This window comes from Cyprinus carpio, chromosome B1, assembly GCF_018340385.1.
Source record: "Cyprinus carpio isolate SPL01 chromosome B1, ASM1834038v1, whole genome shotgun sequence".
In the NCBI taxonomy this organism is placed as follows: Eukaryota; Metazoa; Chordata; class Actinopteri; order Cypriniformes; family Cyprinidae; genus Cyprinus; species Cyprinus carpio.
In genome coordinates, this window is record NC_056597.1 from 13,258,464 (window position 1) to 13,330,552 (window position 72,089).

At 37.6% G+C, this 72,089-nt stretch overlaps 1 pseudogene; it reads right to left on the bottom strand.

Annotated features, from left to right (window-relative positions):
- Nucleotides 1-275: 275 nt before the first annotated feature.
- On the bottom strand, nucleotides 276-40,528 carry LOC122134578 (annotated as a pseudogene).
- Between the last annotated feature and the right edge of the window lie 31,561 nt (nucleotides 40,529-72,089).

The window sequence follows — 72,089 nt, forward strand, 5'->3', positions numbered from 1 at the left end:
TTCCATCCACAATTGTACAAAAGGATTGTACACAGTTGTCTCCATCTGGATTGGCCACTATTTTGATGTTAGGAGCAGGAAAATAGTGGGATATACAAAAAACAAGAGAATAAAATAGAGGAATAAACAGATTTTTCCCCCTAATCTCAACTTTTTGACAGTGGGCAGGTCCCCTCTCTCTATTTACATACGTATGCTTGGCAGCGCGTGATCCGCATAACTTAAAGAAAGCATGAGTCAGTTCCTCACACGGTTTCCCTCGTCTTTTTTGTGAGCATGAAGGAACTAATTACACACTGCCTTTTCAGTTTTCTCTCAATCAACATTCCACATGTCCGTTGGCTTCTTTTCTGCATTTTTAATCTGTTTCTGACTCCCCTCTTCACACATCAGACTCTATACTGGAAAGCTTCTCGTAAACATGTCCATTACTCGATCCATTAAACGGTCTCTGTCCTTGACCCATTCCTAACCCATCCCTTGCTGACAGCAGCTTGTTGTTGCTAGGTCCTCCACCGTGGTGGTTGCCAAGGGGCCCGCCCAGACATAGCTCCTTGGGGAACCGAGGGGCCACATTGGACAGTACCCCAGAAGTTGCGGAAGCAGGCAAATAGGAAGTCACCCCATGGAGCCCCGAAGTCAGCCCGACTGTTGTTGAGGGAGCTGTTGCTGCTGCTGCTGTTGTGGCGTCTGTTGCTGCTGCGGCTGTGCCTGCTGCTTTTTGATGTAGTATGATTTGGCGCTGTGTAATAGACACTGGTCGTCGCCGAAGGTTGGGATGAATGGGTTCTGGTTCACCTTATCTGGGTAGAGAGATTTTTAGACAAGGAGTAAGTCCCGACCCCTCGGGTACCGCCCACACCTCCTCCCATCATGCCTCTATCCCTGTCCCTCATGTCTCTCTCACCCACGGAGCGACGGTGCAACCCACCTTCACCCCCACGGAATAAACTAAATGATGAACCCCCGCCCTTCCCTCTGTCTCCAAAATATGGATGTCTCCCGCTCCCCTCACCGCATACTGCTCAAACATCTGGGCGTAGGGGCTCGTGCCCTCCATGTAGCGGTCTTTGTCTTTTAGGCTCACGCTTCGGGGTGGAGGAAGCATTGACGCTCCGCCACTCTGCCTCCAAACCCACCCATCCTGCCCGCCCCTTCCTTCTGCAGCTCTACAAATGTGTCATAAGAGTGCTGCCTGCGCAAAACCTTACCACCTGGGCCAAATTTCCGCCTCTGTACCTGGGTTTGGGCCCCTGTGCCTCCCCCTCCCTTTCCGCTCTCCAAAGGGTGCTTGCCCCCAGTTTTGATCCAAGAGGAGGTGGTTGTCCTCACTGATGTCATACAAGTTGCCCGGTTTCTTGCACGAATCACACCGCTTGCAGGTGGCTGAACTAGGGCGGCTTTGAGATTTGTCCACTCCCTCCACTGGTTCCCCCTACTCCCCCCAGCCCCACCTCCCCCCCCATGCATGCAAAACTGGCTTGCTTCCTCCACTTCCAACCCCTCCACTGTGGCAATTGCGACATTCCCAATCCCCTCCAGCCAAACCCCCCACCTCCGATGCCCTTTTCTCCCAGCATGCATGGCCCTGTTGCCCAGGCGATCCTCCTCCCATTCCACCCTTACATTCTGTCTTCTTGGATTTACCTTTCAGGAAATCTTCCATGGGAACCAAACTAGTGCACGCTCCCCCAGCACCACCACTACTAACTACTCCACCACAACCGCCTCCACCCAGTCCCCACTCCTCCACCCATTCCTGGAGCATCACTTAAATCCAAATGCTCCCCATGGGGGATGCCCCTTCCTTGGCTTTGAAACTGTCCACATAGAAGTCCCTCAAATTCTCTTTGTCTCTGAATAGATAGGAGGTGCTGTTACCACCTCTCAGGCTATTGCGCTCCACGGGTGGGTGGCTGAGCGGTGTGCTTGTGTTGCTGGATGATGGTGGTGATGATGGTGATGGATTGTGTGGTGGGGACGTCTCCTGAAGCCAAGCTCAATCTCATCCTGCTCACGGCGAGACTTGGCAGAAGCAGGTCTCTTTTTTAGGCTGTCCCTGTACTGCTTGCGCCGTTTGCCATGACCCTCGAGGTTCCCGTAGGTCACGGTGTGAGTGGAAATATCGGACACGTCGGATCGAATGTTTCCGTCATCCCCTCCTGATCCCACCCCACCTCCCCCGCAGTACCTGTCATGTCCTGCAATAAACCCTGAACTGGATGCCCCACCCTTGAAGGAGAACTTTCCGTATAGATCTGGCAGGCCGGGACTTGAAGCTGTGACTGGGTTGGGTGACCCGCAATAAGGTCAAACTTTTCCCTGTTCCGATGTGTCAGCGACCTGCCTTGGCTGGGTGGTGAAGATGGTGTGCCTACCCCACCCCCTAAGCTGTCACAATCGTACCCCCCCTCCAATGAACTGGCACTCCCTAAGCTACGAGGTCGGTTAGGCAGGGGACCCGACATACCGAGAGCCAGTTCGGATCCCGTGCCCCCATGGTGGTGTAGGTAATGATCCTGGTACAGGTTGCTGTCCTTCAGGTGCAAATTCCCAAAAAGTCCTCCTCCACCTCGCTTACATAGTCGCTGAACATGTTTTGTCCTCTGGCAGGTACGGTGGAGGCTTGCAGTCTGGTGTGGCCTACTAGGCTGCGCCGGTGTTCACTGATGTCATAAACGCCTGACTCACGATGGCTGTAGTCCAGTGCGCTGGCGAGGTGAACCATTGACCCCAGGCACAGAGGTCAGTTTTTTTGGCAGTACGCAACAAACGGAGAATGTTGGAGTGGGGTGTTGTTCATGTTCATGTTCATAGTGGCTGATGGTGAGTTAAGGGGCTGATTTGTTCTCTTCAATTTGAACACCATGGATGCAACTGTAGATGCCCTGTTGGACAGATAAAATAAGGAAAAGCAAAAACAAAGGAGAGGAGAAGGAACAAACAATGTGGGATTAGATAGGTTGTTTTAATGAAGTTTAATTAGGCACGCAAGCATTTTCACAATTCTGATGCTAAGTCTCAAGGCTTAGTCCTTTCAAGTCAAATCTCTTAGTTTCTATAGTTTTTATGTTTTTGTAATTACTATTCTGACAGTCTTCTATATGCTGATAGTTAAAATTTAGACAATTAAAAAAAACTTATTTCTAGGGATTTCCTGTTTATCACGTGTTAAAATAATAATAAATAAATAATTTTCATCGTAATTTTCATAATTTTCAGAGAAAGGAAATTGAAGGAGACAGAAAGGAATGAAAGGAGAAGGGAAAAAAGATATGTTTCAAAATATGTTTCAAGAAAGAGAAAAAAGTAACTCTGTGGTTTTGACTGCCTATCAATGTCTTCAATCAATGTGATTAAAATTCAGCTGACACCACTGTGTGCGACTCCTCTGTCTCTCCTTCATCCCTGCCATGACAAATTAATTACAAAATATTCTAATAAACCTCTCAAGCTCATTCACCATTGATGCAGATTCACTGCATTTTAATCCATTTATCCGTGTATGTTTTGGCTGTATTTTATCAAACTCATTTCTTAATGGCAAATGTGTTATTGTAAAACTGTCAAAATACTTAATTATCTTTTAAACTGCTTGGTGCTTCCATTTATCAAACCTAGACCTGTAAATATTGTGAATATTAGAATGTTTTTTTATTTAATTTTTTATATACAAACCAAGGAAAACCATTTCATAACAACAATACAAGGAAACGTGGAACAAATAGAATTTCTCTTCAAAACATTTCAAAGGGTAAAGGTTACTCTTCTAGTGGCGATCCATCCCTCTAGTGAGGCAGCAATGTCAGAAAATGTTTTCTGTCTCACTCTTAGTCATGCTTATTGTCTGTCCCACTCGTATGTATTTTTTCCCCTCTTTCTTCAGGTTCATCTTATCCTCTTATCTTCTCTACCTTTCTGTTTTTTTAACTCAGGCCATCCTTCCCACTGTGATTCTTCTCTCATTCATCTACTGCCCTTCAATCCGATTGGGTTAGAGCATATTCTTCATTCAGTGTTATCTAATTTTTCGATCTGTTTCCTTCTTTTTCTTAAGAGTTGCCTTTCTCTCCCATATTGTGTTGCCCCCCCACTCCATTAATTTTAGACTCTTCTTACCCCATCACACTAACACTGCTTTAGCTAGTGTTCAACACACACATCTTTATCTCAAAGGAAAGATATGCTAGCTAAGATAATCAGTTTCCTATGTCTGTACTTGTAGCTGAGGAAACTGGTCCATACAAATTGCCCTTGGTGGCCTAACAGACTAATAGAGCAAGCTTTTATCCTTTTAGCTTCGATCATTTGTGAACTCAGGTAAACCTAGGTTTATGTTTAAGTCACTTTTCAGTTTGGTCACATAAACTGATATTTACTCTCTCTAGCTGGGTTTCCATCACCTTGCTTTTATGCACATTTTGAAGTATCGTCTATCAGAATAGAGTGATGGAAATGCTGATTTTTCAAATAAAAATGCCTTTAGTCGCAAAAAAGTTTTTATGCTCACTTGAGGTGGTTTTTGACTTCTGCGAAAAAGGTTAAGAATGCGAATTATGGGAGATGGGAAATGCATTTTGCTAAATAAATTCCTCCAAGAAGCGCAATCAAAAATGTCTCTGACTTTTGTGTTATGGGATGGTAATCCTGACTAACCATGGAACCGATCTTGTTCACACGGGGCATCTGAAATGTTGTTATATGGTCATTCGGAAAAAATGCCCAGAAGCAAAGTCTGTCATCAAAGTATGTCTGTATAATTGCTGTCCCAGAACTGTTAAACGACTGCGTTCCCAAACAGCAGCATCCACCTCCGATAGCAATAACCGCATTGTGTTTCGTCTGATCATTCTGAGTGCAAAGTAATTTTATTATATAGGAAATTATTTATATTCAGTAGCTTCTCCTACTTTTCTTAGATGATGTATACTGCCAATTTATCAGGAAGTGATGAACTGGTGTTCTCTTTTGGGCACTTTTCCACTGCATGGGTACAGTACGGCACGGCTCTGTACGTGTTCACTTTTGGGGGGTTTTCCACTGGGTACAGTACCTGGTACTTTTTTTAGTACCACCTCGGTTGAGGTTCCAAGTGAACCGTACCATTACCAAAACGTGATGTGTAAACTCTGCTGATCACAGATTGGCCGGAGAGAATAGTCGCTACCTGCATCACTGAACGTGGCGACACCAAACAACAAAAGCACTGCCAGATTTAAATCAGCACAGCCAGTGAAGGATCGAACGCAACACATTTTGAACAAGCACAACAACAAAGAATTTTTTTAACAACCAAAAAGTTTTGTTGTTGTCTGTTGCGGAAGTACAGACAGTACATTCCTCTCGTTGATAGCAGAGGAGCGGATCCAGCCAGAGCTCTTGATGGAGCGATGCGGAATGAAAAAGTTTTTTTTAGGAGTCGTGGTAGTATAGGTGGTTGCAACTATAACAACATATACAATAATCCCACCAACTCTAAAGCGATACTAAACTGCAGTGGAAATGCAAAACCGTGGCGTGCCGAGCCGAGTCGTACCATGCAGTGGAAACAGCACCATTTGAACTCGTTGGATGGAAACTGTGCTTGTTCACAAATGATTTTTGCGGTATTCCCAATTTTGTGCATAAGTTAAATAAATTCGCAACTTCGGATGGAAACCCGGCTTTGTGTTCATCCCCACCATTAATGTGGGTCTCACGGCCCATTCCAAATCGATTGAGGCATGATTTGATTGTCCGAATGTCGGGATGAGAGACTGTTGCTTTGCCTGGTTAGCTTCAAGAATCAGGGGTCTGATTTATAATGTTGCATTTCGATGCAAAATGGGCATTGAAAAAGTTTGTTTCACACGCCTTTCCCTCCACCTACATCAGAACAAAAGAAAAATAATGATTTAAATGTACAAAAATAAATATGTACAATACCACTAACAAAAATGTAGTTTATAAACCGTCCAATCAAATGTAATTATCATACAGATGTTAGTGGCTTTTCCACAGCATAAAAAATCAGTGTTGACATAATTCTAATGTGAAGGAAATATAGTTATTTTCAGATGGGCTGAGAATATACACATTCAAGATACATTGTTGATATACATAAATTTGCCAGGAAAGTAAAAACATTTCTTAATGAATGTTAATAAATCTTTGTTATTGTTATTATTAATATTGTGAACAAGTCATACTTTATGGAAGTCCATTTCTGCCACCGAATAAAAACAAAAAAGTAACCTGTTTTTTTATCTCATAATTCTCACTGTGTTTTCTCAGAACTGTGTGTAATACAGATTCGCAATTCTGACGGTTTTCCCAAATTGTGAGAAAGTTTTTGACTTTTGTAATCTTATTGATCTATTGTAGGACTTAGGACTTCTCCAATCATTTAGACCACTTAAACCCCACTCCCTGCAAGTTTGAGTTCAACTGCTGCCACTTTTGTGTGGAATGGCTCATCTCAAAATCCAATTAAATAATGATTCATAGAACAAAAAACATGTTTTTGTTTTTTTTGATAATCTGTTACACTTTGATGTGTCACAAATTAACAGCAAATCTGTCGCTACCTAGGATAGGAATAAATTTTGACTGGACAATAAGACAGTACTCCTAATCTCCAAACCTTAAAAAAACTCAATAGTCTGCTGGCTCCCTGAATAATAGTTAATCAATCTTTGTGGTTGTTTGCCTCTGGATCAAAAGTGAATCTGCCACTTACCCTGCTAATGGAGAAGGTGACGCCAGGGGCCCTTGTACCCGAGCACACACCCATGAAGCAAAATCGCAGTTGCCAGTAGAAGAGGTGCTCTGCGATGAATGTGATAAGGGGACAGGGGCCATTGCAGCTCCCAGCATGTAGAACACCACCTGCCATTTTGTTTGTCTACATCCAGCTGACTGCTCATCACCTCGTTTTTCTCATTGTGGCAGATGCCAGTCAGCCAAAGGGCCTCAAGTTCCTCCATCTCACCTACAAAGGAGGAGAAAAAAGATTGTTACTTTCTAGCATTTTGAATGCGTGTTAGAAAGAGAGTGACCATTTGTGCATCTTTTTCTTTCCGCCTCTCCAGCTGTGTGTTATGTGTGTCCATGGGCATCGAGTGCTCTCAAGCTTTACTGTTAGCAGACGTGTCTGTTCATGTTTGTCCTATATCTGTGACGATTTCAAATGCATTTCAGCACTGCATTTATTTAGAGCCCCCACAAAACTCTGCACAGTAAACAAATTACGGCCCCTGTGAAGTGTAACATTTGTCATAATGGATTAATCCAACTCACACACACACTGAGCTCTCTTCACATTAATGACTGCTTATGGGAGTCACTTGAGATTTGGTTCCCAGCTCTAATAAGGACCCTGAGGGGGCCTGACAAGCCCACATAGGAGGATCACGGGATCAAACTCCAAAACGCCATTCGGTGTTGTGCAGGTCTGTCTTTAGGGACAAATGCAGATCGGCAGATACACACGGCAGATACACACAAATATACTTTTTCTCACACTAAAAAAAGTATGCAAAAAGGATCCATCCATTCAGTGCCTGCAGTTCTATGCCACATCTGGGAACTGTAGTCAGGGAGTTCAGGCTTCAAATCCGTCAAAAACCCAACACCTATGTGAGGGTGAATGTGCGCGCGGGTGTTCACATGCTGTGCCGGTGCATTCATGTGTACCTACATGTATATGTCACACAGTTGATGCCTTCCCAGTGTACTTTTGAGATAACACAAAGTGCCCCCTTGACACTTGCAAATAGGACTCTATTGCTGCTCCTGGATTCATATGCTGGCTTATATAATAACATGTGATCAACACCCAACCGTGGACCTTTCCGATTCCATGCTGCTGTCAGTGTGCACTGCCTCTTGTCAATATGCATATGAACACTCACACCTTGCCACTAATCTAATCTAAATGCATCCACGTGTTTGACATAACCAAGCATGCATGAGGAATCATTAAGTAGGGCATATATATTATATAAATGTAGCTGATAGAATTTTCTGTGGACTGCCCGTATACAGTATCTATAAGATCTCTTTACAAAATGTCATCCTAAGTGTCTAAATTTGTTAACACTGTTTATGTGTGGTGTGGGGTGCATAGGGCATGTTCTGGCATGTGTCTTTGGATGTGTTCCAACAGCTTGTCATCTCAGATGCTGTTTGGGGAAGAGATGATGATTTCTAGAAATGGCCCCTGGATCTGGATCACTAGGAAAGCACCCGAATCAAACTGAATTAGAGAATATGATGGATATAAACACTTTTTAAAGCTGTAGCATCTATTGCTGGTGGCAGTACAACTATTATAGTTGCTTAGTACACTCCATTCGTTTCCTAAATTGTATACTATATACTAATTACAAATACAAATTTACTATACAGATTTTTAAAATGTAATTGATTCCTGTGAAGGTAAATTGAATTTTCAAAATCATTACTCCAGTTTTTCAGTGTCCCATGATCTTACAGAATATAAAATGCAGATTTGCTGCCTCCAAAAAAACATTATTGTTTCAATCAATGTTGAACCCCGTTGCCTTAATATATTTGTGGAACAGTGTGTTCATTTTTGCAGGGTCCTTGATTCCATAGAAGTCTAACAAAAGAAAATAATTTATTTTTGAAACTAGGAAATCTGTTGTTACATTCTAAATCGGTACGGTGAGGTCTGATCATTTAATGCATCCTTGCAGAATAAAAGTTATAACATAAAAAAAATTTATAATATCATATATAGATATATATATCAAATTTCCACATTTTCCCCCTCCTTATTTAAGTAACTATTTTTGCTGTATTTTATATAATATCATAAACACAACGTATATCCTTTTGTGCCAACCAGACTAATATGAAAGAAAAACCAAACCTCCAAACCCCTTTAGCTTCAGCTTTGCATCACCTGTGCAAATTATAAGTCATTTATATTCTTACAGAGCACATTATGAGATGAATCCTTGAATTTGATGAGTACATTACTTCGATATTAGCTTTATTATGCTTTAACAGAATTGTGAATTTCACACAAAGGAAGCTTTGAAAAGCAGCGATGGCCATATTTTTCATCCATCTAATACCATTTTGTGTGGCATACGTGGGGGGGTTGTTGGCGTGTTCTAACAGACAGTGTAAGCACTTGTCATCTCTTGGCAGTAGTATTCTTCAAAACAGTTTTTGCCTTGAGGGCACATTGAGTAATCATTAAAAAGAAGAAGTGAATGAAGTAAACAACTCAAGCTGTGAATCTTCTACACAATTCGCGCAACTTTTTGTAGAACAGCATTTCATCGCGAAAACCTGCCTTGTTCACTTAACCACCCACAAAACCATTTTAATTAACCAGGCACTGTCTGCTATCATTTTATAGCTTTTGCATCATGCAATCTGCTCAGCTGATTTTTGTGTGTGTCTGTGGTGACCAGACTCGGCTATAAGTTTTTTCAATGAATCAGATGCTAAAAGAATGCAGACAATGCAGATTCATTCTGAGTGATTGTCCCCTAAATATCTTTAATCTTGAACTAATTTGTGCCGATTAAGGCTTTGTGGCTAATTCATCACAATCATCCAATAAGAATATAATTTACCATCTCCCAACGAGCTGCATGGCTGCGAGAATCACTGCTCTCTTCCAGCCTGAGTCCCTTTCTGAATTTGGGCCCCAAAAAACAATGCCATACCCTGTAGTTAGCAAGATAGAACCACTGCCGTGGTCACCAGTTTACATCCCTCTCACGGCCAACCATTGTAGTTCAAGACCGCTGCATCGTCGATATGAATGCATCCAATTTACTACACAGGGCAGGGAGCGGAGTAATATGTTAGAATGTTGGTACGAAGCCTTGTCAAAAACATTAAACTTTTGGAAAACCAATGTTGTTATTTTAGTATCATTGACACACCAGTGGTTAATTTTGACAGCAAATTTTGATTTCGTTTTAGTCATAGTCTTTAGGGACTAAAATGCATTGACATTTAGTTTTAGTCATATTTTAGTCATCTGAGATTGTTTTTAGTATTTTAATCGACTAAAGATCATAAGATTTTAGTGACTAGAATCTACATCAATAAAATTTAGGTCGATGACTAGGTTTGCTATTAAGGTTTTATCCTGATAGACAACCAATTTAACTGCAGTGACACACAACATTGCCTTTCAATGTTTAAAATTAAATAACCAAACCACTTCGCATAAAGAAACAAGAACATGGTCTTCTTTTTAATGAGAATACCAATGTTATAATCGGCAATTGTGCAATTCTTTAAAGCGTTTGCTTTACCATAGTCTTGATTCTTTCGAAGCAGACATATGTTTATTTTCTGGAAATAAATTTAGATTAATCTTTGGGGCTACTAAAGTTTTTCAGTCAAGAGCAGTGCGTGATTTTCTGTCTTTCTTTTGTTGCTTGATTAACATCAATGACTCGGACAATAGCAACTTAAAATTTAGGCTCCAATTGATGCAATGTACATGAGAACATGTTCTCCCTACTGTTTACGGTTTCACTTAAGGCGTATCAACTGTTTACAATGAATTACGTTGTCAAAACGGACAAGTCGAAGAAAATCAATTTGGGTAATTTCTCCATTCATGCAACGCAAAAAGAGTACTCGCGCAGGGAACTCGCTTCAGTGTATCTGCAGTGTCCTGGCTATCTCAAACCAACCAGGCCGAATTGAGTTCTCTCTTGCGTCCGTTCATCGTCAGATTATATCTGTTTTGTCTGCTCTTCTCTACGTACTGCCCAACATATTGACATTTTTGAAACGTGTTTAATGCGATTTCGTGCAGCAAGTGTATGTTCGAGTCCTTATGTACCCCACTGGTATCAATATGTACGCATCTAACCTCCGATTCCACGCAGCAAGATTCATTTCTGAATGAATCTATTTCCCAAATCGTCCCTCCCGAACAATGTATTCTCTAATAGTCTTTATTTTATTCGTATAGGAAAAATGTCATTAGATTACGTCATAGTTTTTGTAGCATTCAAAACAAATAGTTTTAGTTCGTTATCATCTCGTTGTCGTTGGTGCTAAAAAATGTAGTTGACGACAATTATAACGAAAAATTATTCGTCAAACGACCACGGAACACTGTGACATACCAATATAGTTTTGTGAATATTCAGACTTTTATTGATTTATTTTTATATTTTACGGTTTCATTAAATTTAAAATTTTAGTAATTAAGTTTATATCGAAATAACACTATACTGTAAACAATTAGTTTTGTGTTTTTGTGTTTTTTAGTGGGGAAATAATGAAGTTTTATGTGTTGTTAGTGTTATTTTGGTCTCATCAACTTTTAAACAGTACAAGTATGTTTATTCATTTATTTTTTAATAATTAAATTAATTTATTTTACTTAATGTATTATTTTATTTCCTAAATAATGACAGATTTCCCTGGGATTACTGATGTTAGACTGGCTGGATGTGAGATACCGGTGATTAGTGTGTAATGCGTCAACTTTAAAGTAAACATTTTTTGCTAAATTTCTTGCATTTAATTATTTTGCATCTTTTATGAGCTCATCTTGAGTCAGAGAGTACATGAAACTTGTAATAGACCATTAGAAAACCAACATGACAAGTCAAGAAATTTAGGTCATATTAATTTAAAATTTTTGAAAAATGTAAATGCAAACTGAAAGGTGACTTACTGCAAGATATGCCTGTAGTTAAAAAAAAAAAAAACATAACACTATGACAATAGGGTCTACATTAGTTAGAATGTTATTAAAAAGTATAAATATTATATATTTTAAATACAATTATTAGTATATAAAACATTATATAAGCATTACATAAACCAATACATTTGTTTACAGTATCAAGTCTCTTTGTTCATGGATTCTAAACACCCAACGGTTTGAGTTCATGTTACTGAGATCCATTAACTAATAAAACAAACAAATCACAACTTTTTGTTTTTTAGAATGATATTAGTAGAGAATGTTGAAATCAACAAGTAACTAAAGAATGCGTCAGGAATTATTTTTCATATTGTTAGTTCTATGTTAACTAATGTACAAGAAACGAAAATGGAAACCTATGTATGTAGTTTTAACAATAGGAACTTGTAGTTTTATATTCAGAACTATTAGAATTTATTTCCAAAGGTGTAATTCAGAAGAAATCAATTTTTTCTCTAAATTAAAAATCTGTATTGTACTGAGTGCCCTCTTCACAATATGTCACACTATTAATACTGATACAAAATCCCAAAGGCGAGCAGAAAGATCCATCAGCTCAGGGGGGAATCCAGATGACCGTTTACCACTCAGCGCCGTACGACAGAAAAGTACCCCTCCAGGGAGGCCGCGTGTATAATGATGCGATCTAGACAATCCAGAGTTCAACCACCCCCCGCACACTCATCACACTGTAGGGACATACTGCTGTCATACAAGCTACGGGTCTCTCCCTGTCCTTCCCGCCTTTAATATTGTCTTTTCAGGCAGATACCATCGCGCTCGCTTTTTGGCATTCCTCACCCATTCTGAGGCTGTGGAGTGCCGCTCGTTTACGTTTTACTGCGGGAAGCTGGTTTCATAATAGGTGTTGCCTCTCTAATTGTAGTTGTAATCCTTAGGGGTTCATGCAAACTCGGTGCGAGCTTGTGGGGGCAAAGTAGCCAAAGACAGAATATGATGGAGGGAATAATGTCAAGTGTCAGGAAGAAAAAAAATGACGGAAACTAGAAGAAAGATGATAGAAATCCAGAGGGAAAATATATACTACTATATAGACGTCAGCAGTGTCACACGATTGTCAATGAACCACATCAATGGACAAAGTGTTAGGAGACAGTGTAATTTCAACAACAACCTATATACACAGAGACACAGAATTCTGTGGTCCCACCATTCATAATAGAACTGCTTATCCAATTGATAACTCACCTACAGACTATGTTCCGCTAGAAAATCAAGCTTTTGCTAGAACAAGTAAAAGCAGGGGGACTTAGAATCACAAAAAAAAACACAAATCTCACTACATCACATATTTCAAAGACGAGCTAAGACCCCCGCCAGCGTCAAACACTGGTGGTCGGGTTTCGAACGGAAGTGGCGACAGATCCATATTAGCCACCATTTTACATGCAACGATTGGCAAACGCAAAAAAAAAGAACCACACAAAAAAACAACTGCCTACATTAAACAAACAAAACACAGTCACGACATGGTGGTGCCCGAAATATGTTCCTCAGGCGTATTGAGGACTGTAATAAAACGAGTAGTATTATAGATGTCCCATACAGTTACAAACACTGGAAACATGTAAGGCAGGCAGAATAAATCACAGACTTAATGAAACAAAAAAAATGATGACACTCTACACCGCAGAGAAGTGTGTCCGGTTATGTGTCTATAAATTCCTGTTACAGATCAGCATGGGACCACGCAGGTTTCACCTAACAAATCCCACCAACCCAACGAACCTCATGCCAGTTCGTTAAGCCAGAAGTTGGACAGTTCAGATTGGTTAAACAAACAAAAGGCTATATTGTGAAAGAAACCAGAGCCTCGGGAACCAACAAACAGCCTTCCTTATAGCTGTCTTTATCACAGGGAGACTAAAGACAGGAAGGAAACCAGGGGGAAGTAAACACAACAAACTGCCAACATGCACCATTAAAGTGTGCATCCTTTATCACAGGCGAGGTCTGTGCGAATGAAGCGTAAGACGCTGTTCAAACACACAGGCTAAAATGGAGTATTAGTGTATCAGGGCCACGTCACCGTTCAGATCCAAGGCAGGTCTTTGGGGGAAAAAAAACAGGCTAAGGGCAGGATATCCTAAGAAGGTGGACTAGATCGAGTGGTTTGAACAAAGTCGGTAAATGAGGACGCATGGCGAACGCTAACATTTATAAACCCCAGCCTCAGGAAATGCCACAGAGCTATGCATTTGTGCACAGGCGGGGTATTTTGACCCAGGAAAAAAACCCTTGGGACCAAACGGGGGGGATCCACGCAGGATCCCGTCCACCATGGTCCACTACTCCTCTTGAATCATAAATGCGGCCAGGTTGGCCGGTGTACATGGCCAGAAAATAACACAGCGAAGAAGGGGCCCAGACCGGAGACCATTAATCATTGCTACGAGTTAAAAAGCACGATTGGGTGTCGGCCCCGGGGCACAGCGTTATTTGAAGACCAAACCCCAAAGTAGCCAAATAGCTTTTTTTCCGATGGTGCAGGAGGGACCGGCGCAGGCTCTGATGGTGTGGTAAAGAGGTAGAGAAATTGAAATAGAACGTGATTCCCCGTCTAATTTAATAGGAATCAAAGAGGAGTTAAAGGGGCAGAGAGGACGAACCCCCATAATAACTCGCCATGAATTATCTATTCAGTTTTGATTTCGAGTCCAAGAACCGGTAATATTCCGCGAAGCAGTACCCTGCTGCGCCTGTGAATTAGCCACTACAACATGGACCAAAATGGATAGACTGTCCACACCCTCCCCCGACAAGGTGATTTGAGATTTGGATATAACCTTGCGTCTAGAATGAACATAAGAGTCGAAGTTTAAAATCACACTTGCGATTTGTAGACATCATCTCAAAGCTGACTCAGTACGCTTTCCCATGAGGGAATGTTATTATTTTTTTTTTTAGATGGGACACTATTTGGAGAATTACAACTATTTGAAACGTTGCATCGAGGGTGAAAAGAATCAAAATAAAGTTAAAAAAATCTCCAGATGAAGTGCCTTAAGCACATGCAGTCATACCAAACAAAATTCAGTTTTGGATATATTATGGTAGGAAATTGACAAATAGATTCATAAAAACATGAAATAAAATGCCTAAGTGATGGGTGTATCATAAACAAAAAATCGAATACAAGTTGACCCATACATGTTTTTGTTGGGTATTGCTACAAATATAACCCATGAAGCTACTTAAACTGATTTTGACTGGTCCTGATCACATATATAAAATATAGGGAATATATGTAACATTGAGATAAATATATACATTTATCAATAAAATACAATTCTATTACTTGAGATTAAATTGTCTAACATTTCAAACACATGTTTTATAGGAGAAAGTATAAATACATATACAAAACGGGGACATAAAAATTAATATCTAAAGAAGAGCACCTATTTTAAAATAGATTAACATTGAAAAAAAACATATAAAGCACCAGTAAATGCACAGTTAATGCGTAGTTATGACAGAATTGAGGGGGTGAAATAGTGGCATTAAATACAAATATTAATGAGATGATAGTAGGGCTAGATAAAACTAGTTGAAAATCTGCAATCTGAGGGTGCAAAGAAATCAAAATATTGAAAAAATCATCCAGATGAAGTCCTTAGCAAAGCATAATACCAAACAAAATGTAAGTTTTGATATATTTATGGTAGGAAATATACAAAATATATTCATGGAACATGAATAAATGCTAATGATTTTAGCATAAAATCTACAATTGGACCAATAACAATGTTTTTGGGGGCTATTGCTACAAATATACACAGCTACTTAAGACTGGTTTTTTGTGGTCCAGGGTAAATATATAAAATATCCTGTTGATATATGTCCCTTGGATATAAATATATAAGTTTATACATACAATACATTTCTAATTGACTTTAGATTTAAATTAGAAACAATTTCAAACAAATGTATATATGAAAATGTAAAAATAAATATACAAAACCAGACATGGAACTATGAATAGATAAAGATTGCAACCTCATTTATAAAATAGATTTAAAATGAAAAACAACAACATTATTAAAGCACCAGTAAATCGCACAGTGAATGATAAGTTATGAACAGAAGGATATTATATTATATAAACATATTTAAAGAAAGCATGAATGTAATTAATATCCATTTAGATCGTTTTTTTTTGTTATAACATGAAAACTGTTAACCTAATATACTAACCAAATGTATACTGGTGTTCTGTAATAAAGATAGTGATTTGTGTTTGGGTGTGTCGTGTTATATGACGGTTGTGTGGCACAACCTCGTCCATCTGCCACAGCAGCGATTATAGCCAACAGGACTGAAGTAACCTCAAAAAAACGGGAAAACAGCCACGGCTGAAAACGTTCCACAGCATAACGAACACTCATTACCCAGACATTCAGCGCTGGAGGGCTCTGAGAGCAAAAAAAAGAAGGGAAAAGAGAATTACCTAATGAAGAGTGCACTTGAATTTGGTAAGTATATCTTGAAGGCCAGTTACGTGTGTATATAGCACTGTACCTAAAAAGGCAGAAGGCCGACACTGTGCCATTGCTCGAGAGACCATGATCACTAATCCCAGTTCTCTATTGAATGGGCACAGAGAAGTCATGACCTCTGACCTCTCTTCATTAATGGTCAGGGACCCCACTGCCATGTGGGCATTCTTCAACACCAACCTAGACATGAGGAAAAGGGGCGGTTATACCGAACCTGGACCAGTCTAGGCATGCCACAACAGAGGGAGGAAAAAAAGCAACAGTGTGAGAAGCAAAAAGGTGAAAAGAACTAGTGAATGAAAAAACCATGAAGAAAAAAAAACAAGACTGTGAGACCAAGGAAGGCAGAATTCAGGTTACTTCCACACAGTGGGTCGCAGTAGCTTTTAATAGCCCATTTCTCCGTTTTTCAACCTTTCCCTAATCACCACTTCCCAAACCCATCACTTGTCCAGGAATATTTAGAGTTACATATAAGAGGCCTCTGGTGATACAGGAAAATGGGACAAAACAGTTAATAAGGTGAATGTATGCTACAGGAAGGCTTTGTCTACAACAGGGCTACTCAAGGGGCCACAAAACCAGATTTCTTTAGCCTCAAGGGCCACACTTCTAATTTTTTTTTATTGTGCGCCATGTTATATGCAATAAGGCTACTGAGTGTTGTACTGAGGTGTAACTTACACGACCACGTATCAAACTAAATCACTCCCATTATAATCAATGAAGCTGTACCATAAGCGCTCATCTGTGGCACAGTTTGCAGAGTGGACTATAGATTTCTGCTTGGTGCCGGATTTTTTAAATTGCGACTGTGCATTTACCATGGTATATACCAGAATCTCAAAAAAACATGCAGGCCGCGAGAATGCCCTCTGGGCTGCATGTTGAGTAGTGCTATTCTATATCCTATTTTCTTTCTCTGTTTTTTTTCAAAATATGAGACTGTATTTTGCATATTTGCTTGAATGTGTGTGTTGCATTAAAGCATCTATCACTGAACATGAGCATGTCTTGGAGCATCAGATCTTATAAAGACATTAAGTAAACATAAAGAAAGCTACTTAGAGTCTGCGACTCCAAATGTGATGCAGTTCTCCGAGTATTCATATGACTAGGACAGAAAGGGAACTGCATAACATTCATTCCAACTGTGGATTTACATATGATCCGGTAACTCATATTATTTTCTCATCTGAAATTAATGCACCAGCTGTATTTTCCCCTGGGCTTGTGCAGACTCACTTGCTCACATTTTCTCTCTCTCTTTCATCTGTTCTTGTCATGGAGATACTAACTTTTTCAGATTTTCATTTTTTTGGAATAATATATAATCAGAAATCACAGACGCTATAGAACTTTGCCCTAGTGGGTTAGTACAGTTGACTAAAACCTTTAAAAAAAATAATAATCGTTACTTGAAATAAAATAAACATTAACTGAAATAAAAGAAAATATAAAATAACTACTTTTTTAAGTAAATAAATCTGTATAGACATTTAAACTATATCACAACATCACAGACATCACAACAACAGTGTTAATAAAAATTGTTAAAATTAAAAAGAAACCAAATTTTACAAATTTTAAAATTCAAAATAACAAAAACTATAGTACGTACATAGTATATCAGTGATACTAAAATAACACGGGAGCCAATGGCATACATGCAATGTGAGTTTGAGTCTGGCTCGCAAACACTTCCTGATCCAATTTCCCCCTTTTAATCACAAAATGTATTAGTAATTTGCTGTAAGGAGAAAAAAAAGGTATATATACACTATCCAAAAATGAGTAACCACAAATTTGTGCAGAAATATAAATTGTAAATGTAACAAGATTTGTCAAAATGTTATTTTTAATTTACTGTAATAAGCATACCTACAGTGTGAAAAAACAAACAAACAAAGCATACAGATGAATATGCTCCTCTTATCCATCACATGCAGACGAATGGTAGAACAGGAAGAACAAAAGTGTATAATCCAGCATGCTCTTGGATGAGAAACGGGACTGCCTGACATACCAAACCGTGTGGTGTTTTATAACAACCAATAGTTTTCTTACTAAAAGCATTTCGAAACTAACCTCTCCAACCATGCCATTCCATGTGCCATTGATCTTTTTTGCCATGCTTCCCATTGGTCACCCAGGTAGAGATCGTAGGTAAAGTGTTTTACGGACTTGGCAATCTTTTTGAGGATGTCTATACAGAAGCCTTTGCAACAGCGTTTAATGTAGATCCCTGAATCTCCTGTCTGATTTCTGGAGGTAGGACAAAAACAGGAAAAAAAAGTTGAGAAGATTAATGTAAGCACGAAGGAAGTTTATTTTTCTAAATAGTGAAGATGGCGTTTAACAATTTCGCCTTAGCCGTTCATCATCCTTAATCAAAATACCATTTCATAATAAAGAATCTGCATCTGAAGAAATCAATCAGTGAGTCAACATAACATCAAAATGGACTAATGACCACTGAACTGAGTACTGCATTGACTACATTGGAACACGGAGACATAAATTTGTCAGAATTCACATTAATCTCGGATCATTTCTCATAATAAATGATTGAAATTATTAGCAATAATTTATTACATGAATGCTAAATTAAATTAACACAGATATTTTTAATCAATATTAAAAAGAGACATGAGATACCAGTTTAATCCATAAATGAATCAGTGTTTTACGTTAATAGTGCAATACTGTATACACCACACTTTCTTACTATATGATATAATCTAGTCCCGACAGTGACAGAGCACCTTACATTTGAAAACTGAATGGAGGATCTGTGCTCTCATGAGGCAAATCAGCATTTTGGCAGTCAAGGTTAATGGCTGATCTCATATTGATCTCATACAATGATTGATTTAAATAGCTGATTTAAGATATTTTACCTATACTATGTAGCTTTTATCTATCTTGGATATTAAGAAAATCTTTATAGACAAATAGTGTGGTGTGCCTGAGACCACTGAAAACTTTATTTTTCACTTTTCTAATTTATTAGAGATTAATTAAAAATTATATTAGCATAGTATTTGGTCTCTCAGTATTTGGATTTTTTTTTTTTTTTTGAAATCTTACAACCTTCTGTTTATTTTCAGATTTAAATATTTTATTTGTCCAGTTTTTTAGACCACACTGTATTCATCTGTGATTTAGACAAGTTGTATAAAAATTTTCAGTCTACCACTTATAACATCTGCTGTGAAATCTGAATTTGAATTTTGAACAAAACTGTAGCACATCTTCCTGAATATCTGTACTGTTCCTATTGGATTCTCACTGGAGTTTGAGCTGTTTTCTGCACGGCACTGTATTCCTCATGCAGGTGCCACTGAGGGGGTCAACATCCTCCACAATAACAAATGGAGCCTCCTCCAGTGTAACAATGGACAGGTGGTCGTCCTCCCGCTCCTCAGCATCCGAGTAGAGCTCGAACCGAGGCCACACGTGGTACTTCATTGCCAGAGACCCGTTCTCCCATTTACCGACCTGTGAAAGTGCAAAGAGGGCAAGATGAGAGCAGAAAGATGAGAGACGGATAATGAGTGAGGATAATGAGAAGGGTGTTGAGTTGAAGTTGGCTACGACTGGATTAGTGCGGGCTAAATTTGAGGACGGCTGAAATCTTGAATTAAGATAAAGAGTAAATGAAGGTTGATAATTGCTTCAGGGAACTGCACAATCAATGAGTTAAGAGAAATCAAAGAGGCAAAAGAGAGAAATGATTAGAGACACCCACCCTTTCGTACTGCCTCTCCTTATTTACACAGTATAATGACCAACTTTGGGTGCATCTGAAAACCGTCCTCACTGAGAGGAGAGGTTGCGCCCTTCAAATGTCACATTCATGAGGTACCTGAAGAGAAAACAGAGTGAATATATCAGACCAAACACATTTGGTGGTTATTAACACAAAGGCACCTTCCTCGCTTAGACCTGTATAGCACAAATATTTTCAGAACAAGTCGAAGCAATTTACAGGATCCCTCAATGTGTATGGGCTTCTGCACACTATCCGTATATGTCCACACACATTTATAATGTAGGAAAGCAGGTTTGTTGCTAGAGGCTATAGCAAATTATATTCTCAATGGCAAATGTGAATCTGGCAGTCTCCTGGTCACAAAACCACTATTATGACTTTTAAATCCACCCAGTTGGAGAGTTTTGAGGAGCTGGTATGAATTTCACCTTAACATAATATCATGAAACCCAATAAATTATAATAATCCAGGGAAAAAATAGTTATTACATTTTATTAACATTACATATCAGATCTAAACAAATCTAACAACCGATATCTTAGCCTTTAGTTAGTCAAATTTTTAATTTTTATTTTTATTTTTTATTTGAAAGTTTCTATTTTATAATTATAAACCAGTTTGCTGCATCTTCTTGAAACAATTTGCTTTGTATTTTGCTTGTAATGGATGCTGTGGATGAGACAGCATCCCCAACACTGCATGGTGAACAGTTTCATCCAAATGTCAAGTTTTTTCCAAAAACAGCATGCTTGACCTCCATCACTTAGGAATTAATCCTTGTCACAGCAACCTTAAGAACCAGAGCCTGGCATAGGCTTTTGACATGGTCAGCCACAAACTGTTCATTTCCAGTGCGGACAACATTAACTAATTTACTGGTTTATTTCCTACTTGAACAGATCATATAAAGTTAGTAAAAAGCCTAAATTTACTGGCTCTCAATCCAGGAGTCCCCATGGGCTCAGTATTTGGTCCTTTAAATTTTTCCATCTACATCAGATCAACCTGCATTACCATCTAATCAGAGTGTAAATTTGATTCCTCCCCACTGGCCCACCAGATTTTGTCAAATAACCCCTTCAAGTTCATACAAAATGCTTTCGGTCGATTTGTAATTAACCTCTGTTGTAATTAACCTCTTTCATGTCACTAACCTGCTTCACAGAAAAATTTGAGCAGTACTTAATGGACTGTCTGGGTCTAGTGTCTCGTCTTTACTGACCTCATCTAGCACTTAGATATCTGAACTGCATCAACAATGTTTTAACATTCTTATATTGTGTTGTTCTTCTTGTTGCCCTTGAGATCTAACTTAGCACTTGATTTCTTAGTATTCTCGGCCACAGTTCCAGCATTTGGAACTTACTGTACATGATATGTATATATGAGTTCAATAATAAGACAAAAAAGAATGAACCCTTCAGTAACATTATACATGTTTTTGTGTGTGTAGTTTTCCCCTGTGCTTTTTGTATGTTTCTTCCAGTGTTTTTTTTCCTCCAAACTAAAATTTCAATATCATATTTTGGTTTAGGAATCTACAGGAGCACCCATGTCTGTTCGTATTGCAAGATTTCTTGCGGGCTACAATTTTTAATAATAACCCCAGTCTCACGTGAGAACTCCGGTCTTTGCACACGTGATATCGCATTGTTTTCCTTGTCACATCTCGCGTGTGTTTGGTTGGAAACGTAGTTTGCGTGCCAGACAGAGTTTGTCGGCGATTCTTCCTATTGTAAAGTCATGCAGTGTGAAAACACCTTCTGTCCGCCGATCCATCGTGCAGTGTGAACACAGCAGCGACTGAATGCTGGCCAAGATAGTCATGCGCAGTGTGAAAAGAACAGTGACCCAACTACTTTGAAAATCGTGCAGTCTGAACTCGGCTTTACCTTACTGTCAGACTCTGTTTCATGTTTTATTTGTGTTTTTGCTCCCCATGTGCTCTGTTACTCTACTTTTCCCATGTGTTTGATTGTTCATTGTTTCCCGGTGTTTCTGATTATTATTATTCCCCTGCCACCTGTCTGTCCTTCCTTATCCAGTCCTTATAAGCCCCAGTCTGTTCAGTCTGTATTTGTTGGTTCTACTTGTTCATGTCACCAGTGATGTATGTGTGTCAACCTTATGTCCCTGTGTTGGATTTTACCCTCGGTGTTGGATATAATTAAATTCTCTTTCGATTATGCATGGCTCCGTGTTCCTTCCAGCAGCGTAACGTGACACTTACTAACTATTAATAAGCAGCAAATTAGGAGTTTATTGAGGAAAAGGTAATAGTTAATAGTTAACAGTGAGAATTGGTCCTCACTAAAGTGTGTGAAAACAAAATTACATTAACACCACATTCAGACAAGAGTCAAATATATTTATATTTTTATATAAATATATATACTTATTAATATTTTATAGTGAATTATAGTTTTCATTGATAAACTACAAACAAATGTGTTTTCAGGACAATTGTTTTTCTTTATAATTATGTACATGTTGTACGTTAATACAATGTATTATTTTTGCCAAAATAATATTTTTGTACATTACCTTTTACACTTTTGCTATTTCATTAATTGCTATTTTATTATAAATCTGTGTTAAATTGTATCTGGTTTTCCTTGTCAATGACAGTAGAAATGTTCAAAAGGGTTTCTATGATGTTCAGAAATTGATTTTCATAAAAAAAAAAAAAAAAAAAACATATCCTGACCAATATTATGTATGACAACCAGCCCCAGTGTTCCCTTTAGATAAATAAGGAAAGGTGCTTAGATGGGTACACTTTTCCATTAATTCACCCTACTGTGTCAAACACAGAACATAAATTTCCCCACAGTAATAAAAAACATCAGCAGTAAAACATCATGAAACAGAATCACATAGACAAGTCGTTTCCCTTTTCTTCCATCTGGGTGTAAAATTTATGACGTAGAAGAACTGACCCAATTTCGACAGTGACTGTAAATCAGTCTGTAGTCAGGTGCGTGTATGTGTGTGTGTGTGCCCTTGAGCGCTGATACACGCACAGATTTTCATCATAGCGTGAGTATCATGTTTTTGTGTCAACAAGTTTTGTGTCAGAGCCAGTGAAAACTCTCTGCTGCTCTCCTCGCTCTCTTGCCTCCATCTGTGGGCTGTTGTTGCCATGACAACAATCGGCCTCATAAAAACTCACCAAACAAGAAATAAATATCTGCTCTAAACAAGAGAGAATTAAAGAGAAATATGCAAACAGAGAGAAGGCTAGAGAGCAGAATGACCAAACAAATAGTGTGTTACTGTATGTCTTGTGTATGTACAATACAATGGAGTAAGACTTTGAAACAATGTTGTACATTTATACATACAGTACAGAAGCTAACATCAAAAAATGGATTTCTAGGAGGATGTCTATAACATCTGGAGAAAGCGAACCATTAGCATATCAATGGCAGTCGCTCGTCTGCCACAGGAGCTTCCAAAAGTATAGTATGTGACTTGAAATCTGATATCTTGATCTTGGGTGCTTGGAAGGTGCATAAAAATGACAACACTAAGCCCTTCAATTGAAATGTTTGCAATTTAGTCCCTCATGGCTCAGTATTTTTTTTACTTATAGATCAGATCACACTGCAATGCCATTTAATCATAGCTAAGTTTGAATAGGTGCAAATAGAAAAATGCATTGTATGCCCACTGAATGGTGTAGCTACCAGTGGGGGCTAACAGAATCATGCTAACCCATCAAATATGCCCCATGATTTGTTAAAACTCACTTACTGTCAAATTCTCAGTCACCAGCCCTCTCACCAGCTCAGTCACCAGCCCAGAACTACATTTTCCAGCAGCCGTCTGGTTCCACACCTGCACCCTGTCCTAATCAGCACACCTGTTACTGATCACCTCATTTCCCCCATGCTATATATACACACTCACCTCAATCACTCGTTGGCTGGTCTCAAGGTTACAAGCTTCTCAGCTGGTCCCTTGCCTACCTGTCAGCACTGTCAATCCTGGGGATCCTCTGCTATCCATTGAAGGACTAGAAGTTTCAACCCAGATAAGACTGTTTACTCTGCTTCCATTGATCACCTCAGTTTTGATTCTCCTATGCTGGAAGCTTCTCCTCAGTTGCTTTAATAAACTTTACCTGCTTGTTTGAATCTGCCTGTTTGCCTCCTTGACCAGCCGTGACAGAAGGGGACCAGCCCCCACAAATCTTAACAGCATGAAAAAAGACCTGGCATTCATCAATCTGCCCCCTCAGGGTGGCAGTTGCAACCAGTCGAGAAATCACCCGATTCATTTTACAGAATGGCCGGGAACTCAAACTATGTCCAAGAGTTCATCGACTGCATCCCCTGGGCAACTGGGGATGACCTCACTTTAATGGAGGGCTTTTGGTTCGGGCTTGATGATGGGATCCGGTTCCCATGGCCGCTTCGTGTTGGACGCTGGAGTCCTATATGAACTTCGCCCTTTGGATAGTTTGAATCAACATTCACTGTAGGTGAAGTGGCCGCTGACCTTAAGTCATCACCCATCAATGGCCACTAGTACTAAGTCATTAAAGAACACCCATTGTCGCTGGTCCTACGTCCTCTGGGAGCCCATCAGTAAAGTCTGCTGATCCCAAAGTTTTGATACCTGTGCACTAAAGAATAGCCGCCATGCCAGAGCCTGGTATGTTTTCAGTGTCCCAGTCCAACCCATGAGTTTGTTTCAGTTTGCAGAATCCAAAATGAGATCGTTTCATGTGCCGGTCTCTAAGAACAGCCCCAGAGCCCGTTCCAGTGCTGGCTCCATTTCCAGAGTGCCCTCCAGTGCCCGCTCCTCGTAAGCACCTTCCAGAGCACCCTCCAGCACACTCCAGAGTGCCCTCCAGTATTTTATACTAACTCTTAAGTAGACATTGTTTTTATTGTTCTAAAACCACAAGAGTGCCCTCCAGTGCCTGCGGTCCTAAGAACGTAAATTAAAAAGTGCATTCTAGAGTTGGCTACCTATAAAATATTTTGTTTGCCCAGATCACGCCATTTCCCCCCCGATCCAGAAGAGGAAACTACGGGTGTGGAGAAGGGTGTCGGCTCAGGTCCCAGAGCAAAGCCCAGGAAGGGCTCCTGATCCCTAGTCTAGCCCAGGATGAGCTCCAATTCCCGAGTCAAGCCCAGGTAGGGCTCCTGATCCCCTGTCAAGCCCAGGAGGGGCTCCTGTTCCCGAGTCATGCCCAGGATGGCCACTGATTTCCCCGTTTAGCCTAGGATGGGCTACTGTGAATCCTGTTCCTTTGTCACGACCAGGAGTGCTGTTCTCAGTCCCGGGGGATTGAGTTCCCCAATTACGCCAGCTCTAATTGTGCAGATGCCCGTACCAGATAATCCATCTTCCTTCGCCCGTTTTTCTCTAGTTTCAGCCAGGAGAGCAGTTCCTTATTCCAGTAAATCCAGCTCCCTTATGATGGCCAGGAGTGCCGTTCCCTGCTCAAGTGAATCCTGTTCCTTTGTCACGACCAGGAGTGCCATTCCCAGTCTCAGTGGATCCAATTCCCCAGTTACAGCCAGAAGTGCTGTTCCTAGTTCCATTGGGTCCAGTTCCTTAATCACAGCCAGGAGAGCCGTTGCTCCTCCATAGAGACTTCCCTCTCCTGTACTCTGGTGGTCGTCAGCTCCACCTTGGTTACCCTTGTCTTCGCCATGGATGCTCCCTCTGCATGCTCCGCCATGGCTCCCCCTTTCTCCACCACGGTTCCAATTCAGCGTGAGTCACCAGCTCAGTCACCAGCCCAGAACTACATTTCCCAGCAGCCCGTCTGGTTCACACCTGCACCCTGTCCCTAATCAGCACACCTATTACTGATCACCTCATTTCCCCATGCTATATATACACTCACCTCAATCACTCATCGGCTAGTCTCAAGGTTCTCAGCGGGTCCCTTGCCTTCCTGTCGGCCTGTCAATCCTGGGATCCTCTGCAATCCACTGAAGGACTAGAAGTTTCAACCCAGATAAGACTGTTTACTCTGCTTCCGTTGATCACCTCAGTTTTGAGTCTGTTATGTTGGAAGCTTCTCCTCAGTTGCCTTAATAAACTTACCTGCTTGTTTGAATCTGCCTGTTTGCCTCCTTGACCACCTGTGACACCTACAACAGGTTTTCAGACATTTATTTAAATATCATGATATATTTGGTAGCATCGTAAAGTATCGTGGGACTGCAATAGTACTTTGTTACATTAACACTACTAGAGAATGATATATACAAACTGCAGTAGTTACTGCAATAGTTACATGCACATCTGATCTGTTTAACCTACAGAATCACACACCATCAGTTCCCAAATCGGTGTATTAGGGAAGTCTGTGCTGATTCCTGACACACGCTTACAACCCCAAACTGCCAACAGATAGAATGAAAGTGAGAGGGTGTGTGTGAAGGAGAGAGAGACCCACCAGCATATAAAATGCGTTACCATGGTGCCCACAACCATAGCAATCTCCAAGCAATCTGCTGTGTTGCCATGGGAACAGTAATCTCATCTCGAGAGAGGAAGAGACATGGAGAGAGAGGTAGCATCTTTTGTACTTACAGCAAGACGCATGATGCAGCAGAGACCCATTTATCTGTCGCTATAAATACAAACAGATCGATATTGGACATGACAGCCAACCAGATTTATCGTATCTAACGTTTTTCAGTTCTAGCATTGATCTGACATTAGAAAACCTCATCTTCAGATTTACCGTACACCCATTAAAAAGCACAACAAAAAAAAAAAAAAAAAACGAAAAAAAAAAAAACAAAAATCAAAACAAAAAAAAATAAAAATTCAAGGAGCTATGAATTAACTTGATCATACCATTCAATGGGTTTCCTCTCATGTTTAATTTTGGTCCTGGCTTGACACCATGCCATTTCATGATACTCGTCACAGCTGTGAAATAGCCTCTCAGGTCAACAGGGAACAGCTTTAATAACCATCGAAAACTTGAGAGAGTGTGAGGACTGTGTATTATGATTTTTTTATTGTTTATAGAGGGGGGGTTTTTTCTGTGGGGAGGTGTTTTTTTTTTTTTATATAACTATCAAAAATAATTTTGTTGAAATAAAATTTATAATTATGAGACCACTTAATAAAGTTGCAGAAGGAGGCAATGTGTCTTTTGCTTCCCCTGAGCACATGGGTGTCTTACATATATTGTTTTTGATGAGATCACTTGGTGCCCTGGACAAGATAAGGCATGACCCACACCCGGAAAAAAACTGTTTAACAACCAGGTAGTTCTTTACATAAGTATAAGAAGTCCATGGCTAGTAGTACAGTTTCTCTGTAATGTGTAGGTGGATCTAGGTTCAAACATGATTTTGAATTCAACAGCAAAACTGCACCTGAAATAGATTTTTTTTATTTTTTTTATTTAAAAGGTCATGCAAGTTACATAAGGGTGAGTATATGATCTTCTGTTTAAAGTAAATGATATATAGAAGGTGCATTGTGATTGGACAAAAGAATTTGAATGTGTCATATGATTGATCAAATACTCTGTCAGTGGGATAATGCCCACTCATTATGTTCGTAAAGAGTCCACAAATTGGTCTGGCAGGGTCAAACCATTGGAATTGGATGGAGTAATTATGAGGTAAACAATTCACCCACTCAGACATCTTTACTTATGGTCACATCCAAACTTGGAAATTACTTTAAAGGGTTAGTTCACCCAAAAATGAAAATTCTGTCATTAATTACTCACCCTCATGTCGTTCCAAACCCCTAAGACCTTCGTTCATCTTCGGAACACAAATGAAGATATTTTTGATGAAATCTGAGGGCTCTCTGACCCTCCCATAGACAGCAAGGGAACTACCATGATCAAGACACAGAAAAGTAGCAAGATGATCGACAAAGTAGTCCATGTGACATCAGGTGGTTCAGCTGTAATGCTGTAATTTTGTTGTTGAGTAATAAATGACAGAATTTTCATTTTTGGGTGAACCATCCCTTTAAATGATCTGTGACTGAGGGGTTTTTTAGGGAGGATTCAGCTCAGTTAATTTAATGTAATACTGCACCTCCGTGTCGGCAGCCTTCATGACACCAACTGTGTTTATAGGGAATTAGCTGACTAATGTTCTGAAAATAATGTGACTATTAATAATAACAAATAAATGACACATAAAATATGATTTTTACTTTATAATTCTAAAATTGCTTTTGAATTAATACAAAAATCATCAACACATTTTAATGAGACTTGATATGACTTGGTTTTAATAAAAATAGTATTTTTATTAAGAACAGTTCACTCAGAAATGAAAATTCTGTGACCATTTACTGTAACAAAATTTAATGGATATGGAGTGTTTGAAAAAGTAAATTGAATTTGAGTTAATTTGTGGGTGAACTGTCCAATTAAAGCAACAGTTCACCCCAAAAATGAAACTTCTGTCATCTATACTCACCCTCCAAACCTGTATGTTTTTCTTCTTCTGTTGAACACACAAAAAAGATATTCTGAACAATGTTGGTAACCATACAGTTGACGTAGCCATTGACTTCCATAGTATTTTTCATACTGTGGAAGTCAATGACTACTGTCAACTGTTTGGTTACACACATTCTTCAAAATGTCTTCTTTTGTGTTCAACATCTAAAGGAAATTCATTCAGGCTTGGAACATCTTCAGGGTGAGTAAATCATGACAGAAGTTCCATTTTTATGTTGACTATGCCTTTGATATAAAAAGAAAAATAAAATATTATGGCATTAGTTTGTTGATAATGTCAGGTAAATAGTGTTTCAGTTGCCTTCAACTTCATAAACATCAAATGTAGCATGAATTTACAGTATATTTTGACTAAACGTCCTGCCAAGAGGGGACTTTGTCTTCTCATTTCAGAAGACCACCACACGTCACTGGTCTAGAGGGAGGCAGTCATGGCTGTTATGAGTCTAGAAGTAATTACAGTGTTTGCCCACCAGCACTGGGTTATTTTAATGTATCATCAACACAGGGGCGACAATAATCTGCAGAGGATTTATAACGCATGAGGTGTTATGACATCATGATATTAGTTAACCTAAACAGGATTAACCGAACACAGATCGAATCATACTTTGGTCTCGTGTCTTGTATTCAGAGCCACCCACAGTGCAATCTTTATACATGAAAGTGGATGTGGGCTGTGGAAGTGTGTATAGGTTTTTCTAAAAGTAAGTGTGTGTTTATGTATGCATTTTTTTTTTTAATTAAAGCAAGTTAGAGGCTCCTGGGTGAACCAGAGATTAATTTACCTTTACTTACACAGGACACCATGTAATGATCAAACCCCTTCCCCAGGGAAGCCTGTGGGCCTTGTAACACCGCGATACACCACCAACACTCACACACTCTAATGGATAGACCTAAAACACACACTGATACATAGACACACGCACTTCCTCTCTGTGTAAAGGCACACAAACACACCTTTGGGAATTGAGCTGCGTTGAAGCTTTAAAGCCAAATATTTTGAAACGGCAGACTGTTCATTTTGTATTTTGTATTCTATAAGTGTGAGAAAGCAAAAAATAAATGGAGACAGAAAGGAAGTGTGTGACAGTGAGGAGAGAATGGAGAGATAGACAGAGAAAGAAGACAGAGAGAGAGAGAAAGACAGCTTGCAAGACCGAAGGGGCTCACCAGTGTACAACTGATATCTTGACCTAGTTCTGAAGAGTTATTGTCAGGGTTTTTAAGCAATGCCCAAAAGCATAATAAAAACATCCACAACCACCTTATTAAACTTTCTGGGCATCAGGTCTACTGGCCACCCAGTGAACCTGAGAGCGGCAGCCTGAGGGGCTACAATTAACTGAAGTGGAGAATAAAAGCCTGGCAGCTTCACAAGCCTTAAGCACCTCAGAGGAGTCAAAGCATCAGAGAGACAAGCCACACAATCACACATGCGAGTGAAAACACAACATCATAACACACCAACAAACAAGCAAGAATGTAATATCTTCATGATTGGGGAGACCATATACTGTATGTGTTTAGTCAATACAAAAATAATCAAAATAAATACTTACATATTTTAGACAGTAGACATTTATAATATAACAATTCTAAATAAAAAAAAATATTTCATATATAAAATTAATTTATTATTAATTTACATGTAAAATTTATGCATGTATGGCTGTAAAAATGCTACTGTAAAAACCTGATAATTGCAAAGTTTCCTCAGACAGTGAAAAACTGTAATACATCTAATGGGAGATTTAATGTACAATACACTTAAATTTACAGCTTTTGTAAGTAAAAAAAGAACAAGTAACCCTGTAATTTCTTGTTAGTTAGGGTTAGGGATATATATATCAGTAATTTGCTACATTAAAATTATTTTATGATTTTTTTCTGTAAATTTTATTTTAATCTGTAAAACCACAGTTGCTGTTTTAACTGTTTTACTGTAAATTTCACTGAATTGTTTACCGTGTAATATATTAATTATAAAGATTTAAAAGGCATATGATTCAGTAACTTTCAACTTCATTATTTTTTTTAAAATGCAATACATTTTACAATAATAAAAGGCTGCATTTATTTAAAAAAAAACATGTTAAAAACAAAATAAGAACTTGGAAATCAATAGGATGTAAAATTCTAAATCTAAATCAATTTAGATCATCGATAAGCTAATGATATTTTATGTAGATTCGAAATATCTATAAAATTGTGGGAAACTACACAACAATAAAAATCAAGATTCAGAACAATAGAACCATTAAATTAAATTCATCTTAATCATTAAAATTCAAGCACAATTCGATAAAATATATATATATTTAGCAAAAATAACCCACACATGTCCTTGCAATCAATTTATCTGAGATAAGTACTGTACATGTAACCTCATTTAATCTCGCTCTCAACCTTTACAGGGTACATGTATCTTGCCTAACCTTCTCCAACCACGCCGAAACCTTCAGCTGACCTTCAGAGGAAGCCCTTGAGGCTGTCTCAGGCCCTTAACCATCACAGATCATGACCCATCCAGCTGAAAAGCCCTCCATCATCGCTGACAGATCCACCGCAGAGCATGGTGGGTGTTCCAGAATGATAATATAGAATCTTGGAATGCCATTTAAATCGTCTCCATTATGGTGGAAACGGATCATTAGAGTCCTCGAGGGGTTACAGGGTCCGGTGCTTCTCATTCAGCCCACCTCATAACGCTGTCATTCAAAATCTTCCTGTGTGTGCACGCATATGTGAGGTCCCAGGTGTGCACTGCAGGTGAACCTGCACTCCCATAGGACTCTAAACAAAACTGTTTTCTCCATTTTGTATTTACGGCTACTTTTTCTCCATCTTTTCTGTGTTCTCCAGTGTTCATAAGATATTAGTGCCCTTATCTTCTCATCATCCAATTCAAAAATCCACTTCAGCGACTCTAAAGGCTAGTCTAACACATCCGCCTAATTACGCAAATACAACCATCTTGTTCTACCAGATACTATGCCTGCTGGGTAATTGTTTTTAAATCCACCATTCACAAAATAACATAAGTGTTTTTTCCCCCCACTTAATTACTTGTTTCCCTCATCTAAATAAACAAGCTTTTTGCAACAACACAACTATATGTCTTCATAACATGCTGTCCTGGCTACATGCAGTTCCAGAAAGATTATTATAAATGTTTAATTTAATGTTTAAGTCAAACCTTAACTATAGTGTTTCATTAATAATCGATGGCACATTTGTATGCAGTGTGTTATTGACTGGTTCACGTCCAAGCTCTGTTCTGGAATTAAGTGCTCTTTTACATACATGCCTTAGAAAACAGATTCCAAATTTAGCATTGAATATATTAAAGTGTTTTCAGAGACTGCGAAATTAAGTGATTAGAAGAATGTTGAATGTTTCCCTGCTAACCACCCCTCAAATACTTCACACAGACAACTGTATAAAATAAGATTTCAAAAAGAAGAGAAGAATCCGTAACACTTTAGTTTAGGGAATAATTCTCACTATTAACTGATTATTGTAATGCATTTTATTAAAATATTGGCTGTTTTTGGTACATATATTGCATGGCCATATTCTACTCTTTGGCCTTAAACTAATCAGATGGAAGTAACAGAAAGAAGTCATAGAAGAAAAGTGATGAATGAAGAAAGTGTAGGTTTGGGGTCATTAAGATTTTTTAATTTTTTAGAGGGATTTTTGTTGTGAGTATCTTGTGTACATTTATTTTTCATTTATTTTTCAGAAATTTTTCAGAATTTTTTAGTCATCATCCAGTCTCCAGTCTTCAGAAATTATTCTAATATGCTGATTTGCTGCTCAAGTAGCTGTTATTATGTTGTGAAAACAGTTGTGCTGCTTAATATTTGATGAAAAAATATATTGTGGAAAGATCTATATGCAGGTTTGGTCATACAGTTTTGGAACAACATGATCAATGGCGAGTAAATTATAACAAAAAATTAAATGATGAATTCTAGTGCAGTTTTAATTTTTATTGTCGTAATTGTGTTTAAAATAAATTAAATCATATATAATTTTAAATGTAGGCTTTTTTTCAATAGTGTTATATTTCATTTTATTTTATGTATGATATGATATGTATGTCAAATTATATGCATGTCTGCACTGGAAGCTCATGTCACCAAGACTAATCCCTTGGCAATAAAATCCTTTATGATTCTGATTCAGATTTTGGCCTAATATTATATTATAAAAAACCTGCAATGAACTATACGGTACAGTATACAGTACACAACTATAACAGCCTCCTCTAAACAAGAGGAAAGGTGAGTCCAACGTCTGTTCTGTTGAAATTGGCACGTGATGAATACACTGAGGGAACCCAGCAGACATGTGCCACAACTGTTCATATTAAAGTCTGGATGAGAGGTAGATTTTAATTTGTTACTGTTGCATTTCAAGATTGTCCCTGAGGTTTAACGTTTATTACATTAAAAGATGCAGTAGAGAGCCTACAATTATTGAGTCTAGGTGAGTGAAATGTAATGCTATCCAGTTTGATTAGGTAATAGATTTAATTGGCGCAGGTAATGATTGCTGATAGGTCAACAATGCTTGTGGCAAAATTGGAAGCTTTAGTCTAAATGCTCCCTAGATCAATGAGCAAAAACCCAAAAGTGTTACAATTAAACTCCTTTGCCTTTTTGCATATGCTTAGAGTTAATCAAGGGAGGGGACAGGCAGACAGAAAGAAGGGGTGAAAACTAGACACAGAAAAGAGAGAGCGAGAGAGAGAGAGAGAGAGAAAGAGAGAGAGAGGCCGGGCTCCCACTGTTGTTCCATTCGGCTTCCTAATCCTGCTCTGCCTCGAGCATTCAATTAACTCCTCACCAGCAGGATCAAATGACTGGCTAAGAGAGTGTGACCGAGCCTAAACGCTAATTAATACTTAGGAATCAATGCCCCTCAATACTAAATGTCAAATAACAGTACAAGAGAGAACAGAGCAGTTCAGATGAAAAGCTCACTTTTGTATTACGATGGATATTTATGTTTCTAAGATGAAAATAACAGCCGGGCCGGTACAGACATGTGGGCGCAGGCTGAATGTCAGAGGAGACATAATGGGGAAAGAAAAGTGAAAGGTGCTTCAGCGAGGAGCTCCAGCAGACCCACATTACCAATAATGCACTCTCTTTTTCTCTTTTGTTATCCATTTGTCACTCTCGCTCGTTCTTTCTGCAGGAGGTGTTATAGGTACAGTACGGCTATAATAGAATGCTGCTCAATCTAGGACTCACTTTACACCTGGTATTAGGTCCAAATCGGCTGATCCAATCACAAATGGTCAGGTGAGACGGATCAGATGCCCCTTGGTAGTAACACACCTTTAGTATAGGGACCAATTCTCTCTATTTAACAGTTGCTTATTAGGATGCCTATTATTAACATATTGGCTGTTTATTAGTGTTTATAAAGCAAGCACATATTCTGCATGACCATATTCTACATCCCTAATCCTACCCAATACCTAAACTTAAAGGGATACTCCACCCCAAAATGAAAATTTTGTCATTAATCACTAACCCCCATGTTGTTCCAAGCCCGTAAAAGCTTTGTTCGTCTTCAGAACATAATTTAAGATATTTTGGATGAAAACCTGGAGGTTTGTGACTGTCCCATAGACTGCCAAATAAATAACAGTCTCAAGGTCCATAAAAGGTATGAAAGTCGTCATCAGAATACTCCTTCTGCCATCAGACGTGCAATCTGGTTTATACACTTTTATATAACACTTTTTGTAAGCGAAGAAAACAAAAATAACAACTTCATTCAACAATTCCTTTGTCAACGGTCTCCTCTGTGTCTCTTCTATTCTGTATCATCCGCGCCACAAGGATGAGCTGTTTGTGTATTTACTGTAGCTTTGATTTGAAAGAAAACAGTGCATCCTCGTGGCGCGGATGATACAGAAGAGCATATGAAGCATATGGTGATATGAAGAGACACAGAGGAGACTCTTGATCACAGAGTTTTCTTCGCTTACAAAAAGTGTTCCCGTCACTTTATATAACACCAAATTTGCACATCTGATGGCAGATGGAGTGTTCTGACGACGACTTTCATACCTTTCATGGACCTTGACACTGTTATTTACTCTGCAGTCTATGGGACAGTCACAGGCCTCCCGGTTTTCATCCAAAATATCTTAAATTGTGTTTTGTTTGTTTGTTTGTTTGTTTTTACCAGTAATGGCTAGTATTATCAATATTGCTAATATGATTCTGAAAATTTTATCAAATTGATTTTTTAATTAACCTATATATTAATATATGTTGAAGACAAACATGATGTTTTAGCATAATAGTTAACTGAAAGCTGACTAAACCAAAACTTAAATGGGTAAAAACAGAAATCTCCAAAACTAACTTATACACCACCATTCAAAACTTTGTGGCTGGTAAGATTTTTTTTTTTACATGTTTATGAAAGAAGTCTCTTATGCTCACCAAAGCTGCATTTTTGTTTAAAAATGCAGTAAAAACAATAATATTGTGAAAATTGCAACAAATTATAATGAATGTTTTCTATTTAAATATACTTTAAAATGTCATTTGTTCCTGAATTTTCTGCATCTTCAATGTCAAACAATCCTTCAGAACTCAATCTAATATGCTGATTTGCTGCTCAAAAAAACATTTCTTATTTTTAAATGTTGAAAATGCTTGGGAACCATGATGTTGTTTTTCAGGATTCTTTGATGAATAGAGACTGCAAAAAAACAGCATTTATTTAAAACAGAAATCATTTGTAACAATATAAATGTCTATACTGATACTTTACTGAATAAAAAATAAATAAAACTTACTGATCCCAAACTTTTGAACAGTACTGTATGTCAAATCACCAGGAAAATCTGGGATAAAAATGTTATCATGAAAATAACACCTAGTATCCCAAAGTGCTGTATAGATGGATTTTCCATTAACGCAAGTGGTAATGTAAAGAACTGTCTCCTACTGTACCTACAGCATCTAACAGCAACCATGGTGTGTTATGTGTGCGTGTACAGTATGTTTGTGCACCCGTCTAGGGCTCTTTACCCTTTTCAAAACACTCCATTAGTTCGGAAACCCTCCTGAGCAGCTGTTGCAAGTGTGTGTATGCTGGCAAGACTGCCTGTGTACGTGTATGATTGCAGACCCCAGATGTCAGTGTTTGAACCCTGGCACCCTACTAAGCCTGACTCACCTCAGCACCTCGTTGGGGTTTCCTGACTTGCTGCCTTTCTTGTCAGGTGTGCCGTGACATCCAGACTTAAGCAGCATGTGAGGACCCCGATCCAGCATCATTGTGGAGGTTGCCATGGCGATTATGGCTACAGCATCACGCACTCGAGCCTCCAGTCCATAGTCCCACTCATCGTAGGAAACAGAGATCAAACCTGAGACACAGGAAGTGTAAATTCAGTAAATACAATCATCTGAAATATACAGTATGTGTAGTTTTTGTAGCTAAATATTTCTATAGTTTTATTTATTTTTATTTATTTATTCATTTTAGCACTTAAATGTAAACCTGTTTATTTCAATTAGGGTTAGGGTTAGGGTTTCTTTCAAATTAGCAATATTTCTCGTTTTAATTTACATTTCTTAGGTTTAAGTTTTCATCTAATTTTTATTAATATTTAATTTTATTCAGACTTTTATATACTGAAAACAATTTTAAATAGTTACAGTTGTGGTTTTAGTTAACAATAACAACACTTCTACATATTATAGATAATAATAATAATAATAATAATAATAATAATAATAATAATAAACATTATAGTATAAAATTCTTACATAAAATTTTATGTCATTTAAAATTCTGGCCAATATTGACAAGCGGCTAAATACTGATGGCCAAAAATAAAAGTTCTATACAATTTAGTCACAAGATAATCCACTAAAACTTCACCACAGTACAATCAATCGTTTGAAATGAAGTGATTTTAGACACTACAGCATAATAATGTACAGTATGAAAAATGTATATTATTTCGAGATTTTACAAAGATTAACTGTGTTCGATCATCTGAAATATTTCGATACACTGACAAAAATGGTTTAAACTCTATTTTCAGTCAGTTGCTAATAAATTTCACATAAACAAAGTAACAAAGAAAATAGCATGCAAAGATTTCACAAACAATAACAAAGAAATAGCATGCAACACTGAATTATATTTTTATATGTTTGTATGTATATGGGTACATTATCTGCAATCCCCTGTCACCAGAGATGGTACGATCCAGGTGTAACCATAACCAGTGAGGCCGACAGAATGTGCCACCTCGAAAATGGTCATGGCTTCTTCTTTAGTGCAGTACAGTAGTATAACAGGACTTTGGAGCTTCTTCATCTGGTTCTGGATCTTTGAGTCGCCATCATCTACTGACATGTCCAACAGCAGCACCTCCTCCGGCTCCCAGCCAACAAAACTGTTCTCGACAGTACTCCGGATCTGGATGAAGGCAAAACAGACAAAGAAAGATGAAAGCAAAAAAAAGCCATGTCCTATAACACCCTCCTGCTGCCTCCCAGCTGTTTTTGCTTTTGTTCTTTAGATATAAAGAGAAGAGAAGAGTTTTTAAAAAGAAAACTGACAAAAAAAAGACAACAAGAGAGAGAAAGGGAAAGCTAAATTTTTAATTAAAGGCAATAAATAAATGAAAACACTAATCATAAAAAGTGTTGAAATTCCCATCATGCACTTCATCCAGATACCTTTGTTTTTTTTTTTTTTTTTTGATCTCTATGATTTGTAAAGAAGCAGACCTAACCCACATTTCATAATGCACAGAACTTTTTTCTGCTCTGTCTGAGGAGACAGAGAGAAATTCAACTGGCATTTCCTCATAACAAATTGTTCAAACACACGAGTCCACAGAGATGCTTTCCATTATAATCTACTGCAGTCAGAACTAGAGGAAGATGAAATTTATCGTACCCACAATTCTGATGATGCATTATTTCTGTATCGCCCATATTTCCAGCCAATTTGACAGACTTGCAAATTGCACTGACAGTATCAATTACACACATGCAGTCAAGTGTAGTGTGAGCATCCCGGTCCGGACCACAGGGGTAAATCTACACAAAAATGACTGTGATGGTTCCCTGGTACACTAATACTCTGACATTTCAATTCCACTGTACTGAAAGATCACTATATTTATATATGAGATTTTTTTGTTTTATTTATAGTACTATATAATAATATTAATAACAGTACAAAATGTACTTAGAAAATGAATTTTATTTGTATTGAGGTGTTTATTCAATTTTACGTGATTATTTTTTATTTAGTTTTTAGTAATTTTTTCTGTTCTTAGTCATTTGTATTCGTTTTTTTGTTTGTTTGTTTTTTTTTTTGTTTTCACCATAACCATACAGCGTAATTCTTTTTTTTTTTTTAAGTTTCTTACATTTGTTAAAAGGACACAGTTCACATTTTTGTGATCATTTACTCAATGCCATGTTCTCCGCCATTTCAACACAAAAAAGAAGATATTTGATATGTTGGTAACATATCTATGGTCATTTACAAAGCGTAAAGTATGAGAATAAAATAGCATAGGTACTGCGGCAACTCAGGATATTGCAGAAGATGAAGGGCCACAAATAGGAGGCACAAGAAAACACATGTCACTGAGGCTGGAGAGGAGAGTATCAGCACTGGACACAATTTGTTCAAGCTTTTGGAATCGCCTGAACCATGCACATTCCCTCCCCCAGCAGACAGCAACACAAAGCCTGGCACTGGTCTCACTGGGTTAGAGCATCTAACACCTGCCTGCTATACACCTGCAAAGAACATCAAGAGCCTGCTGCATGAGCCTCCCTCAATAAGCAGAGCATCCTCTGGATGTCTGCTGGGCTCTGCTTGCAATTGCCCTGAGGTTTGCTCCTGAATTTTGGAGTATTACTGAAAGTACAGTAGAGATCAAACAATCCTGACCATTGCACTGTGTATTTAAGAACTTTATCCACAACACTGTGGGCCAAACATAAATTTAGGAGATCTGTGACAACAGTAATTTGCAGCCATTGTTTCCCAGTTGAGGCAAAATACAGTATATATTTCTACACTGACTCAAGAACGCCATTTCTAAAGCAGTGATATTTTAGTATTATTATATGCTATTACACTTTTTATTAACAATTATTAATTATTTTTATAATTTTCAGTTTATTTAAAATTTTATTTTTTTTTTTTATATGCATTTTTTATGTTGATTTTTTAAATATACATTTTAGTTTAGTTCGTTTTTAGTTTAGTTTTATTTTCTTCCATTTAAAATTAAAATTTTATTTCACCTCTTTTTTAATCAACAAAATGTTTTAAATAGTTCTAGTTTTAGTTAACAATAATAACCTTGTTCTATAAAAGGCTGTTTTGCTTGCATGAATAAAAAGGGTCAACACTACTATTATAGGGCTTGTATACAAGGCTAAAGGCACATACTGTGAGAGGCGTGTGATGAATGAACAGAAAGATGGTTACAGGGAAAATTCCACTAGTCATCATTTACTCAACCTCATGTCATTCCAAACCCGTTTGACTTTCTATCTTGTGTGCAGACTCTTTTCTGTTGCCACATGGGTTAGAAATTACATAAGGGTCACTAAATGATGACAATTAAATTTTTGAGTGAACTATGCCTTGAAATCAAAAACAATAAGACATAAAATTGCAGAGGAAAGCAGCATTAGTTCCTATAGGAGCGACGTATAGTGAAAGTAGAGGAGAGGACGGGTGTATTAGTTTTGACAAAAGCACTAGCATACAGAAGATAGAGGAGAAGAAGAGAGCATTAGTTGAGACAGGAGCATTGGCAAACTCCTGATGATGAAAGAGACTCGAACCGCAGCGGCTGGCGCCCCAGCGGGAGTTAGAACCTCGGTATTTAGGTGTGAATCGAACCAGCTAGAGTTTCCAGAATTGGGGGGGCAGTGAAGCAAACAGCAGTCTGGGGTTTCACGAGATCCCCATCTCAAATTTGACCAAATTGGTGTAGCTCTGGATAGGTGAGTGTTTTATACACCCTGATGTTGCATTTCAGTGATTCGATAACAAGAGCAGGTTCTGAATGGATTGTTTGGTGGGATTATGAACATGAGCCATTTAAACTGAGATGTGTTTCTTTCAACCACTCAAAACTCATTTGAAATCACCTCGCAAGCCCTGGTAAAAACCCTAGCAAGCACATAGCAACATGCTAAAAACACGAAGAAACATCTTAGCAAAGCATATTGCAATGCTTTTCTGCACCACTCCAAATTCCTTCAGAAATAACTTTAAAATAATAAATAAATGTAATAACAACTACAACAATACACATATATACAATACTGTTCAAAAGTGCACAATAAAAGTATTTTTTTTTTAAGAAAGTAATATTTTTATGTAGCAAGGACACATTATATTGATCAAAAGTGGCAGCAAAGATTTGCATAGACACTTGTTACAAAAAAATTAAATTATTTCAAATAAATGCTGTTCTTTCTATTCAAGAATTCTGAGAAGAAGAAAAAAATGAATGTATCACGGTTTCCACAAATATAGTAAGCAACTCAGCTGTTTTAAATAATAATAATAATAATAATAATAATAATAATACATATTTTAATATTTCCAATATTGATTAAAAACTGATAAAATCACATTTACGTTTTAAATTTTTTTTAAATATCATTTCACAATATCACTGTTTTTACTGTCCGTTTTAACAAATGAATGCAGCCTTGGACAAACTTTTGAACTTTTGAGCATTGGGGTTTGGATGAAGATCTAAAACTTGACCTGATATATAGTGTATTAATTCTACACCTGCTTAAATTAACGGTTAAACAGAAATTAAAATGGAATCGAATTGAGAAAAAAATTAATAGCGTCAACTCACCCGATTGACAAAGTCCTGGTATCCAGGGTAGTAGGTGGTGACAATGGAGAATATGTACCAGTCATATTCCTCCATTATGTTCAGCATGACAGAGGCCTGCTGCTCTATAGAGGGCCCAAAACTGGAAAACATTGAATGGTCATCCTGCAAGAAACAAAAATACACGCATGCATGAGAACAGAAGAATTAAGGCGAATCACATTATAGTTCATACTGGTTTTTCAACAGTACATACAGTATGTCAAAGAGATGAGAGATGAGTAAATATGCTAGCTCAATCATTTTTCTTGTATTCATCTTGCCTCCAGCCCATTACAAAGACAAAGTGACAAATCCAAGGTTAAGTATAATTTTTTTCTTTTCACCAAAGTTTGGATAAAGGAAACAAGGATCAGGAGAAAGAGGGTAGAGAAATATGAACCGCAGTTCGCCAGATCTAACATCTGCTGCATCAAAGCCTGTGAATGAGACACATTTTGCTCCCTTAACATCTAAATGACCACTTCACTCCTGAAACAAATCCCAGGCAGTTCACATGTCAAAATAAAATGTCTATAGTACATTGGTGATGAATGATTTCAAATGTTTATAATAAGCACGTTAATGAACTCTTCACATCTAGTATCAGAATCAGAATCAGAATCAGAAAGAATCAGAAAGAGCTTTATTGCCAAGTATGCTTGCGCATACAAGGAATTTGTTTTAGTGACATAAGCTTCCAGTACACAAAAGACAACAACACACAGTCAAAAAAATAATAATAATAATAATAAAAAATAAAAACCCTTTGCAGATAAATAAGTGTATAAACAATTGTGCTATAAATGATAATGGAATTGGATTGAGTAAGATGCAGGATGTACTAGGATGAAGGGGTAACAAATAAATATAAGGATATTGCACATTTTTATTGTATAAGTGGGGAACATTTAACTGTTCATGAGGTAGATTGCCTGGGGGAAGAAACTGTTCTTGTGCCTGACTGGTCCTGGTATTTGCGGCTCTGAAGCGCCGGCCAGATGGCAAGAGTTCAAAGATGGGGTAACTTGGTTGTGAGGGATCCAGAGTGATTTTCTGAGCCCTTTTCCTCACTCTGGATGTATACAGTTCTTGAAGGGTGGGCAGGGGAGCACCAATAATCCTTTCAGCAGTCCGAACCGTTCTCTGTAGTATGCATACACTGATGCGAGTGTGTGTTTGTATAAGCAGTCAGTAGCAAATTAGCCAAAGCATTTTAAAGCTATGCACACATGTATGACAATGCACATGAATGCATGCACACTGATGTATAACTCTGTACATGCCTGTAAATGATTGTTTTGTGTGTGCACTCATGTGTGAAGGCGTCAGGGTCGTGGGCGTTTGCCATGTTAGTCATGCCGCATGGCAAAATCTCACAGTCTCTCTCTCTTTCAGGTCTCCACGCTCTACTTCAACATCAAAGCCACTCCCCTGGGGTCCCGAGATGGACTGATCCGTTACCTTGATTCGGCTTTAATGAGGTAACAACAATGATGGGACTGCGGGGAGGGGGTTAGCTTGTTAATCTAACGGCTGTAGTATAATATTTTACGTATGTGTTTATATATTCTTGTTTTGTGGATTCTCACTAAATGTTTAATGTGTGCCTGATTTGCCATTGTGTATGTGTGTGTCTTTGTCTCTTTGATTTTCTAACTTCTATTCATTTACGTGCCCCAAATATTAATTTCCTGTATTAATTCTTCCTCTTCCCTTTTGGAGTTGATCCCATCAGGAGAGGTGGGACTCCAGTCATGGGGTCAGTAAGATTTCTTTTTCTTTTTCAGAAAGAAATTAGCTCTTTTACTCAGAAAGCAAGAATTAAAGTGATCAAAAAAGTTAGGAAGAAAAATAATATATATATATATATATTTCAAATAAATGCTGTTCTTTCTATTCATTAAAGAAACCTGCAAAATGTGATAAAAATGTGTATCATGGTTTCCATAAAAAATTTCAGCAGCACAACTGTTTTTAACATTGGGAAGAAAAATAAATGTTTCTTACGAGCACTAAAATTCAGTTTTGCCATCACACGAATAAATGACATTTATATATTAAATATATATACACACACATACACACACACACACACACAACACACACACACACACACACACACACACACACCACACACACATATATATATATATATATATATATATATATATACATAAAATAGAAACCCATTCTTGTAAAAATATAATATAATATCTATCAGTTTTGTCAGTTTAACATGTTAATTAATTAGTTATTGTAAAAGGCAGTATTCATTAGTTATTGGGACTATCATTTCAATAAATAATTGTTTCTTATTTCCATATTAAAGGGGTCATCAGATGCCCATTTTCCACAAGTTGATATGATTCTTTAGGGTCTTAATGAAAAGTCTATAACATACTTTGGTTTAAATCTCTCAATGGTAATGTAAAACAACACCCTTTTTACCTTGTCAAAATCAACTCTGCAGACATCAACTCATTCTGCTGCATGTTGCTTTAAATGCTAATGAGCTCTGCTCACCCCGCCCCTCTCTTTCTGTGGCGTGAGGAGCCATGCTCTCTGAGAGACTTGTTTACTTTAGCCACGTCTAACTATGAGACTTGCTAACTAGCACATTATTAGGAAAGGTGATTGCAAAGATTCATAAAAAAAAACCTTATACTCACTTCTGCTGTAAGTGAAGCTGGATCATGATTGATTTGCGCGAACATATACGCATTTAGGTAGATCGGAGGCAGTGGCTGAGCTAGAGTTTTATACATGGGGTGGCCAGTGGGGTGGCTAAGGCTTATTCAGGGGGTCCATAGACCATGACAGAAAATCAGTGCCAACCTGGCATTAAAAAGCATGAACAAATCCTACGATTGCTGATTACTTCACATTACCCCACATTAGCCACTGATCGGGGGACACATTCCTTTTAAAGACAAAAAGTAATCCACTGCATCTTCAGCGGCTCAGATTTCCGGAGTAAATGACGACTGCTATGTTCATTATTACATCCATCATCAACAAAACACCTCAATCGCTATGAAGACATTCTTGTCTACTCCTGCTCCGGCGTCGAAACAATGGTGATCTGACTATTACAGTTTACTCAGGGATGGTCTAATGTAAGACGGCCATGTCAATCAACTATCGTGGGAGCGGCTTTTATCTGTTTGACGTCCCACAGACAAGAAGCTGAGAACAGCCTGATTTGAAAAAGGGGAAATTATTTTTTGGGATCAAATAAAAACCACTGGGTGAATTTTTATCATTATAGGGTAGATGTGTACACACACTGGCAACACACATTTATGTTCAAACAACATCTAAAAGTGAATTTAGCATCCGATGACCCCTTTAATAAAAAAATGCTTTAATACCCATTTAAAATTCATTTATCTAACACCATTATTTATACTATTGCAATTGCAGTGTAAATGCATTCATGCCACCTCTGAGCTGCAATAAACTGTCTGTAGATATATCTAAACACCAATCAGATGCAGCTGCAGAATCATCTAACCAATCCTCTTTAAAAAATAATAATAATAAATTGCAACAATATACCAGCCTTATATGCGCATTACATTTGTTTTCTGGGAATCACCTTGTAGTTTCATGACACTGAGCAACTCTTGTAATGTCACAATAGACTGTATAAATACAATATAATAAAATATTAATAATACAGTTTATAATTCTATTTCATACCAAACACCAACAACAGCAGTTTACACTTCAGATACACCACTGTGTTGAACATGTGAAATGACGCACATGGCCTCCCATTTCAACTTTACATTTAATACACACATAATATATAGGATACCATGTGTCAGATTTGTTTTCCGGATCATTCCTCTCTAATCCGTCGTTCTACACTTCTGCTCCTCACCCCCTCCCTGTCATCAATCTCCCTCGCTCCGCTCCTCCTCTTCATCCGTTCTGAGTCTATTCATCTCAAAATGAGCGATCACAGACACATGCACTACTACATCCCATTCCTCTATCGCCAGTTTAGCACAATGGAGAGGCCAACCTAGTCACTCCACTACCCAATACAGCCCTGCACGAGCAGCAGGGAACTAAGCCAGACCTTACATTACTATCCTCTCACTACTTTCCTCCCTTCCTCTTCAATAATAGAGACTAGTGTCCTGCAGAGGCAGTTTATAAGCAAAGTATCTTTAATATTCGAATGAGAGGCAGAGGCATAAAATAAGTTTCCCACTAACTCTTGACTGCTGGGAGGGGATAACAGCTAAGCTCTTGCCATCAACAATACCGTGCCAGAACAGCATGTCATTAAAGAGAGGAAGGGGAGCGATTGAGATGCGTGACCCCCGCGAGGGAGGAGAATGCATCTAAATTCAAGTGTGATTCATCCAGTTGGATCTACCACGATGGATCAAGTATCAGACTGACTGGAAATAAGAGGCACTTAGCAGCCCGCGAAAGATGGATCGGTCTCTGTGTTGCTTCAAGAGAGCAACCATATTTGTTTTGTTTTATTTTCTTTCTTTTACATTCAGTTATTTATAATAATTAGCATTTAAACATTTTATTATTCCGTTTAATCAATTATAATAATTGTAGACCCCTTTTTATTGATTCATTCATTAATCATGTTGCGGTGGGGTCATTTTATATTATATTATACTATTATATTTTATATTTGTTTTCAAAACTGTTCATTTAATGGTTTTGTGGGTTTCCAGGAATATTTGTCTTCACGACGTAAGACAGTAAGAGAATGTCTCCATTTCACAGTTTTTGTTTTTAATGGGATGGTGTTCTGAAGCAGTAATTTTCCATTGCTATAGGGTGGGATTTGTTGGATTTGTGCTGGGTCAGATGAAGTTTGACTAAGCATTAAAGCATACGTAACTACTGTAAGATTATCATCATCTTACTCATCTCCTGCTTTCTCTTCCCTGCTTTCTCGCGACTGCCTTTTGCCCTGATAGGAAGACTGTTAATACTGTTTTTGGTACTAGATAAAATGCAGTGAAACACTGATTTTTGGTACCAGACAATACTATATATTAATCACTGATACTTAAAGAAACAAAAAATGTGCATGTTGTCATAAGAACAACCAGTCAGCAACCCCACAGTTAGTTTTAAGCTGTGTGTGTTTGACTCGCCAAACTCATTAGAATAATTTGTTTGGGAATCAGACTACATTGGCTGCACTGTATGTTTTTGATTCACTCAAAAGAACTAGCTCATAAAAGTCATCATTTGTTCTGTAAAAGTAATGTCAATATTCATAATTTTTACTTTACAACTGATAAATATGATTATTCTGACATGGCGCACTGTTAAGGATACACCTGCTTCTGTTCATAGCCTGACATAATTCCAATCAATGTTCTTTTCCTGAATGCGTTAAATTAAAATAAAGGCTTTTTAATGGGTTGTAATAGCAGCCAGCAATAGTACCTTGGACAATCCATTTTTCTATATTGAAAACTCAAGCACGGCAGGACGACAGAGTGGGGCACAGATTCTGTGTGATTCTTGTTTTCTACAACAATAGAAAGAGGCCCTTCTAGCAAGTAGTGCTCTAAAATCTATTTCTTAAACACAGCTCAGAGATAGTGTTGAATAATATAAAAATTAGATGAGAAAAAGAACAGACACAGTAAGAGGTAGTAGGAGGGGAGATTTTAAGGAGGAGGGGAGGAGGGGGGGGGGTGATATGATTATTATGGTAGTGAGTAGTGAATTATTATTAATTTGACTTCACTCTTTCTGGGTAAAGTTGATGGTACCATTACCTCCAACGCTAAAGACACGCTTTCTCTCCTCTACAACTGTGTTGACAACATAGTTTAGATTAAACTCTCCAGAACACCAGTGGCATTAGCACAACAACAACGGGAGCTCGTGCTGAACCGCAGAGGGAGGGAACAGAGACTCGCTCTCCAGAAGGTCACTCGCAGCATTAACAGCGCACTCTACTGCTGCTGGCTTGTTAAGCCTGGCAGCTATCACAGAGCTGTCTGACTTATAGAACTACAGAAAAAAGAGCACAACCTTGATCGCAGAAGATAAAACATTTATCAAAATTAAAAGGGGCCATAATGATTGTGATTTTAATTTTTTCCGTTCACTTTGGAGTGTTTACAAGCTCTTGGTGCATAAAGAAGGTCTATAAAGTTACAAAGACTGAAGTCTCAAATCTAAAGAGATATTCTTTATAAAGGTTAAGACTTGTCCACGCCCCCCCCTGAAACGGCTCATTCTAAACACTCCCCCACATCTCTCCATGGCTCGCGATGTGGGAAGATTTGCATAACAGATTGACCCCATCCCATAACAAGATATATGTTGAGGGGCTTAACATTTTCATTCAGACGCTTTTGAAACATTCGGCCAATCACAATGCACTGGATAGCTGGCCAATCAGAGCACAACTCGCTTTTCAGAACGATGAGCTTTGTAAAAAACTATGTGTTTCAGAAGGCGGGACATAGAGGAGAAACAATAATGTACATTATGTGGTAAATAAATTCTGTTTTGTGAAGCCCTTTAAACCCGCATAAACAACATTTCATTACACCCCAAAAATACACAAAATAATGTTCTTTTTAGCAACGTCATATGACCCCTTTTAAAGCGATTTTACAGATACACTTGAGATCAAATGAGAAAAAAAACTAGGTGCAAAGAAGAAAAAACAATTGCACAGAATAATTGAAAAGAGGCGTCTAAATTAGTACACACCCCTCGACAAAATAAAAGTTACTGTTCACTAAAAGTGAAAGCCTTATATATAATATATGGACACTTAATGTTACAATAATAGATAGAATGATATAACCTTAGATAGTCCGACAAAACAACAGAAAGAGAGATAGAAAGATAAACAGACAGATACATCAACGGACGGACGGACGGACGGATGGACGGACAGACAGACAGACAGACAGACAGATAGATAGATAGATAGATAGATAGATAGATAGATAGATAGATAGATAGATAGATAGATAGATAGATAGATAGATAGATAGATAGATAGAACAAAACAAGATAGATGGAACGAAAGACAATGACAGAACGAAACGAGAATGACATAGAACAATAGACAGACAGACAGACAGACAGACAGACAGACAGACAGACAGACAGATAGCTAGATAGATAGATAGATAGATAGATAGATAGATAGATAGATAGATAGATAGATAGATAGATAGATAGATAGAGAGATAGATAGAATAGATAGATAGACAGAACATGAAAGAGACTGAATGATAGAACAAAAGGATAGATAGATAAGATAGATAGATAGATAGATAGATAGATAGATAGATAGATAGATAGATAGATAGATAGATAGATAGATAGATAGAGCCCTCACCTGTTAATACAGTAAATACAGAGCCGAGCTTGGTTGTACTGTAGAAAAGGGATGTGATTACTCATTAGTCACGCAAGGGTTTTTAGAGAAAGAACAGAAAGAGAAGAAAGAAGCCGAGAGAGAGAGGGAAACACGAGAGACAGAGGAAGAGAGAGAAAATGACAATAAAAAAAAAAAGAGTCTTGTCATAACAACCCGAGCCATCAAAAGGATTAGAACGATGGTAGGGCTGTCACAATTCACCCCCGCTCAATCTTCTGCTTTTGGGTTTGTGAGTGTTTCACATAATGAGGCTGATGTTTTAATAGACTTTGTGATTATGGTGGATCTGTAAAATCAACTGAGCCATCTTACTTTAATATCAGTCTGAAAAGCAACAGAGCCGCGGCTCTAGAAGTGGCTGTTTTTGATTTGAATGAGTGTTAGAAAAGCTTTCTCTCTGAACATTGTGTCAGGGGAACATACATCTTTATCTACGTATTTGCTCAAAAGCACAAATCACTGAAACACACATAGTCCATTCTGTTGCAGAAGTAACAGCATGTCTTACTCTTTCTGTATCTTATTCCTTATTTAAAAAAAAACACCTTATTTCCCAGGCACATATGCACTATAAACAATCAATAGGCATCACTGCATGTCCAGCTGTTCATTTAGCCCAAGAGTTCTCAGCTGCTATAGCTCCAACACAAATACACATCATACTGGTGTTATATTACTTTGGGCCTGTGCTAGGATTATTTTCTGGTCTTGCCTTAGTGTAATACACTGCTTGTGTTTTCCTGCTTTTATGGTCCTGTATCCCAAAATCTCGCCCACAGCCTATGGCATCTCTCTGCCTGGGTCTTTCTACAGGACAGGTGCCATCTGTGTCCCTCATGTACAGAATGAATGAATGAATAGTGGATCCTAGTGTTAAGTATGTACTAATACATATTGACACTAACATATAAATACAGTCTAAACACTAAACACACACACACACACACACACACACACATACATACATACATACACCCATACATATACAGTTAAGATACAGCTGATGAATAATTTTCATGTTATTCTGGACCATCAACATATTGTGCTTGATCATCATATCTTATCTAAGGGCCTCTCCCTCAATCTCTAATCAAACACACACTGAATTAATTACATGTCACATATGACGCATAATTAATGTGTAACAACCTTAATTCCCATTATACAGCCCCCTCCCGTCGGCACTCTTAAATCAAATTTTTTTAAAAAGCTTGTCTTTGATTGAAACATATGGGGCTATTTCGTCCAGCAGAGATAATTCCTAGTTTTTCTCCCCTGTGCCAATCTTCTCCCTTCCCTTTTTCTTTCACTCTGTTCTCTCTTCCTGGGGCCCTGAATTTCGAGGATAAAGCGAGAACGAATTCAGCCATAGGTGTGAGTGACGTCTAGACGCCTTGTCTCAAATAGTGCCGTGAGCCCGAGGTGCATCTGCTTTAATCAAACATCATGGAGGTAAAACAGTACCATAAAAGCACTAAAACTCCCCCTCACATTCATTTCTATTACAGCCAGAGTGGATATTGATAATGCACTAATGCGTTGTGGCACGACGCCGTCCCTACTTCTCTCTCCTGAAACCGAGTTCTGTAGCCTGCATTACAGATGAATCATTGCATAAGCTGTTGAATGTAAAGCCTTTTTGATGGAGATTACATTTTGTCAAAGCAACTTAGTAAACAGTGGTTTAAAAAAAAGCGGTCACATACCTACTTATATGTAAGGAACTAGGGCTGAAACAAGTTATTGGTAAAATCAATATTTCCAGAGAATCCACAAAAAAACCTTGTCCAGTGACATCACTTTGCAAAACTAAAAAAGCAACTATGAAAAAGTGAAAAACAGTTGATGATGCATGATATATTAATTCCAAATCGGTTATTATAGTTAAGTAAATCTAGAACCACAAAAATGTATTTGTTACTTCTTGTTTGTTCAAAAAAAAAAGAAAAGAAAAGAAAAAATATATTTTAGCTAGAACATTTTCCATTTTTATTTAACTTGAAGTCCTAAAATAAATCAAACTTATAGTATAAAATTATAAAAATTTAAAAAATCCCCAAACAACAGCAAATAAAAATGACAAAACAACAAAGATATTAAAATTTCAATATTAAAATGAAAACTACAAAAAACTAATTTTGAAATTTTATTTAAATAATAAGCAAATTTTAATAATAATAGCAAATCAAAATAAATATACATTTTTCATACTGCACAATATTCATACTGTCATAATGTTGTGTTGCCTACATTAATTTGTAGCATATAAAATACTGAGATTTTTATTTTATTTGAAATTTATTTAGAGAAAATTAAAAAAAAAAAATTTATTTGTCACACTTCCATGGGAGACTTGAGTGAGGAGACGAGGAGATAAACTTAACCAAAAAGACTTTAACAAATAAATGACAGGAACATAGGAACTCAGGAAAACAGAATGACGTAAGACACCGGACAAAGGAAGGGAGGGGGCCAGCAGACAGAGTCCAGGGAGGTGATGACAGAGGGAGGAGCCAAGGAGGAAACAGGAGGAGCCAGGGCGTATCAGACGGAGGAAGGAGGCAGGGAGACAACAGGAGGGACTTGGAGCATGTGGTGCCAGGTGGGACCCAGGCCACAGGAGGTGGAGGAGGAGACAGAGGCGCCAACGGAGAGCCGATGATCCAGGGCGACGGGGAAGATCCTGAGGGCCAAGGCAGAACATATGGCACCGACGGAACAGATGGCACCGACGCCGGTGACCGAGGTGGAGACGGGGATCCAGCCAGAAGGCCACAATGGAGCCAGAGTGACAGAGGACTGAGGAGGAACCGAAGGGATGGAATAACAGAACCGGAGGGCCGGAGGGACAAGGCGGAGGCAGAGGAGTGGAGTTCCAAGGCGACGGATGGTCGACAACAGACCAAGGCGGAGCCGGAGGCACAAGGAAGCCCAGGCTTAACTTGGGAACAGGAGCCCTCTCTGGGCTGAACGTGGGAAAAGGAGCTCTCTCTGGGCTAAACTAAGGAACAGGAGCTCCTCTCCACACTCACTCTGTCCACAGCTTTCTCCCTCGTGACGGGCTTTGTAGCCAACTCTCTCACCTGGTCTGACAATGTGTGAGGCTCTGACTCTATAGCGATCCTCAGCTCTGTCGCACTCCTAGGCGATGGCTCGTCGGTCGCAACAGGCTCGGGCTCTTCGTCAATGGTGAGCTCGGTCTTGAGCTCCACGCAGCAGGAAGATGGTGGGCTGGGCACTGGGTCTGGCTGTGTTCTGGATCAGGTGTAGACACCAGATGATTGCCTCCCTCCAGCACACTCCGGTAGTGTCTGGGAGGCCAACGGGGCGGTAGTAGTTGGCCCCGATCCAGAACAGGGAGTTCAGAGCAGCGTCATCCAACGCCATTAAAATGGTGAGCTGGCAGAGCTCCACAGCATGCTCCAAGAGGGAAAGGTCCTTGCGGGCGAGGAAGGTAAACTTTGCAGCGAGGGAATCCATAGGGCACATGGGGAAAACAGAAAACAAACACTGGAAAGATGCAAAAAAATAAACGGAGGGGAGCAACGCAAATAAACTATTTTCTAGGTCCAGTGTAGTGTCACACTACTACTGTGAGGAGCGAGGAAGCGAGGAGAAGTGGAGTAAACACAAATAAGAGAGTCTTTAATGATCCAAATTCCAGGGAATACAGGGCACACAGGAAATACACATGGCACTAAATGACGAATAACACTGTACGAAGCTGCCAGTCAACCAGAGAGTGAGAAAAATAGAAAAGAGAGAGCACACACACGGGATACATAACCACACCCCAAAGGGTGGGAAAAACATACCTCAACAATTAATAATTTAAAAACATACATCCTAGGGTTGTAACACTAGACATGGGAAAACACAGGGCTTAAGTACTAAACTAAATGAGGGGATGACAAGACATGCCTGGATTCAATGAAACACAATAAGAACAGGAAGAAAACCAAATAAGGGCATGTCAGACACAAGGGCGAACTAGGGAGCAAAACACAACACAGACAGTTCATATTCCTGACAGTAATACTATTTATTTAAAAAAAAATTATCAAAACATAATACCTATATTTAAAAATAGATGTATGTGTATACATTTGTTTGTACAACTGATAAAAGGAACAATTCAAGAAATGTAAGAAATAACTGACAGATTAACTGAATAGTTGCATACTTAAACACTTTTTTTGTTAGCACAGGTCTCTGTATCAGCATAATAACATAAATGACACTCATGGATACAAAACTGTTGTCTAGTTAATAACTTAGTAAGATAACACCCATGTATTAGCCATAGGCAATGGCCTAAGTTTCTATGTCAGAAACACAATGACCTCATTTTCTTTCCCCTTTTTGTTCTTTTTCAAGTTTTTCCTGCCTCAAGGCCCCTCTAAGGGAAATGAGGGCAAAGACTTTCAACCCCTCCTCACTTCTCTGATCCCTCATTCTTGCTGTTTTTCTTCCAGAGAAAATGAGATGTGCTACCAGGCTCATTAATTGTTGAAACTTTCTCTTCTATTATCAGTCTTGGCTGCATCATGTCTTATTCGTCTTGTCACCAGCACTGTCAGCCATCTCTCTGTTGTCTATAACTACCTCCCTCTGTCTTTCAACCTGGACTTTATCTTCTCTTTTCTCCCTTTTGCTTCCCTCCTTTATGTCTCTTTCTTCAGGAAAGTCAATAACACGCGTTCCTCCCTCACATCTCTACCTTCTTCCAAACCCCTCATCATTTCTATCTCTCCCCGAACAAAACCAATTGTTCTGAAGGGACAACTAAGCCATTTCCCTGCTCTCCGTGTCTGAGAGGAAGGGAGGAACATTTGAAAATGGTTCCACGAATGAAGAAAATGCTGCCATTTACACGGGCTACTACGTGTACTACAATTCCTGCACCCAAATACTGTATACATATGTGTTTATTACAATGCAATGCATATTTGTGTGGAACTCTGACGTACAATGAGTGAAAAACTACTATATCAGTCATACATGAAGACTGGGAAAAATAAAATGGATGCTATTTTTTAAGTTATTGTGTATCCGAGTTGGACTTTTGTGCAGGTAGCTATGATGAAGACAAATATCAGGATGTGGCTAATTAAATTAATGATGATAATGATGATGATGTTAATTATCACAGTGAAAATGATGAAACATTGGATATGTCACACTGTTAGTGTTTGAGATTGACAAACATGTTTATTAGCAAGTAAAACTTGCAAATTGTCATGTTCATTCAATAACTCAAGGAGCAAAACAAATAATGCCTATATTAACAATTAGCAAAATTAATCCCCTTTTGTTTTTTCACCTGTAACCATAGTGATAGTCAGAAATTGTGACATCAGAAATGGTGCTTTTCATTATTCTGGAAAGTTTTTTTCACAAATGACGAGACACAAAAACAGTGTTTAAGATGCTTCTTACATGATGTTGTGAATTCTGACTAAAAAGTCACCATCTTTCATATTTACTTCAGTTTACTTTAGAGGTGTGAGTTGATCCATTTCATTCAATTTCCTTAATTTTCTAATTTTATGCACAATGTTTAACTGATATTTCAAAGAAATTAATATTTTTATTCAGTAGGGACGCATTGAATTGATCAAAAGTAAGAGTAAAAACATTTATAACAGTACAAAAGATTTATAATAATAATTAATGTTTCTTGAGCAGTAAATCAGTATATTAGAATGATTTCTGAAGGATCACGTGACACTGAAGACTGGAGTAATGATGCTGAAAATTCAGCAATTTTAAAATATATTTAAATACATAGCAGTGGATTAAATAAATGCAGCCTTGGTGAGCATAAGATACTTTTTTCATTACTTAAAAAAAAATCTTTCCCATCCAAAACTTTTAAAAGTTTTTTATATGTAAACTAAAGGCCATTGGTAAAAGAACTGAACACATTTTTGTGCCCCCCTTTATTTTGTTGATCCTTGTCTTGATGAACATGAACCAGCATGAAGACAAAACTTGTATGCTACAAACAAACTTAATAGAAAGACAAGACATAAGAGAAAACTCTCTTGAGATCAGACATTTTGCTGCACGTTTTGTCCCCCTTCACTTTAATTCTACCTCCCAAAATAACACAGTGACGTTTACATAGTTTAACATCTATAGTTTTAAAAGCCGGTTGCCCTCCGTGTCTAAACGAAGTGTAAGGTCTCAGCCCCGTTTGCTGAGAGCGTCTGCAGCAGGCCAAGAGGAGTCACTCCTGCTGAATTTAATGAGACTTCCTGCATCTCATAAAGTAGCAGCATTTATGCTTCTCTTGGCTCACTAAGTAGGCTTGGCATGGCACAAAAAGAGAATACATCGCCTTTCCTTCATTAAAAAAATCCCTATCTCTCTAATTCTCTCTCCCCATGGCCAATTTTCAACTATTTAATCTTTTACTCTAAATTCATGTGTAATATTCCTAAATTACCAGCCATTTATTTCCGTATTAGAAACCCAAGACTTTGTTGTCCGTTATAATTATCGGTCGTGCTAATAACTCAAGCGCGATAATGAACTCCCAATATTTGCGCAACTAACAATTCTAATATGCCAAGGCCTTTTCAAGCCCCGAGTTTCACTATTAATATGGGCAGCAGGAAATGAAGTATGAATAATTGAAACCCAAATCTCTTCATTCATGTCGGTAACACTAATATACGAATAAATCCCACACTGCCCAACTCAAATAAAGACGCTATTACTGATCTGTGTGCGGTTTTGCTGAGACAGTTGCGAAGCAAAATAATTTGATGGTTTCTTCCCATGGTAGTTTTCTCCTCAGGTGATGACTGATTTAATCAAAGCATTTCTTTGCATTTCATCTGTGGAAACAGAACAAAACGCGCTCAATGGCCATGAGGATCTGTTATCACCAGCTTACACAGAATCTAAGGGCACATTCCCAGCGGTACCACTAGCCCCGCTAAAGCAACCCTTAGGCTAGTGTTCCTGACCTCTGCCTTTGAACACATGCGAGCGTGGTTATGCAAATCACTACGGTTATTCAAGCTCCTCCACAAGCAAAGCATGTCTCGTCAACATTCAGTGCCATGTCCTCACGCAAGATGCATGACACATTTGCATAAAGCAGCCAAACATTAGAAAAGCATTACGGACATGCACACAAACACATTTAAGAAGCGCATTCATACTTCTACTCTACAAAGCACAGTTTCCTAGACGTATAAATAAATGCAGGGTGTCATTTCAGATACACTAACAGCACGGAAACCTACAGTCACTCCTAGACACACTAACACAAAGACATTCATAACCGGAAGGAACAAACTCACACACACAATAAAAATGAAAACAGACATGACTCACCTCATCAGAAAAACACTCACCCCATACACATGCAAACACACACACACACACACACAGTTGTGCTCCCTTACTGTGACATAGATGTATGAGGCTCAGTCAGACTGAAATAGACTGTAATAACAGGGGGGACTAAAAACACTTCATCTTCCAAAGACACGTGCGAACACACACTTCGACTCTAAACACTTCATCATCCTAAGACACACACCACATGCTCTAAGCACTTCATATTAAAAAGACCTGCGGAAATACACAAACTCGCACAACAGCGCAAAAAAACACTTTCTCTTCCGAAGCAACGGCCAGCATCGCTTAACATCCGAACGCTCGGATAATGAATGTCACAAACACGCGTGTGCGGTCTGAACTTTAAACACCAATATCAGTGTATGTGATACCAGCAGTTTCCAACAAGGAGAAAAAAAAGCACAATTTCACATTCCTTTTTTTCCTTTCTATGATTCACTACTGTTTCTTTTATGTTCTCTCTTTTTATCTTTTATCCTTTTTTCATCCAATGAATTCGGAATCAAAACAGATCAATCGTTGCGCTCTAAAATTAGGCTTAACCCGTATTCTAATCACAAGGAGCTCTTTACACATCTCCAACATGTTCTCACTTGGACTTTTTTTTCAATCCAGCATGAACTGCCATTCGCAGCCTGTTTTATTTTTGTAACCTTTTGTATGAATGAGTAAAACTCACTGAACTTGATTGGATCTTAAAAAGTAGGCATACCAAAAGTGCTAGACCAAATGGAAGAACAGTATGCTAAAAATCTGTTATTTGTTAACATTATCCAATAGACCAGTGTGACATAAGCGATTAAAGACTACACTCTAAAAAATAATGTTAGCTCAAAAAAAAAATTAACACAACAACAGTTTGCATCAATTGTTTTGACAGCTTCTAATGAAATTATGTTCAACCAAAAAAAAGATAGTAGACCCTAATATTTTTTAACACAAACACATACACTCAAAATTAAGTTGCTCCGACTATGGATCTGTGTGCCTGGAACCAATTTATATAATCTTTTTTCAGTTCAAATCCACAGCTATCATAGCACAACTTATTTAGCATGTATATTTAATGTACAAGTAAGATGTTACTTGTCACTAGCATTAGTGCTGTCATTTCTAATAGAGTCAATACATGTGGTCTAAAAACTTCAACATAACAGAAACTCTTTTAAATCTCAAACAGAGCAGCACTAAACACTAACAGGTCTTTCCCTTCTCTAAGAAACACATAAAATAACACATTATCTCAACATTTACCCTACTTATCCAGTCCTGCAAAGAATTCTGAGAACTAGAAATCCACTACCCAATTTCTAAAGTTAACAAGACAATTTTATTAAGTTACTATAACTGAATTTTTAAAGAAATTCAATTAACGCAGAAATCTGAGGTTAAATCACACAAAATATTAAATTAATGTCATGATCAACATTATCATGTCAACTGAACTCAACAAAATAATGCAACTTTAAGTTCAGTACAAGTTAGTCAACACAGCATTTGTGGAATAATGTTGATATTATATTAACTTCCATTTGTCCCTATACTTTCTTTGAAAAAAAATAAAAATAAAAATAATAATAATAATAATAATAATAATAATATATATATATATATATATATATATATATATATATATATATATATATATATATATATATATATTTGGGTTACAAAAGTTTGAATGGGGCCAATCTCTGAAAGTTCAAATACTCACTGTTTAAAAAGTTAACATGCATTTATATGATTTTAGTGCAAAACAAACTGCATACTCAGCTTTTCAGCATTAAATTATATTTAGTTTGTTGCCTTGACAACATAATGCCTAAAACAACTGCAAAAGTGCTTTTTCTTATTTTAAAATTAAATTTCCATTTTAGCACTTCACACATAAATCAAGCCTAAATAATTTTTGGAGAATCAACATTATTCCACAAATGCTCTCAATTCAACTTGTTTTAAACCCAGAATATTACTTTTAAGAATGTAAATATGATATATTTTTTTTAATTGACTTTCAATATTTGTAGTGAAAGGTGAAGGAATAAGGAGGCAGGGCAATGATAGCTGATTGTCTCATTAAAATGCATGCTTTATGTCATTACGTCAAGCTCGTCAATTGTGGCTCACAGTGCAGCTGAACACATAGACCGAAAATGGTGGAGACAGCAGGAAAAGCATGGATAGAATAAGTGAAAGAGAACACGTACAAAAAAAGGAAAGGAAAGGAAAGGAAAGGAAAGGAAAGGAAAGGAAAGGAAAGGAAAGGAAAGGAAAGGAAAGGAAAGGAAAGGAAAGGAAAGGAAAGGAAAGGGGGACTGTATGGAGACAGAGTTGATATTTTTCATACCCTTCAACCCCGTATGGTAATTAAATTCTCAGCTCTTTTCAGTTAATAGAGCTCATTAGTAACACAGAGGATAAAGGCAATTAGTCACTTATTGACACATGTAAGCCGTGTGAAAGAGCCAAAATACACACACGCATACGCACCATGAATTCTCTGCTGAAAGCTCAACGCTTGATCTTTATCAAAAGCACAAGGGTGTGGTGTGTGCATGTGTGCATGCTGCATTAGTATGTATCGAGGGTCTTTAAACTGCCTTAATAATCTCAGGTAGTGAGAGAAGAGATGAAGAGAAGAGAAAATTGGAAATGCTGTAAAAGCAAAGTGAAGGAAAATTTCAGAGAACTTTGAGAAGATGCATGTAACTGGTAAAGTAAAATGAAAATACAGTATGTGCCAATTATCAGCAACCATATTGTGGTCAACAAAACAATGCATTTAAATCAGCATGACAACTTTACAAAAACAGTAATGAATTGCTCAAAAGTTGGAAAATTACCATTTATTTATATGCCTGAAGGTGGTCACACCAAACATCACGTTCAGTTCAAGAAAGTAGTCCAAAACATTTCATCTAATCAACAAACAGGCAAATGTTCACTTCAAGAATGAGCAAAGTGGCATCACTGAGTTTGAAGTTTGGTGTTTGAAAAAAAGAGCAAACTGGAAAAGAAAAAAAAAGCGATCTATATTATTTATAGCTCTCTATATGAAGCATATACACTTAAAAATGTGGAATTTATGTAAAAAAAAATAATATGGTAGCACATATTTGGTTTTACAGATATAGCTTAAATTTACGGTAAACCTGTATTTAACGGATATACTGTAACATTAACATACCAACCTATTGAAGTGCTAATATCTGTTTTGTACCTTTATAATACACTGACAACCACCAAAAATGTAATAAACATTAATAAAACAACATTAACTTTAACTTGCAAGCCATACAGTATATAGCTCTTTCAGTAATAGCCTATGACTCAATGGCTGGAGAAAAAAAAAAAGTAATAAACTAAAATCTTGGCCTCAAACGTTTGAATAGCAGTGTACGTCATTTTTTTAAAAACAAAACAGCATGCATTAACATTCTTTTATTGTAAGTGAACAGCCGTCAACATATTTTTATTATCAAGTCAACTTTATTTAATATAACTGAAACAACCTTACTACATTTGATTACACCATTTAAAGTCAGTTTTTAAGAATACATCAAATACTTTCTTCAGGATTGTTTACATCATGAGCTTTTTAATACATTTCCATGTATGCTGTTTCTATGAAGACATCCAGGTGAAACCACATGATTGTATTTACTGAGGTGTTGTTACGTGCACACGTACATGAACGGCAGCTCCAGAGAACAGGTTGTTCTGTTGTGATCTTTGGTGTTTGCTAGTGAAGGCAATGCTTTCATTAAGCTTCATTAGAGTAATGAATACAAGCTTTATAGAGCGCTGTGCCTGAATATGGAAAAATGCCTCCAATTTATGAGGAGAGTGTGTGAGTCAGAATGTTTCTTTCTATAATGAGTGTGTTACATGAGGGAGTTTGTGTATGTGTGTGTGTGTGTGCCCAGTGAGAGTCAAGTACCGTGTAAAATGAATGTCATTCAGTTCATAACCCTGCCACCGTATTGTGGACTGTTCTACATTCACCACCTCTCCTATTGTTTTTTTTCATCTCAAGTATCCTCATCTCTTCTTCCTCTTCCTTCCCATTTATTCATTTGCCAGCCCATGCCTCCTTCTTCACCATATACGTCTTCACATTTCTCTTCCACTCCCTCTTTCATGACAACTCACTTTCTCTGTCTGCCATTCTCTGTCTCTCTATCTCTGGCAACCCTGTGCTTAGTATTTCACACAAATTTTCCTCCACCCCCCAAGTTCTCCTCTTCGATTCATCTCGCTTCCGTCATTCCCTCCCTTGTCACTTACTCGTAATTCCTCCCCCTCATTCTCCACCTTTCTCACTCCACCCTCTTTGCTGTAGTACATATTAGCTACAACTTCAAACCTGTTTCAGCTCATTTGTACTGGCTACCCAGTAAGTACACAATTACAGACTGATTTTAAAGATCGTCTGTTGGTTTAAAAGAATTTATTATTATTTATTTATTATTTATTTGGCGCCCTCATGCAAATCCGACTATCAGTCAAAAAAATCCTCCAAATCATTGTTGATTTTTCAGAAATATTGTTATGCAAACCAGAGATCACTGGAAGAGTTGTGTTCATTTGTGCTACTTCCATTTTTGGTAGATCACAGATCTGGAAATAAGACTCTGAGCATTTACTTTTTTTAATATTAATAAATAAAAAGACATTAAAAACTATTTTTCATTATTTATTCTGATTTTCAATATGTTTTTCAATAAAGTGACACCTTTATAGTTTTCTTAGTTCTTTTTTTTTTTTTTTTTTTTGAATAGATTAATAGAACACAAACTGATGTAAAATTTAATTGGAAAAATTTTAACTTAGAAATTGCTAGGAAAGTTCACAAATAATTACAAAGAAACAGTAACACATTGAATTAGATGTGAAATTAAAAGCAGAAAATAGTAAAAAAAAAAAAATTTGTTTTATATACACTTCTTAATTTTATTTAAGAATAAATAAATAAATAAATAAATAAATAAATAAATAAAATAAATAATAAATAAATAAATAGTTAGTAGTAGTAGTACATTTACTCAATTAGGAGATGCTTTTTCCAAAGTGACTTCAAAATGAGTAAGATTAGACTAAAATTACTAAAAATGGGGAAAAACATATCATACAAAAGTAGCAGTATTGGTAATACAGGGTGGTAACACTTTAAGCCTTTATGTATAATGCATTATAAAGGGTTACTAAAGGGTATAATGCATTATAATTATTCTATGTATTATTTATTATAATTATCTATATATTATTTATTATAAGTACTACATTATAGCTTGTCGTAATAATTATAACTGAATTCAAAAAGCATATTGTGAAAAAAAGTTGATAAGTGTTATAATGTATTAACTGTGGTTACTATCATTCAAGAGACTGTACAATGCATTATAAGGTGCATTACAAGGCTTAGTTAATGCATTTAAATATTATTTTTTATCATTTAGTCTCCCTAATTTTGAATTGTTAATTTAACACATTTATTGTTTTTTTCACCAAAATTATTTTCTTGCCATTTTAATTTTTATAAAATATATACTGTATCAATTTATCAAAGTATTTTTTTATTATCATAGTATTATATTATTAATATTATAGCAGTAATATGGTGTTAATTCAGATCTAAATGAAACTGAGCTGTACAGTGTTACTTAACGCCTGCAGTATTTAGCACAGCAAAACCAATCTCTTTTCCTCTCTCACTAACCCTCTTCTTACAGCTGTTATCCTCTGCTACTCTCCTTATCTCGCCACTTCAGTTTCTTTCTTTTCTTTTTTTGAGGTAGATAATTATTTCTTTAACTCTCCCTTCAAGGAAGTCAATCTCACTTCCTCACTCTCCCTCTCAGTTTATCTCTCTGCGCTATATATTTTATTTGAATTTGAATATCTTTCTGCTGTGACACTTCCTGACTAGGGACAGCTGCACTGTCAGTAACAGGAGGGAGGGAGGGAGAGAGAGAGAGAGAGAGAGAGAGAGAGAGAGAGAGAGAGAGAGAGAGAGAGCAGGAAGGGTGTGTATATGGAGGGATTTCTAATTCAAAGAGACATGCAGTGTTTCCGTGGCAACGTGGTTTCCATCGTTACGTTCTAGCTAAAGATGCCATTAGAGTGAAAAAATACTCCCCACACACTCACAGACACAAACACAATCTGAAACACATATATGCACATTCAAATGTTAACAGACAAATACACATACAAACCCCCTAAACAAAATAAAGAGAGATAAACATGAAGCAATTGAGTACATTTCTGAAGAAAATGATGGTGTTTGCCAATGAAAATCTGACTGACATGATGCCAGGCTGTTATGGCCGGTTGCCAGGGCATTGCTATGTGATTTCTAGTGTTCAGGGAGGTTGCTTACTGGCCCTAGTCAAACAAACCCTATGACATTCTGGAAGCTCTTTCAGTGGAAGGGCCTATGAAATCTGTTTTATTTTTTCCCAAATTTAGTTGTTTTCCGTTTAAATTTTTTTAGACTCTGTTTTAATGGTTAAATTAAATTTTATTCATCAAAAAGCATGTCTAATTAAATGAAATCATGTAACTTACAATATAAATTAATTAAAAACAATTTATTTAAAGGTTAAGAAAAGTTACATTTTGATGCCCTGTGAAATGTTTTTTTTTTTCCTCAAATTCAGTTTTATTTTTACCAAATTCTGTTTTCTACTAATTTTCTGGATTCCATTTTAATGTTTTCATTAAATATTAATCATCAAAAGCATCTCTAATTAATTGATTTTATATTAAAAAAAGTATATTTCATTTAGTTATTTTTTCAGAAATTGTGTATTTATGTGCTGTGTATTTACATTTTTCTCCTAAATAAATTCTGGTAAATACTTTTTCTGTTAAATATTCCTTTAAAAATTTTGTTTTAATAACAATTTTAGTAGTAGTAGCACATTACAGTAAGTAATATTTCTGTCACAGTTTCTTCAAGTTAAACAGAACTTTTATTCTGACTGGTTGCTGTGAAGACTTTAAATTTCTGTTTGTATATGGTATGATGATAGTTTTTCTCAAAAGAAATGGTAAAAGCTCATGAAGTGACTCTCTTGTACTCATTTATTAAGGCAGCAGAGGCTGAAAACACTGAGCATCACGCAATCATGCATGTTCTGCGTGTCTATGAATGGCGCAAATATGCGGTTTAGTTTCCTACATACTGTACATACTGAATGTATGTAATAAATGAAACCACGCATCTGCACCATTTATAGACACGCAGAACATGCAGGATTCATATTTAAAAGGTATTTTTGTAGCTTAATATTCACAGACAGTAGTCCATATCACGTTTTTTTTTAAGTGTACTGACCAACTTTTGATGTATCTTTCCAAAATTTGGCAAATTCGGTGACATTCCACGTTATACAGTAAATTCAGTTTTTATGACTGGATTCCATGATTCCATATGCGTTTTCTGCATTACGGAGATCATAGGACCCTATCAATGTAAGATTGCATTTAAACATAACATGAATTAGAATAATTCACTCAAAAATGAAAATTCTGTCATGTCTGTCTAAACTGTATCCATTTCTTTCTTCTGTTGAACACCAAAAAAAAAGATGAGATTACAGAATATATCTATTTTTTGGGGGTTTGATGTCACTTTGTTTTGGAACTTTCATTATATGGACAAAACACTGGAAACATTCTTCAAAATATCTTCTTTTGTGTTTCACAGAAGAAAGAAATGCATACACATTAGGACAGACATGAAGATGAGTAAATGATCAAAATTCAGCCTTCACAAAAATAGATTCCCATAATGAGTTTTGCTGACAGCAGTATAGATATTCCATATTTATAAGGTTTGTTCTTGAATTCTGCGCTGGCATGTATGACCTCAGAGTTAGGTTGACCACAGCAATGCCTCTGCATGCATTCATATCCTGCTTTTATGCACATATGAATATAATTCAGAAGGAACAGAGCTCATATGAAAACAACAGCTGAGATACGGTTTATGTCATTTATCACGCCCACTGTCCCTCAGCCAACACAACGACAAGTTCCCACGCCTAACATCCTTATCCAGGCGAGCCTGTGTGGTGGGTCTTTACAACTGTGCTGTCAATCACAGTTCAACAACACTGTGTGCTTACAGTGCAGTTTGTAGATTAATAAACAAAAATTGGGGTTAATTTATTGAGTTTCTTGGTTTGAATGTGGGTGTGTATTGTGATATATATGTGTATTTTGTGTGAGAAACCCTTCGATAGATAGATATACAGACAGACAGACAGACAGACTTTTGGAAGGTAGTGTATATAAATAACTATGTCTTCACTGTAATGTATAACGACCTGAATTGGAACTGAAATGAACTGGGTTTTTTTCATACTTCTGATTCCATTTTATAAAAGCAAACTGCTTCTTGCTGTGCCTAATAACAGCCATTAACTGTAGTATAAAACACTGTAATGCACAGCATCTCATGGATTTTTGCTTTATTATATACCTGCTCTTTTGTGTTTGTGTGTGCAATGAACAAGAGTGTGTTTTGGGGCTTAGTATATTGCTATTTAGTGTGTTGTTTTGTCCGGTCTGATTGCATGTTCTCTGTGGTCAGTGTTGATTGTGTGTGTGTGTGTGTGTGTGTGTGTGTGTGTGTGTCAGTCTCTGGTGGTGAATGTGAAGTGTTATTCTGTCAGTGCCAGACTGCCTGACTGTGTGTGTGTGTGTGTGTGTGTGTGTGTGTGTGTGTGTGTGTGTGTGTGTGTGTGTGTGTGTGTGTGTGTGTGTGTGTGTGTGTGTGTGTGTGAGATGAGAGAACTGTCTGTCCAATTAAGCAGCTGCCTCTCTCACCCTGAACAAAAGAGCAAGGAGCTAAACGGTGATGCACATAAAGACAAAATTTGAAAGAAAAAATTTTGTCATAAAGTGTTTTATCATACAGTGAACTAACAAACACAAACAAACAGAATCAGAAACTGACAGGACCTTTCAAAACCAAAGTCACCCAATAACACATCTGTGCATGTAGATTTGTGTAAAGTATCTGGTGTGATTGTCACAATGACAAAAATCACACTCACAACCTGATGTGATCTTTATATCGCAGAAAGGTAGAACACACACACACACACACACACGTGTGCACAGAACTTGTGATCTTTGGCATGCCTGGTGTCTTCATATTTCCCCCTTTGATCTCTCAGACACTCTCACACTTGGACTCCTGTGATCTCTGAGGAGAGCCTTACACACACACACACACCCACACACACACAAAGGACGGCACTGTAGCACTTCCAAGTGATATCAAGAAGCACCAAATGATAAAAAGAGAAAGAGTTAGACACCAAGAAAGAGGGAGAGGTTCTGCATTATCTATGCATCCATGGTGCTTTTGTATAATAAGGGTGAATAGAGAATTCTACAAGCCTGTCAACTACAAAGGACCAGAGGAGAGACGAAGAGAGGAAAAAGAGCAGGAGAGGAGAGGAGAGGAGAGGAGAGGAGATTAGAGGCGTTCACACTGCCAGAGGAGTAGTGCGGTGGGCGAGGGGAGGAGAGGCCCGTGAAGGATCATGACGTTCTGAAGTGAAGAGGAGAGGAGAGGAGAGGAGAGGAGAGGAGAGGGGAGGAGAGAAATTATATGATGCGTTATATGATACAATGTGATGCAACAAGAGTAGCAAAATAAAGAGTCAAGATGAGACAAGAAAAGTGGAGAAACATGAGTTGAGTTGAAACGAGACAAAAAGAGAGGAGAAGATAGAAGGTGAAACAATACAAAAAAAATTGGACAAGAGAGAAGGCAAGCTGAGAGGAGAAACAACAATGCGAATCAAGATGAGACATAAGGAGAAAAGTCAAGATGAGACGAAACAAGTGAGATGAGACATGAAGATGCAAGAAATGAGACAAGACAAAAAATGAAACAAGACACAAACAGAAGAGTCAAGACAAAACAATACCTAGAAAATGGAGAAGAGACACAGTAAGAGACTAAGAGAAATACAGTATATCAAAAAGAAGCAAGACAAGACTAGTGGAGAAAGCATAAGATGAGATGAGTACGGAAAAGAAGGGAGAATATAAGAACAAGAAGAAAAATGGAGAAGATACAAGGAGAATGGAAAGTTAAAGAGAAGAAAAACAAAAAAATGAGTAGCAGAGAGTCAAGATGAGATAATACAAGAAAAGTGGAGAAGAGACAAGGTGAGACAAGGCTAGATGAGAAGAAATGAGAAAAGAAGCAAAAAGAGTCAAGATGTAATGAAACAAGACAAGAGCAGAAAAGATGAGGTGAGACAAGAAGAGAAGACACAAGGAAAGTCAAGACAAAGAGAGAAATGTCGAGATAAAGATAAAAGTGGACAAGACAAATGAGACTCAAGAGTACAGAAGAGAGAATGTGAGACAAGGAGAGAAAAGAAAAGCAGAGTCAAGATCTAGAAGAGAGAGACAGAGAAGAAACAAGAAGTTGAGAAAAGCAAAGATGAGAATAGTAAAGACAAGGTGAGTCAAAGAGAGAAGAGACCAGATTGAGACACAAACCAAATAGATGAGAGAAAAGATGAGGTGAGGATGATAAGTGAGCAGAAAAGACCATCTTAAATGAAATTAGAAGAGAAGACACAATTCAAAGAACAGTTTAATGTGAATATAGCTGAAGTTTTGAATCAGACCCATTTTCCTTATCTTTATACCTTCCTCTATCTTTAAAAACAGTTTTTGTTCCTCAAGTCAAGGAACTAAACATTCATAAATGCTGATGAGAGCCAGCAGAAAGAGGAAAAAAGCTAAATTAAGAAAATCATTCAGGAGACGGAGAGAGAGACTGCATGAGCTCTGTTGAGGCGCTGCTCAGCACCTGAGTGCAGCACAGGGTTTTCGTGAGACTTCCAGGCTTTATCTCCATAAAACTGATCGGCAGAACACTATAGCCTAGCAAACCCCAGTGTGTGTGCTTGTTTGTCTGTGCATCTGTGTATCCGTGCACTCTCACTTACAGCACGCACAAGTCTAACACCACCAGCCTGTCTGAGGATTACACCCAAGCTCACTAGCAACGGTCCATACGTGCACATCCACACTTGCCTCTAATACAGCTGAGCTGACTCCACGGGATGAATAAATAACCTGCTCGTCCATTTTGGCCTTCACCTCTCAGTGCTCACAAGCACCTTATTACTCCCCACTCCAATAGCTGAGAAACAATGATGATGGTTTAATACCAGGGGCTTATAGACAGGATATAATCAACAGCCTAATCACAGAGAACAATAGCACCGTCTCTATCTCCCCAATGCAGAATATTTTTTATGTCGGGAAGAAAGACAATGTATTTCGGATGGTAGGCAGAGCAAAACTCACTTTATTAGCCTATGTTGGAGACACGACAAAAGTATTTGTGTGTGCAATTTAAATTGTGGCTATGAAGAGGCATAGCAGTGGTACATGGGGCAAACTTATTTTGTAAGTTACAAAACGCTGAGTGTCTGTGAGCTCAGTTTCTGCGGTGTGTTGCTGACACTATTCAGAGCCCGTCGGCCGCCTTTTGGTCGATTGAGCATGTTGAATGCTCTGATTGTCTGTTCAGTTTAGTGAATGTGCAAGAGAAGAAAAGCACAAGTGATGAAAGCGAGCGAATGATGAAGTCAAGAGGGCACACACTGTTTGAATCTTACAGCTTCATTTTACCTGCTTATCCCAATATCCAAATATTTGTAAAACAACATGGCCATTTAGAATGAAGAAAGTCAAGACTAAGTGATCAACATGATTAATCAAAATTGTAGGCAAGGGCTGTTTTGTTACGGTTTGTTTATCTTTTTTTATGCCAAATATAGACTACTGCCACCTACTGGTACAGACTAAAAAACCATACTGGTACAGACTGTCTAATGTTTGATCACAAGCGATGTAAAAGCATAGTTTTTTTATGTTGTGCTACTTGTGGCTTTTGAAACATTGTCTATGTTAAGCACAACTTTGTTGTTATGATGTGGCCCAGTAAATATTATATTGCATATATGATCATGATACATACAAATACACTCACAGCCAATTTATATAATATATACTATATACTGCCCTAGAAATATATCTTTTTTATTATATATTTTTTTTTACCATGAACACTACTTTAAGGATAGCTGTGGCCATACTGAGGCTTAAAAATAATGTTTAACTTTTATAATGTACCACACTGTACATTTCCCTTCACTTCACCCATGTAAACCCTCCCATCTAGCCGAGATCTTTGAAAGAGTGTGTGTTTAATGTGCTCTGACCGCAACCTCTGATGCTTGCTTTGCCCTTTCAGTAACTCACAAACCTGTGTTTCCAATTCACAGGGTCCCTATGTAGTGCTTACTGCTCCCTATACTGACCAGTTCACTTCACTCAACAAAAATGCCTCATTTGGCACCCTGCAACACCAACAAACAATGAGATGCCCAGATTAGAGGTCTTAAATATAAATGGCCATACTTTAAAATGTGCCTACATACATTTTTAATGCCTTCATGTATATTGAAATATATCAGAAATTTTTACATTTTAAATAAATACCTACATAAATACATCCATGTGTTGTGTGTGTGTATAGATATATATATATATATATATATATATATATATATATATATATATACTATATCTCTTATATATATATATATATATATATATATTTAAATCATATTAAAAAGAATGAAATATTAACAGTTCATTTATAATATGTAATCATAATGTATCCATAACCCCTGCCTTTTTTTAACAAATGAACTGCATAGAAAACCAAGTGAATAAAAACACCAGACACTCAACTCTTTTTCACTGAGTGTCACTGACCAAAGTTCACATAGTACTGCGGTTATATGCAATGAATGGTGACTGAATTTCATGTAAGAAAATTCCAGAGCAGTTGAAACGTTCCTATTCTGAATCTCCTCTTCTGCCTTTTCCTGACTCCCTCGTTGTCTTTCTCTCCCGCCATTCCTTCCACGTATATATAGAAATGTATGTAGAAGCGGTTGCCATGCCAACCAGTGCAGCCCACAGAGTGTGTTTGGGGTGGGGTGGGGTAGAGAAAGACAGAAGAGAGAGAGATAGAGCGTGTAAAAGTAATTATTAAGCAAAAAAAGACAGGGTTGAAAACACTTCTCAATCCCCTCTATTTAACCACCACCTCCTGTGGCATGTCACACATCTCTCTCGTTCGTTCACATGCATGCTTTCACTCCCCCATCTGTGCTAGGGCTCTTTTATATTCTCTCTTTCTCCATCGAATTGTCCTATAACACTTCTTTTTCACCCTCTTCATCTTTCTGTGATCATCCCCTAATGCTGCATCTCTCCAAAAGTCACGTTTCTTCTGTTTCAATCTGTTCTTTGTCTTTTTGAATGCCTCCATTTAGATGTAAGTGTGTTGTAACTGCTTGTTGAGTGCCTTCCTCTTCCTCTGTTTCACACCCACGTGTTTCATTTTAAAACAGTCCCCTCTTCCTTTCCTCTCTCTCTCTCCCACTCTAGTCTTTTTCTACCTCCCTCTCCAGCTGTCATATTCATCCATCCATTCTTGCTTTTTTTCCAGTAGCATTCACTCGTTCGGCAGCCGTTTGATCAATGTTTTCTTGCATTCAGACTTAGAGATGATCTAAAGAACTGCTTTGAATGCTGCATTTGATGGTTCTGGAAATCTGTTGGTCTGGGAACACATATACAAATATTGTTTTAAACCTAGAAATACCTAGAAATGAATGAGCCGATGTTCTGTGGATTGCTCTAAATTCATTCTGGAGTACATTTATCAGATTTTGCTCAGAATTGTGATGTAAATGCAGCTCAAGTGCTGCTGTCATTATAGCAAAAAGCAGACAAATACTAAGGCATTCACAAAATTACTCAAATTGCCATGGCAATAATATAATTTCTGACAATAATGTCATTCTTTTATTCCGCTAGGACGCATGACATTTATCAAAAGTGACAGTAAAGGAAAAAAAAACTATTTCAAATAAAATCTGTTCTTTTAAAACTTTCTATTCATCAAAGGATCCTAAAATATAGGCTATATATACATATATACATCACAGTTTCCACAAATATATTAAACAGCACATTTCTTGAGCAGTAAATTGGCATATTAGAATGATTTCTGAAGGATCATGTGACACTGGAGACTGGAGTAATGATTAAAATATATTTAAATAGAATATTTTCAATTGTAATAATATTTCACAATATGGCTGTTTTATTGTATTTTGATCAAATAAATGCAGTCTTATTTTAAGACTTCTTTTAACTAATCTTACCAACCCCAAACATTTAAACGGTAAATAAGAAAAAAAAACATAATAATAATAATAAGATTTGTATGCAGTTTATTTGTAATTATTTATAATATTAAAGAGGAAAGCCGTTACTTTAGATTTGTTTTGTACTGTTTTCTTCTAGGTTTAAGCGATGAGTCAAAGTCACTGGATGTGATGTTAACGTGGCACTACAGTGCTTTTCTACATTAGCGATGTGTCATAACTACTGTATTCATGGCACTGTGTGACACCACATCTTTCCAAACAGTGAGAAACAGCACACTGAGACATGGGTCACAAGTGTTCGCTCACAAGGTGCAAATGTGAAAGTGTTGCACGGCTTCCCCTGCGATGCTGACAGAGCAACAGGCTTTCAATCAATAACCGACACTTCTGAAGTGTTTGTGTGTAACAAGGGTTTTTTATGGCAGAGCATCTAGATTAATGAAGGGGGGACTGGAGGATCATTTGAAACAAGACACTGATCGTATCAGTCTGACACTGATAGTTTAGGCTTTAAAAACACGATCCATTAGTGAGTTCACCACTGAAAATACTTAAATTTTTTGCATTTATATAATTACATTGAGGTTTTTCTTTTTTCTTTTCTTTTTTAAAATAAGAATAAGTAAAATGTTTTAAATTGAAAATTAATATTAATTTTCTCACCCTTTAAAATGTAGTTTGTTTCTTAATCAGAACAGATTTGGAAAATGTAACATTACATCACTTGCTCAGCAATGGATGCTCTGCAGTGAATGGGGGGCCATTCAGAATGCGAGTTCAAACAGCTGATAAAAAACATCACATCACGAATAATTAACAAGTAATGCCACACACTCCAGTCCATCAGTTAAAGTCTTTAAGTGAAAGTGAAAAAGCTGTGTGTGTTTTATAAAAATAAATTCCATCATAAAGATGTCAAGCAATTGGTTTTTAGCTACAATATGATGATCCTGTGTATTGCTTTCTCCAGTGAAAAGGTAATCTTGTCTGAATCAGGAGAGAAATATACAGAGATTAAGCACCATTTACAAGTGCAAACAGACAAAATAGATATGTTGGTGGATTTTGGTGTGAGAGGAAAATAGATGTTTTTTTTTTCACTGGAGGTGTTATTATTATTGATCTTTTATCAGCCGTTTGGACTCTCATTCTGACAGTACCCATTCACTTCAGAGGATTCATTGGTGAGTAAATGATGTAATGCTACAATTTTCCAAATCTGTGAACTCATAGATCTTGTATGGCGCTGAGGGTGAGTGAATTTAAATTTTTGGGTGAACTATTCCTTTAAAATGACAGCAGCAACTCATGACTAAGTTCACATCGGTACATGTCATAATAAATTTTGCTATATTTGATTAGTAGTGGCAGATAAATATTATTTAATCTGAAATACTAATAATTTCTGATTAATTGATTTTCTTTTCAAATTAAGTGTTTAATAATCTTTTTAAATTACTGAATACATTTTTAATAAAAACAATAAAGTTTTTTCATATATAATTTCCAAGTTTAAATATAATGTTTTAAGGTTAGATTGTATCCCAGATTTTCAGTGATGAACTCGTGAAAACACCACTAGTGTTGTAAATTAATGTTTGCAGAAATAACAGACTCAATTATCACAAATGCAAAAAATGCATTCATGCGGATTCACAACACTAACAGATTAAATAAAACATCTGAAAAAAAAAAGTGGACAGATGTGGCATATAAAAACTATTACAGGCACAATTATGACTGAAAAATGGAAATGCAGAAGAGAAAAGCACTATGCTCTCTCTCTGGATGTGTGTGTGTATCCAAAGTACACATGAGCGAATGGGTATGCATATGAAACGCGATCAGGCAGGTGCATCTGATGAGTGGTTTGACAACACAGTCGCCCTGTCTAAACTGTCCGCCAGCTAAATACGACATACACACATCTAATGCTTTCCGTGTGCCAGTGAGAGAGGCGTGTTCCCATTAAGCATGAAATTAGCAGTGCGGGCTGCGGCAAACCGTTAAGTATCCCAGCGCTCCTATGACTCCCCATTAACACTGGGTAAAGCACACGGAACAGATAAGCCAGCGCATCAACTCGCCTGAGTTTAGTAGGGTGGATGGACTCCAACTGATTATGGTGTCAAGGGGTAAAGTCCAGAATTAGAAGTCCTAATATTCCTCATAATGCTTATGTACGTAACACTAGATGACTTCTCTTTTGTTCATTTCTGCATGCATGTATATAATGTAAATCTATCTAAAGTATCTCCATCCACTCCACTGCTTCTTGGGAAGGAAAAAGAGTCATAAAAACCAAGATAACAGTGCGTTTATGTATGTGTGGTTGGATGGAAAGGCATCGAGCATGGTAAAATGTTTCCGCATAATTCAACTCATTAGCCCCTTATCGAGCTCCTCGGTGGCTTTACAAGAGGACTGTGGCGTGTTTTTAACAACCCTACACCAACACTACAAAAGAGCTCACTCTCCTTGTAACAGCCGCCGATATGGCAAAAAAATAGATCTAGAACAAAGAGAGTGCTGACAGACCAGTTGTACATTCCCAATGTTTTTAAGAAACAGGATCTATGTACATCTA